We start from the raw sequence: 66,509 nt of genomic DNA, 5'->3' as shown, positions 1-66,509 counted from the left end.
GGCCAGCAGCTTCAGGCTGATCCCCTTGGTCCCTGCTCCCTGCTGGCCATGGCAAGAGCCGACTGGGATGGCCCTGGCAGGGGGCTATCCGTGGGCCCTCACAGGTCTGGGATCTGACCGTGCCTCTGTTCGTCTCTCTTCCAGCCCTTGTGAACATGGTGGATGGCAGCAGCCCTGCCATTGTAAACCTGGCAATTCAAACACTGTACATCCTACAGGCAATAGAGAGGGCTCGATATTCCGTCTTTGATAACCTGCAAGATCAGCTACGCAGGGCATGGAGGACACGGCCTCGTCTGTCGGGCCTAGGCTGGCTGTGCTGCTGGAGCTCTGCAGAGAGCTGATCTGGCAGGCTCTGTCTGCTGGGCACCACCTGATAGAGCAGCGATTTTCCTTTTCTCTAGCATTGTTCCTTTATTTTTTTTTTCCTTATGTATATAAATATAGCATATTACATAGGCATATAGTTATAATAGGCAGTCTCACAAGACCTTTTTTTTGCTACCCATGGTGTACAGGGCATAGGGGAAGAGAGGTGTCATGAATAAAATCTCTCAAGAAATCCAGCCCAGATGAAATACTGTGTTTAGTTATGTACAGGTAATGTTCTTATCCCATTTGTAAACCTTGTACCCCTTGTTTGCTCCGATGGTTATTAGTAATGTTAATTACTTACCAGTTTCTGAAGTGTTTTAAAGGTTCTTATGAGACATTCCTGTACCCTTTCCCCTTACTTCCCTGCTACCTTGTAACAGAGCTGCTCCCATGGGGGCTAAATCCAACTAACAAAAGCAACCCATTAGAAAGGTATGCCACAGAAGGAGGCAACTCCCATGGTCGTTGCTGTGCCACACTAGAACAAAGAAACTCCCAGGAAGCTGTGTAACCGAGTAAAATGCAAACTAAGGCATGCAGGACACCAAAACAATGAGCTAACAGAGGAATAAAAGGACAATGAAACATATTTGAGCAAGCTATGATGCAAGATCATCTCCCTGCATCACCTAAACCTGCTTAGAAACCATCTTCCTGCATCACCATGACCTAAAGAGGACTGGAAAGGACTGACAGCCCTAGACAGCAAACCACGACGACAGGTCCCTGGCTACTCTCATGAGGATGGAAGCCCCAGCTCTGCAGTGTGTGCTGCAAAGCTGAATTGTGTCTCCTCCTTGGAGCTGACAGTGTGGGAACAGCTGTGATGCAAGCAATCCCTTGGGCCCCCCCCACCCCAAGAGCTGAATCCTAATAAAGGCATCAAACAGGAGTTTTGTCTCCTGGCCAATTTCTTTCAATTACCATGTGCCGCACAGGCCGTGGCCGAGGGGGCCTGGACCCACCCGGAGCTCCTCCCGGAGCCCAGCGGACTCCAGCTCAGCGGGGGCCGGCAGCGGGGCACGGCTTAGGCTCGGCAAGGTGTGAGCAGCCGTGGTCCGGCCCAGCCTCAGCCGGGGTCCCGCAGCCTCCCGTCCCCACCCGGTCACTGCTGGGGCCAGCCCGGCCCCGCCAGGCCGAGCCTGTGCGATTCAGCCCTTCTGGGACACAGGGCCAGAAAGGCTTCAGCCCTGAAGCAGCAGGCTTTGAGTTCAAGCCTTGGGAAGCACTTGCCAAAGGCTTGATGGCAATTCATACGTTCATCAAGTCACCCCACTGAAAGTTATGTTTCTAGAATCTTCCCGTGTCTCTCCCCCGATTGGTTGCAATTCGTCGCAGTATTTTGCATCTTTCTAACCCCAGTCTGTGTCTGGACCCATGCCCTCAGACTGCGCCCTCACACCTCCCCTAGATATTGTTGTGTCTGCCCCTAGGCCTGGTCTTTGCACTTTGCTCCTGTGCTGCGCAGGCTTTATGGGCCTCATCCCTACTTGATTTTCCTATTCCAGTTGGTTCTGGGGACTCCAGTGAACCCGCTCCGTTAATTTCCTCCTCGGTTGCCCGGGTGTCAGGGGACCCTGAAGCTTTAAGGATTGTTGCGGCCACTGTCAGCACGACTGCAAGGGCCGCAGTGCAGCGGGGCCCGGCCCGACCGGCAGCCGGGTACCTCCTCAAAGGTGGAAGCAAGAGAGAGATTTCCCGGGCTTGCCTGTCTGCAAAATGTCAATCTCACAGAGGTGGATCCAGCTTTTTAAATGCTTTAATAGGTAGTCAGTTCCCACAGCTAGCCAGCTCTTGGATTTTGCTTGGCACAGGGGCAGCTCTCGCTTAGCAGCTCCTCTCAGTAAAATCATTTCCATGGGGGGCTTCTTCCCTGCTCACCAAATAGCAATTCATGCAAAAGCAGCACAAACTGTTCTTCCTGTCCTCCTATCTTTGCCAGAGAGTGCCTTTCAAAGGGATAATAATTGGGAGGGAGGGGGTTTACATTTTCCATTGCAAAGGAGCCTCCTGCTCCTTCTTCTTTCAAACGAAGACACACACGGTCTCCTTTTGCACCTTCACTTGGCCCCAGCCACTCCTGATCATTTGAAGGAGCGGCTCAGAAGAAGGGGCTGCAATCCCCCAAGGCCTGGGCTGCTCCAGGCTGCTCCTGGTGCCTTGGGCTGTTGAAGAGGTGTGGAGTGCCCTTTGTGACACAGGCACGGGGTGCTGGGGTGGCCTTTGTGACACAGGCACGGGGTGCCGGGGTGCCCTTTGTGACACAGACACGGGGTGCTGGGGTGCCCTTTGTGACACAGGCACGGGGTGCCAGGGTGGCCTTTGTGACACAGGCACGGGGTGCCGGGGTGGCCTTTGTGACACAGACACGGGGTGCTGGGGTGGCCTTTGTGACACAGGCACGGGGTGCCGGGGTGCCCTTTGTGACACAGACACGGGGTGCTGGGGTGGCCTCTGTGACACAGGCACGGGGTGCCAGGGTGCCCTTTGTGACACAGGCACGGTGCGTCAGGGCCCGTGGTGACGCGGGACCTTGCGGTGCCCAAAGTCCATTGTGACATGGCAGAGCCCCTCCCCAGCTGGGGGGTATATAAAGGGCTTGTGGGGCCTGGGTCAGTCCCAGGACAGTGGCTGTGTCCAGGTACCTGTGTGTGCCAGAGGACTGCAGGCACGGAGGAGGAGAAGGCGAAGCCCAAGTCCCAGCCCCCCAGGCCCTGGCCCGGCTCACAGAGAGCCCAGGCCTTGAGGGAGCAGCAGGAGGAGGCTGAGAGGGCGAGCAGAGGGAGGAGAGGAGCCGTGGAGTCCTGCGCTGAGGAAGAGCCAGAGCTCTGCCGAGGAGAAATGAACAAGTTCCAGCAAGGGACTCCAGGGGAAGCCTGCACTGAGCCACAGCTGTCCCCAGGAGAAGCCCAGAGCTGCCAGGAGCTCTCTGAGTGGGATGAAGGCCTTGAGCAAGAGCTGGTCCAAGTATGGGGGAGATACTGGCATTTCCGGGACTGGGATGAGGGCAGGGAGCAAGAGCCCTCCCCAGCTGTCTCCGAGTGGGGCGAGTGCAGGGAGCAGGATCCGTGGCAGGCGGACAGCGATCACTGTCAGGAATTCTCAGATTGGGAAGAATCTCCTGAGCAGCGGCTGTCCCCAGGAGAAGGCACGAGCCGCCGGGCACTCTTGGACTGGGAAGCTTGCCGCAAGCAAGAGCTGTCCCAGGATGGCCAGGAGGTGACTGGAGGCAAAGCAAAGAGAAAATCCTCCAGGTCCAGCAGGGATGATGACAGTGATGGAGAGCTGGCTCAGGACAGCAGGGAATACTGCGACATCCTGTGCAGCCAGCTCAAGGCCTGGCAGCGGGAGGACGATGACTGGGATGAGGTGAGCGTCCTGGAGCTGCACGAGGAAGGAGAAGAGGCCAGGCAGCAGAGACTGGCAGATTTAGCCCGAGAGGGAATCTTGCTGCCTGTCCCTCGAGAAGCTTGGGTGGAGTGCCAGGAGCCCGAGCTGTGCCCACAAGAGCAACTCTGTGCCGGGCCTGGCCCTCTGGCAGCCCAAGCCACGGTGGAAGATGTCTCTTCTCCTGGGCAGCTGCTTCCCCACAGGAAAGGCCACTCGCTCTTGAGGTGGGCACTGCGGGCACTGCTGGCGCTGCGGGGGCTGTGGGGGCCGTTCCACTGTCCCTGCCTGGCGGCACAGCCACAGGATCAGCGCCCGCTGCCAGCAGCGCCGGGCTGCAGATGGTGGCTGCCCCGCGGCCTGCCCGGCGCCCCGAGGGAGCCGCACGGGCTGCCCCGGCCTGCGCTGGCCCTGCGGGCCGAGTCGGCCCCGGCCGCTCTGCGGCACCCCCGGGGCGGCTCCCCAAGGGCACATGGCAGCCCAAAGCGGCACCCGAAGGGGGACCCTCGCTGCCGGGGCTCAGCGCCGCATCCCGGCCCATCGTCCGGCCGGGAAGGCACCTGGAAAGTCATCGGCTCCCAGCGGCAGCCTGGCACCGCCAGCGGCACCCCTGCACCGGGTCCCCGAGGGCCACAGCCACACGGCTCTTGGCCCTTTGCAGGGACACTGGTTCCAGCTCCTCCTTGCTGGACTCCAAGACCATTTCCTCTCCTCCGGAAAGGACTCCATGCTGATCCTGGGGCACTTTGGCCATGAGGAATGGACACAGGCAGGAGGTGTTGCTCCCAGGACACGACGGCGGCCTGCTGGACTGCAACACACACAATTCTAACAAAAGAAAAGAAAGTTGTTTTTAGGAAGTAATAGTAGGAAAGAAAAAAACCCCAACACCCCCCCCCGCCCCTCCCAACCTGCATAAGACCCTCCAGAAACCAAAAAATGATAAAGAATAAGAACAGGAATATTAGGAAGAAGAGGTAGAAGCTGAAGTAGATGAAGACGTACTTAAAACATGGAAAATTAAGAATAAGAATAAAACGTTGGAGTCTGGAATACAGAGTGTGTGCCCTTGTTTCTGATACTTAGTTATAAGATCCAGTTATAAGTTCCCCCAGGCAGGGCAGGTCCCTGCGTGCTGCCCCTGGCCCAGATAGTTTTCAGATGGGAAAAACTATCAGAAGTAAGGTTTTAGAAGACAAAATGTCTTCCCTGCTGACAGCACCGTAAGGAATAGCTGCAGGGCAGAGTTTTAAAAACAGAGGTTGTCTTGACCTCTCTACAGCCTTGCATGGTGCTCAGCATGATAGATCAGGGGAAAAAATATTATAGTGGTGTGGTAGCAGCCTCAGGGAGACAAAGAGTTAACATTGTCCCACCCCAAACCCCTTGTGAAGGGCGGCCCAGGAGTTCTGATTGGGTTTGATTCCCTCAGGGGTTCTCCCTTGGTGTGCTTCTACTGGTCCCTGACCCTGAACTCCACCCTCAAAGGTGGAAACCCTCGGGGGTTCTGTCCCTCAAAAGCCCCTGCTGTGCCTCTGTTCGGGGCTCTCTGTTCTGGACCTGACTTTGTTCCCATGCTGAATAAATGGTTTCATGAACGGGAGCCCGTCTCGGTTGGTGTTTGATGCTGGTCCCCAGAATCCTGCTGCTTCCCTGGACGAGATCCTGGAGTTGCGGACTGCAACAGCAGGGTATTGGATGAAATACACAAATTGACACATTGGGGGACGCAGGGTCTATGTGACCATTTCTTGAGGGAGAACATCTGCATAGGGGTTTATGATATAGCAAAGGCCATCACTCAGGGCTGTGTAATGTGTCAAAGGGTAAACCAACGAGTGATGACGAAACCTGTACAAGAGGGGAGGGAACTAGCGGAGAGACCCTTCTAAAATGTGTAAATTGATTTCACAGAAATGCCTCTAGCACAGGGATACAAACACCTGCTAGTGATCGTAGATCACCTGACCCATTGGCCAGAGGCTTTTCCCACTCAGAATGAAACAGCGAGAGTAGTAGTCAAAATACTTTTGGAACATATTGTCCCCAGGTATGGGTTAATCAATAACATAGACTCGGACCAAGGCCCCCATTTCACTGCCCGTGTCCTCCAGGAAACCACTGAAGCCCTGGGGATAAAGTGGAGGTTACACACCCCATGGCATCCCCAGAGCTCCGGTTGGGTAGAACGGATGAATAAGACCATAAAAACGACCTTAACCAAGCTGACTCTGGAGACTAAATTAGATTGGATTAAATGTCTCCCTTTGGCTTTGTTGCAAATAAGAACCCGACCTCGAGCAGATTTAGGGGTATCCCCCTATGAAATGTTATTTGGACTCCCCTTCCTAATTACTCCTTACAGCACTGCCCGGTATACTGAAGGGGAAGAAACCTCAAGGAGGTATTTGGAAACTGTTGTTAAAACTTTAGAAAACCTCAGGAAAAAAGGGTATCTCCCTCAAACTCCTCCCTTTGAGGTAGACACACACCATATCAACCCTGGGGATTGGGTATTGGTAAAATCTTGGGCTAACTCTCCTCTCACTCCAAAGTTTGAAGGACCCTACCAAGTTCAACTCACCACACATACGGCTGTGAGAACCCGGGAAAAAGGGTGGACACACGTGACTCGAGTTAAAGGACCAGTGGCACCACCAGATGGGGAAGTAAACTCCGAAAAAAATCCCTCTAACTGGACTGTTGTCCCCAACACCAAGGACTTGAAAATAACCTAAAGAAGAAAACCCAGAGACTAAAGTCCCCAATCAGGAACTGGAATTATAACAGTTGTTGTTAAGTGATCTCTTGGCTGCAACATTTGTGGTTAAGTGTTTCTTTAAAGTTTGTGAAATAATGCTAAAGTGTTTTCCAGTTGTCATTAACTTGTAACTATTGTTATTATTGCTTGAAAAGGTAAAAGAACCCCAAATAGGGCTCGAATCCCTAGCCAAGACTATATCCCTCACAGGGCAGCTTTCCCAAGACCAAAAACGACAACAGTAAAAAGGAGAAGGACAAAAGAGAAATAATAAAGCTGTAAGCCTTGGACCCAGACCACCCCCTAAAAGAGCGTAAGGAAAACCCCAAGAGGCAAGACCAGGGGAGATCAAACATGGTTCCTGCTGGACTCTTGGGAGTCACAGACTGGAGGGAGCCTAAAAGGATCATCACAAGGCTCATGGTAGGTCTAGTGACAGCAATGCACCTCACCAATGCCATGGGGACAGACTCTTGCATGAAATGTTATTATCCCTTGTATGATGGGGAAAATCTAGGGTCCCTGGTAAGGGTCCACACAAACTTGAGTCCTTCTTGCTACAACAAATCACAATTAGAAGAATGCCAAGAAAACGGAAAAACATATTGGATTACCAGAAATACAGCCACTTTTAGAGAACGTCTTTTGGGAGACTGCCCCATGAGGGATACTTGGCTGTGCTTTGAAAAGAACGAACCAGTAAAAGGTGAACCTGATGTGGTAAAGGAGAAAAGAGTGGACATGAGCGTGGGAAATGAAGAATAGGAAAATTTGAGTGGGAAGAACTTGTTCATTGATTCAGTTCAAAAGATCAGCAAGGAATTAAATATAACTGATTGTTGGGTATGTGGGAGTACTAAAATGTCTGATATTTGGCCCTGGGAGGGAATTAGCTTGAAACCTCGAGAAATTCTAAGCATAAAACGAACTGGGGAAGGCCAAAGAACACCAGGGTATTGGAGAAGGGAAAAGCGGGAGTTAAAGGCTAAGGTAATTGGGGAAGACTGTATTCTATGAACTGGAAAAAGATATAGAACCCTGGTGGGACGGATGGCATGCAAAAGATATCTTATAACAAAGAATCTAGGAACTAAATGGGTTCCCCAAGAGCCCAACCTAAGATATTGGTCCTTAGAGAAGAGGGAAAAAGGGTGCATTTATCATAAAGGATATAACCTTTATGAATGTGCAGAAAAAGGGATCAATCCCTTCTGGGGAATTAGAAGCCTATCAAAGCATTGGGAGTACCCTTATTAAGACAGGGAGGGTTTTTGGGAAGCCCCAGATGTTTTCTTTTGGATCTGCGAGGATGCAGCTTATACACATCTACCAGGAGACTGGTCAGGTAGCTGCACAATTGGGGTGATAAAGCCAGCTTTCTTCCTGCTCCCAAAAGAGATTGGCTCAGAGCTTGGAGTACCACTATATGACAACTTAAAGAGGCCCCTAAAAAGGAAGAAGAGGAGTGTAATAAGCACAGGAGGGACCCAGAATTGGAAAGGAACAGTCTGGACCCTGGAGGAAATAATAAGAACTTATGGGCCAGCAACCTGGGCCCAGGATGGGTCCTGGGGATATAGGAGCCCAATATACATGTTAAACAGAATAATCAGGCTCCAAGCTGTAATTGAAATAACATGGAACAAAACAGCCCTGGCCCTTGATCATATAAGTGACCACCTCTCCCAGACCTGATGTACCTGGTGTACCAACTCCGACTGGCAGTAGATTACCTTCTCGCTGATGAGGGGGAAATCTGTGGGAAGTTCAACACCTCTGAATGCTGCCTAGAAATAGACGATAAAAGTGAAGTAATCTGGAACATTTCTAAAGAGATCAGAAAAATCTCCTATGTAGGGAACCAAGAATGGATGCTGATCCTGAATACTGATTGGTGGGATAGTTTCTGGTCCTTTAAGGGCTGGTGGGAAAAGGTGGCATTCATTGGTATAGCGGGACTAGCAGGACTGTTGTTTCTTCCCTGTGTCATCCCGTGTCTGATCAGAATAATTACCTCAGTAATACAGTCTAGCAGCACGATCTACAACTCGTTAGAAATAACCCAAGAGAAGGGAAAAACTAAGATCCTAATGTTAGAAAGTTCAGAGCTGAAAGAAGCAAAAGGGTATATGACCAATACCAAAGACTAAAGAAGTTTCACTACCAGGAGCCTGAAACAACAAATTGACTGCAGGCTGATGCCTGGTCAAATTAAAAGAGGGGGGATATTGCTATAAATAAAAATCCCAATGTTCAAATTATATGTTCCTGTTTCAATCCCAGTTTAGGTCCCTGGATAAGGGGTTTTGGTGTTGTAAGTCCCAAAAGGGTTCACTGTTAAGAAGTTCGTACTTGTTTTATCCTTGCATTTGTATCCCCATCCCTTATTCTCTTCCAACCCGTCAGGCAATTTAGCCGCTGCTGCCCAGGATGAACTTCCCCATTTCCCATAAAGACTTGCACATGGGTGCATATTAAAATCATATTACCACCTGGGAGCAAAGACAGCCCTGGACAACGAGCCACGCTCAGGGAACATCTGGAGGACCCCACTGTGGAGGCAGCGGGGACCTGGGGAGACTGGGTGCGCCAATCCCAGTCCGGCAAGCTGGTTGCCATGACCTGGGCAGGACTTGAGAGGGAAGACACCCCTAGACCTTTGAGCCTGAGACAGAGTCTCCAGGCGATCACAGTGAAGATAGAGGCTCCGGTCCTGCTGACAGGGGATGACAACAGGCCCGTGTGATCCTCCTCCTCCTCCTCCACATCGACCACAGGGAGCAGTGGCGGCGCGCACCCCGAGCCCGCACCTCTAGGCCCAGTTCTCTCTAATAAAGGCTTGTTAATGGGAGCAGAAGGTCTCCTGGCCCTTTAATTCACCGCACCTGCACTGCCGGGGGAGGAGGCACAGCCGGGAGGAGGAAGGGGTGGGGGGAAGCTGGTTTTAGGGGTATTAATTTACTTCTCACAATCCTTCTCTAGTTTTTGGATTTTTCTGCCAGAAATCTCCCTCCTCCCCCACTCATCCACAGGTATTTGGGGCAGTTTTCCCTTTTTGGGAGAAATCCGAGCGATGCACTGATGCTTCTAATCAGAGGTGGGAGAAGTGAGGCTCCAGGGCTTCCCGCTGAGCCGGAGCCACCGAACACCCAGGGCAGGGAAAAGCGGGCCGGGAGCTGCGGAGAACTTTGTTTATGTTGGGAGCTCAATGGCGGCTCGGGCCGGGCCCGTTCCAGGCCTGTTCCTCATCTCCGCCCTTCCCCTCACACAGCCCGGGGCGGGCCCTGAGAGCGCGGGGCGGGGCTGTGCCGTGTGCAGAGCCCGCCGCTGGCTGCGATTGGCTGCTGCTGCCGTCACTCGTGGCTCTGTCGCGCGCTGATTGGGCAGAGCGGGGACAAGCCCGGCCCCGCTGGCGCCCCCAGGGCGTCCGTGGGGCAGGAGAGCCGCCATTGCCGGAGCGTCTGTGCGGGCCCGGCAGCGGCGGCAGCGGCCGGAGCCCGGTGAGGCGGCGGCGGAGCTCGGAGGCGGCCCCAGCCATCGCAGGTGGGAGCCGCGCTCGGTTCTGCGGGGGCTCGGGGCTCGCTGCGGGCCCGGGAGGGGGCGGGAGGGGGCTGTGGCGGGTGGCTTGTGCCGTGGCCGGCCCGTGTTGGCCCTGGCGTGAGGGCGCTGCGGGAGCGGCTGCCCGCGGTCTCCTTCCCGCTGGGGCCTCGGCAGGAGCCGGTGCCGGAGCAGCGCTGGCTCGTCCCGGTTCGTGTCGGTAGCCCGGAGGTGGCTGCGCTGTGCCCGGGGCTGGGCGGGAAAATTCCCGGCGCCAGAGGTTTGTGTGGCCAAAGGAGCCCGAGGAGCGGTGTGAGAGTGACTTTATTGCTGCCCAAAGGGAGAGGCCGTGGGGCATTTGCCGTGCGCTCTCTCCAGCTGCTGGAGGACGCGGCCTCGTTTTTGTCCTGATTTTCCCGGCCGCGTGTCCCTGTCCCTTTCCCCACTGGCGGAGGTGCTTGGAAGGTTCAGACTTCCCCATCTGCCTCCTGCATGTCCCGGTTAATATGTACCCACCACTTTTGTATAACATCCGATATTGATGGCTCTGTTAAGTCTTTGTTCTTCTGGAAGTTCAGGAATTTAGCGGGACTTTGTCAGAGCAGCGGTCCTTGTCAATTAGTAACATTTTCTGAAACTGATGCTTTTTCCCATTGCTTCCGTATGTGCAAGTCCATGGCCCTATCTGCAAGCAGATTCACTCATTGACTCTGTTTTTTCTTCCTGGTTGTTCTTTGATTTTGGGATTGCTCTCAGTGCCCTCATTCGCTGTCCTTTTGTAGCCGTTTGTGGCTCAGGAGGCCTGGCTGCCCCCTGCATCCCCTTGCTCAGCTGCTGAATGAGCTGCACTCAGCAAGGTGTGTGCATGGTGAAAAGTTGAGAGTTGCTGTAGAACACAAGAGGAGAAAGTGCATTCGTTTAACCCATGGTCTGCCAGGCAAACATGGAGATGTGTTCCATTCCCATCTGTTCATGTTTGGACCAGTACACTGCTTTCTTACTTCCTTGTTATCTCTTTCACCACTTTTCCTTTGTGATCTATTTGCCAACAACATCATTTAATTTTCCACAAGCTGCCTCCTTTTTCTGCTAAAAGATAATCTGACTCCATCCCATGGTGAAATGTTGTGTTCCTCATCTGAGTGGATTGGTTGGGAAGAAAGTCAGGAACTGGAGCTGACTGGTTGGGGATTATTTTGAGGACATCCTGTAATCTAATTATGCCATGGAAATGATAAATGGGTTCTCTGGCTCCTGATATGAATTCATTAGGGTTCCCCGGGGCTGGCCCATGGTGTTGCAGGATTTGTTCTGGTGGCCGTTCATCTTTTCCCCATTTTTGGGCGCTCCCTCCAACCAGGGCTGCATCAATTTTTGGCTTTTCTCTAATTAAATCAGCACATACTTGGATTCCAAACTGATTTCCCTGAACTTGTGGTAGCAAAAAAAACCCCAGTGCTCTAATTCACCCTGGATAACATAGAAAGTGAGAGCACAAGTTGAGGTGGGGAGTGGGATGATTCTCCCCCATTTTTTATAGTGAAGTTTTCACAACAATCTCCATTTGCCATTTTCCTTTTCAACTTAACCAATTTCTGCTGCAGAGTCAGATATCCTAACTATGGGCTCTGCCTTTAGCTGTGCAAATTCCATCTGTGCCCCCAGGCAGAGCTTGGGGTGAGGGGCAGAGGAATTCAGCCCAATTCCTCCCCCAGGCAGGAAGACCCTGGTACATTGTCCAGGCTTTGCCCCAGAGGTGGTAATTTGCATTTCTAAAGCTCCTCTGCTGGCTCCCTGGAATGAAGCTTCTCTTCCAGGGCAGCCACAATCTGGTTTTTTTGGTTTTTTAAAACAATTTTCTATTAACTGTTTACCTTTTAAAGGGCTGCTTTTCAAACTCTTCTACTTTTCAAAATGCAGCTTAAAGGTGAACATGGAAAAACCCATACCATAATTTTGTCATCACTAAGAGCCATGCACAAACATAAAAACAAAAATTAGAAAGCAATCAAATGTTTTATTTTTCTTCTCCTCTGACTAAAAACTGATTCTCAAACCCCTGGCCCAAACAGAACTGACACTATAAAATAATTATTACAAAAAATTCTTCTAATGGTGTAATCCTTTCACTGAAACTGTGAAAAGTAAAAACTCTCCAAAATGTCATTAGGGAAATAAGGCATGACTTGATTCTGAACAGAATCATTTCAACCACACATAGTCTGCATGTGCAGAGAAAATCATTCCATGACATGGGAGTTTTACTAGATATTTCCTAAACTTTATTCAGTCTGAACCCATAGAAATTCATTAGTTTAGTGTTCATTCCAAGTTGTGGAGTCCTTAGTGTTTGGTTTCCTGTTGCACCCGGATTTCTGTGCCTCTGATGTGAATTAGGTCTGCACTCCTGGATTTCCTGCTCAGCCTTTTCCAGACCAGGTGTCTCCAGCTGTGCCAGGGCAGTGTCTGGGGTAGATGTTGGTTGATGTTTGCTGCTGGGCCTTGATGTTTTGTTGATGGTCGTTGTCTTTGTGGGAATCTTTTGGGCTCTTCCCAGTCTGTTGAGATGTTAAGCTCATCTCTGCTGAGTGGTGGAACATCCCGTAAAAAAAACCTTTAAAATTCCTTTCCCCAAGGCAAATGCAAACCAAGCCTAACTGGAGAAATCAAATAAAGAATAATTTTACACCTGGTATATTTTCCAGTACTCTAATCCCAGCCAGCCCAGAGTGTGAGTGTAATTGAGAGCCAGAGTGGAAGTCTCACGGTGCCTTCCCCAGCAGCTGTGGCGAGGGCAGGCACAGAAAGCCCTGAAGCTCCAGCAGTGCCAGCCAGGATTGTCCCGCAGGGGCTGGAGATCCAAAGGAGGGTGCCCAGGCCGAGGATTTCAGCAGAGGATCTGTGGGCAGCCCCAGGGGCTTCCCCCGCTGGGGAGCCCTGGCTGCTGCTGCCTTGCCTTCAGTGCAGGCTCAGGGGCGGCTCCCATCCTCCTGCTGCAGCCGGGAAATCCAAATCTGCGGGGCTGCAGAGCCCTTGAGCCGAGGCTGAGGGGTCCCCCCGTGTTCAGCTGTGCTGGGGCTGTTTCTGTGCTCAGGGACACTTGGAATGGGCCGTTCCACTTGGCCACCAGAGCTGCTTCTTTCCACTGCTTCGGCAGGACCCGATGTCCTGCTTGGGTGTGTCGCAGTAGAGATGGACAATGACACCTGTTTCTTCTTCCACCACAGCCAAAGCTTTATTGCACACAGCTTATATTTACATGGTTATCAGAAGGCTCCGTGCTTAATTCCAGTTGGTTGGGAACTCAGTTCACTGGTTGGTAATGGTGAGTGTACACATCAATCCAAACTTTTCTCTCTAAGAATGTTTTCATACTTTTTCTACTGATTCCCATGGGACAGATCCCTTGTTACTACAGGTGCACTTGTTTTTCTGCCCAAGAATAGTTTGTTATGTTAACAAACTTTTCATTCTCAAGATGTTTTTGCCTGGGAACTTATCAGGCCAGCTGCTAGCTACACTAAGCTCACACAACAAATCCTCCTAAACCATGATTTTCCAAGTCCTTTCTTTTGTAAGGTTTTACCTTTATGTGACAGGGTGTTGTGGACAGCAAAGTCCAAAAGTGGGTTTGTCTCAAATCTCTCCCAGCCCGGGTCTGGATCTCTCTCAATTCAATGCAGGCATGGGTTTCTTCCCAGCCCCCTCTCCAGGCTGTTCAAACAGGAGGCTGGGTTAAACCCTTCCCCTGTCCTCAATTCTAAATCCTCCTGTGCCACTGAACAAGTTTCATACTGCAGTCACCGAGCTCTGCTCATCCATTTAGGGGCTCTGTTGGGGTGCGTGGGAGAAGGTGAGGAGGGGTCCCCGGGGGTCGTGTCCCCCCCCCGGGAGTGCCTGTGACTCCCCCATGTCCCCCCCATGCTGGGCTCACCCCCTTTTGTCTCTGCCAGAGCTCCTGACCCAGCTCCTGCTGTGCCCTGGGAGGGGCTTTGGGGAGCCCCCCTGGGACCCCCTTGGATCCCCATTCCTGGGCCCTGGGACCCCCCCGCATCTCCTTCCCCAGCTCCGGGACCCCCTGCAGCCCCTTCTCCTGCACCAACAGCGCCCTGCACCCCCTTTCCCGGGGATCCTCCCCTGCCAGCCCCTGGATCCCCCGGTTCCGTCAGCCCGGGGACCCCCGGAGCCCCATTCCCGGCCATCCCGGGGCACCGCACCCCCAGGCCTCCCTTTCCAGGGAAAGCCGAGCTGGGCACGGGGCTCTCCAGCCGCTCTGGCATTTCTGATCACCCAAAGGAGAGGGAGAGAGCAGCAGAGAGAGAGGGAAGGAGATCGGGAATCGGGGCTCGGGCTCCCAGCGCCCGCTCCTGCTCCGCCGGGGCTGGGGAGCCGCAGCCGCAGGAAAAATGGGATCCGCGGATGGCGGGGCTTCCCCCGCTTTGGGCCGAAGCCGGCGGGTTCCAGGCAGAGTTTGGGCGCAGGGCCCGGGAGTTCAGGCCAGTTTGTCCCGGGGGTCCCGCAGTGCGCGGCCGAGGAGGGTCCCGGGGGATCCCGGGAGGGGATCCAGGGGAATTCCCTGGAATTGCCCCGTCCCCTCCCCCCGCGCTCCCTCGGGCACTTTCGCTTCCGCCTTGGCCGCCCTGCGCCGCCGGGATCTGCCCGGCGACCGGTGACGTCACTGCAGCCTCGGGCTGTCACTGGCGGGCAGCAAAGAGCGGCGCCAATGGCGGGGCCGGAGGCGGCTCTGGGGGCGGGGCCGGGGCTGTGGGCGGGGCCGCAGCGGAGCAGCGCGATGGCTCCAGCGCTGGGGCCGGGGGCGCTCCCGGGGGGCGGCGAGAGGTGAGGGGGACCCCCGGCACCGGGACTCTTTGATCGCCCATTCCGGAGCGCCGAGGGGCCCCTAAACCCCCATTCCTGGCCGCCGCCATCCCACCGAACCCCTATTCCCGCCCGTGGGTCCCACCCTGCACCCCCTTATCCGGCACCAGGAACGCCTGCACCCCTTTCCCGGCCATCCCACCTCCCGCAGCCCCCAGAGCCCCCTTGTCCTTGACCCATTTACCCCCCGGACCCCTATTCCTGCCTCTCCCAGCAGCCAGCCCCTCCTTTCCTCAGCGCTCAGGACACCCGGGACCCCTATTCCCAGCCATCCCGGCTTTCCCTGCCCTGTCCTGGCAATGGGGACAGCGGGGACCCTTGGAGCTCCCTTTCCTGGGTACAGGAACGCCCTGAACTCCAGCCATGCCACATCTAGCCAGCCCTAGCCTCCCCTCTTGTCACTCCTGGCATCCCCAAATGCCCTTCCCGGCTCTCCCCGTTCCCCCTTTCCTTCAGCCGTGACCCCCCCGATCCCAAATCTCCAAATGTCCCCCCAGTTCTCCTCTCCCTGCGTTCCCTGCACGCGGCGCTGTCGGAGCCCGGCCCGGGCTTCCCGCAGTCCATGTCCATGGGGTCCCTGGCTGGGATCCCCTTCCAGCGCCGCCGCAGCGAGCGGGGCCGGGCGGAGCCGAGCCGGGATCTTGGGATAGCCAGGGCTGGGATATTGGGCTAGCCAGGGCTGGGATATTGGGATAGCCAGAGCTGGGATATTGGGATAGCCAGGGCTGGGATATTGGGATAGCCAGGGCTGGGATATTGGGATAGCCAGAGCTGGGATATTGGGATAGCCAGGGCTGGGATATTGGGATAGCCAGGGCGGGGATCTTGGGATAGCCAGGGCTGGGATATTGGGATAGCCAGGGCTGGGATATTGGGATAGCCAGGGCTGGGATATTGGGATAGCCAGGGCTGGGGGATATTGGGATAGCCAGGGCTGGGATATTGGGATAGCCAGGGCTGGGATATTGGGATAGCCAGGGCCGGCACAAGGAGCGGCAGCGGCACGGGGCCAGCGCGGAGCTGCAGATGCTGCAGCAGCGGCACAGCCAGAGCGGGGCTGAGCGGGGGGAGCCGGGGCTGGGGGATCTGTGGGGCTGCGATGGCAACTGTGGCACCGCCATGGGGATCCCTGAGATCCAGGCTGAGGGATTAACAAATTCCCTGGCTCACAGCTGCAGGGAATGTCTCCGGAAATATGTCAGATATGGGCGGGAGGTGCTGCAGTGTAAAGGTGGGGAGGGCAGAATTCCCATGGGAATATGGGAATGGGAATGTGGGATTTGGGAGGGCAAATTTTGGGAACGTGGGAATTCCCATGGAAATTCCATGGATGGATCTCAGACATCCCATTCCCATGGGAACTCTGTAGATGTATCTCACTGCCATGCCATTCCCATGGAATTCCATGGGCAGATCTTCCCATCCCATTGCCATGAGAGCCCCAGTCCGGTTTCCCCCCAACCCCATCCTGGGGATCACCCTGGTCCTTGCCATCCCCACCCCCACAAGATTCCTGGCGGTCTCCCCATGACCCAGCCAGCCCCCCAAACTCTTCCTGGGTCCCCCCTCATACCCTCACAATGGGAATTCAAGGGAGTCCCCCCGTGTCCCCTCCCCCAGGACTTTGGGGGTCCCACCCGACCTGTCCCTGCACCCCCAGATTTCTTCCACAGCCCCCCTGTGATGGTGGAGGGTGGGGGCCGAGTGCTGGTGCCCCCCTGCCTGCAGCAGATCCAGCGGTGAGGGCAGTTCGGGGGGTCCCTCAGCATTTGGGGTCCCTGGGATTTAGGGTGACCCCCCGGGCCCCCCAGGATCTCCCTGAACACGCTGATGCTGCCCGTGCGCAGTGAGAAGGTTCAAACCCGGCACGGGGTCCCCAGCACTGCCACCCGCATTGCCCAGGTACCCCCAAACCTGCCGAGAACCCCCAAACCCCCCGGGACACCCCAACCTCCCCTGATCCCAAACACAGCCCTGGATGCTCCAAAAACTCCCCAGGACCGCAAAACCCCATACAGACGTTGAGAAGGTTCATACCTGTCATGGGGTCCCCATGTCCATCACCAGCAGGTTCCCCAAAACAACCTTGAGATCCCAAATTCCACTCCCGGGATCGCCCAAATTCCCCCATCAGGACCCCTGTAAACCCCCTTGGGAACTCCCAAGAAACCACCATGGCCCCAAAAACACCCAGAACTTCTGAAAACCCCCAGGAACCCCTCACAAAGGTTTGCACCCAGCATGGAGACCCCATCATCTCCATCGGCATCACCCAGGTACCCCAAACCCCTCCCGGGACCCCCAACCCCTCCCGGGCTCCACTGCCGGAACCAACGGGAGCGGTGTTGCCCTTTTAAGAGGAGTTACAGTGGGACCCGACAACACCGGGGGCCCTTAAAGCGGCCATGGTAGAGAGAACCCCCAAAATCCACCCTGGGGGAGAAAACATCCCCTACAGGGGCTTGGGGTGGGGACACCCCTAAAAATGTCACTTAAAGCCGTCATGATCCCCCCTCAAAAGGGGCTTGTGGGGCTGCGGCCGCACAAACACCCTAAAATGGGGAGGAAAAAACACCCCTGTAGTGGTGGGATCCCCCCAAAAAACCTGAAAAAGAGAAAAACTCCTCTTGAGAGGGGCCTGAAGACCCCGAAAGGCCCTGGAAGAGGGACAAGATCCCCTCCTGTGCTGGGGCCTCCCCGAGCCGGGAACTCGGGGGAGCCCCGAACGACGGCGGCTCCTGGGCTGAGCCCCCCTCAGCCGGGGCTGCGGGGGGAACTGGGGGGGCTGGGACGGGGCTTGGGGCTCCTGGGGTGAACTGGGGGACCCTCAGTGCTCCCACCTCCCCCTGTTCCCCTGTCCCGCCCCGTTCCCATTGTTCCCCCAAAGCTCCGCTGCCCCCAGCTCGGTTTGGGGGGGACCCAGCCCTTTCCCATCGTGTCCCGGCCCGGCCCCGCTCACCCGAGGGCTCCGAACCACGCACAGGGACAGAGGAGGGACAGAGGGGGAGGAAGAGGAGGAGGAAGAGGAGGAGGAAGAGGAGGAGCAGGAGGAGGAAGAGCTGGAGCAGGCAGAGGAGGCTCCACCTGCGCTCCCCGCTCTCTGCATCTGCAGCTCCTTCGGGACCATCGCCCCCCATCCCGCAGGTGCCCGGGGAGGGGGAGCTCGCCCCAAATCCCCCGGGGCTCCCTGGCTGTGGGGTTTTTGGGGGGGATGTTTGGGGATGGCAGGGCTCCAGAGCCGAGCCGCAGATGCCCCTCGGGGGCACCCCGGGGGTCCCCGGGAGGTGTTTTTGGGGGGTCTCGGTGGCGGTGGCGGCAGAGCCCCGGCAAAGGGGCCGGGGGGATGCGGGTCCGGCATGGCCGGGAAAGGGGTTCGGGGCTCCCGGTGCCGGCAGTGGCTGCTCCCAGCATGAGCCCAGTTGCTCCCCACGTGTGGCTCCAGTTTCCTCTGCGCCCCATGATAAGCCAAATCACTCCCAGTCATTCCCTATTAGAGTACAATTTGTCTCCATTTTATCCCATTTTTCCACATTTTTATCCAATTTTCCCCCATTTTTATCCCATTTTTCCCATTTTTGCTCTATTTTTTCTAATTTTATCCCATTTTCATAACAATTTTCCCCATTTTTATCCTATTTTTTATTTTTCCCTATTTTTTTCCTATTTTTCCTTTTTCCCTCCATTTCTCCCTTTTTTATCTCATTTTTCCTCATTTTTTCCCAGTTTTTATGATTTTTTTTCCTGTTTTTCCTCCATTTTTACTCAAATTATTCCCCAGGTTTTCCTATTTTACCCATTTTTTTTTCCATTTTTAATCTGTTTTTTCTCCATTTCCCCATTTTACCATATTTTTGCTCCATTTTTCCCCATTTTTTTCCCCATGTTCTCTCCTATTTTCCCCATTTTCTTCCATTTTTCCCCCATTCTTGCAACATTTTTACCATTTTTATTCCTGTTTTTACCCCAGTTTTCCCCATTTTTATCCTGGTTTTATCTCATTTTTCCACAATTTTATCCCAGTTTTTTTCCATTTCGTTCTCCCATTTTTCCCAATTTTTCCTCCATTTCCATCCCATTTTCCCCAATTTTTCCCTATTTTTTTCCAATTTTTTCCCCCATTTTGGCTCCATTTTCCCCCATTGTTGCTCCATTTTTCCTGTCATTTTTCTCATTTCCCCCCCATATTTTTGTAGTTTCCCCCGACTTTTCCACGTTCTTCCTCCATTTCTGTCCTATTTTTCTCCATTTCCTTCTATCTTCCCCATTTAATTATCCCAAAAATAGAAATTTGGGGGAAAAAAAATAGAAATTTTGGTGGGGAAAAAAGGGTGCTTTGGTGGCAAAATTCCATGAATTTAAATCACAGCTTTCCCATGATTTTTCCATGATTTTTCCATGATTTCCAGCCAGAAGGAGGTGTGGGATTCATCCCAATATTCTGGAAGCTGGAAGAGGACCAAGCCATCAGTCTTCCAAAAAACCTGGAGTAGCTCATCTGCAATTCCACCTTTGCCCACTCCCTGGATTCTCAGGTCTGGAAATTCTTCTACAATCTCTCAGGTAGGCAATTCCTAAAATTCCATGGAAAAATGGGATAGGGGGATATAATCCATTTTTTTCCTGATTTTTCCCATTTTTTCCCCATTTTTTATCCCCATTTTATCCTGATTCTTCCAGATTATTTTCCTCTTTCTTTTCCTCGTTTTATCCCAGATTTTTCCAGGTTTTTTTCCCAATATTTTTCCCAATTTTTTCACTCTTTTTTCCCCCATTTTTTCCTGTTTTTTTCCCAGTTTTTTCCCCATTTTTTCCTGTTTTTTCCTAGTTTTTTCCTAATTTTCCCCTGCTTTTTTTCTGATTTTTTCCCTCCTTTTTCTCCCAATTTTTCCCATTTTTTTCCAGTTTTTTATCAATTTTTCCTGATTTTCCTGTTTTTTCACATTTTTTCCCAGATTTTTCCCAATTTTTTCCCTGATTTTCCCCCAATTTTTTCAATTTTTTTCTGATTTTTTTCAGGTTTTATTCCCTTTTTCTTTTCCTGATTTTTCTCTCAATTTTCACAATTTTTTTTTACTTATTTTTCACATTTTTTTTCCTGATTTTTCCCTCTGATCTGTCCCAATATTTCCCCATTTTTTCCAAATTTTTCCTAAATTATGCTTGTTCATTTCCTAAATATTTCCTGGCTTTTTCCCAATTTTTTCAGCATTTTCCCAGGTTTTGTCCCCCAGTTTCTTTTCGTCATTTTTCCCTTGATTTTTTTTCTCTGATTTTTCCCAATTTTTCCCACCATTTCTTTTCCTGATTTCCCCCCATTTTCCCCTGATTTTTCCCTGTATTTCCTAAATTTTTTTACTGATTTTTCCCGATTTTTTCCCAGGTTTCTTTTTTCTCTCTTTTCTTGATTTTACCCATTTTTCCCAATTTTTTTCCAATTTTTTTTCCTGATTTATCCCTTCTCCTTTCCCAATTTTTTCTGGCTTTCCCCATTTTCTTCCTGAAAATTTTCATTATTTTTTTCTGATTTTTTACAGATTTTTTAATCCTTTTCCTGTTTTTTTCCCTGATTTTCCCCTGATCTTTCTTTTTTTTTTCACATTTTTTTTCTGATTTTTTTGCAAGCTTTCTCAAACATTTTTTTTTTTCCTTGATTTTTCAAATTTTTTTCCGAATTTTTTCTTGATTTCTCCTGATTTTTCCCAGGGTCTTTTTGGCTTTCTTTTCCTGATGTTTCTCTGATTTTTCCCATTTTTTCACTTTTTTTTTTCCCATTCCTTTCCTATTTTTTCCTGATTTTTCTATCTTCCTTTCCCATTTTTTTTCTAGCTTTTTCCCAATTTCTTCTCAAATTTCCCTGAGTTTTTCCTGATTTTTTCCCAATTTTTTTCCCATTATTTTTCTACTATTTTTAGATTTTATGCCTCTTTATTTTCCTGGTTTTTCCAAGTTCTTTCCCAGTTTTTCTCCTGATTTTCTCAGGTTTTTTCCAATTCTTCCTGATTTTTTCTTCTTTTCCTATTTTGTCCAGATTTTTTTCCCCATTTTTCCTGATTTTTTTTAAGATTTTTTCCACTTTCTTTTCCTGATTTTTTCCTCAATTTTTCCCATTTATTCCTTGACTTTTCTCTTTTTTTCCCAAATTTTTCCTGATTTTTCCTTTTTTTTTTTTTTTTATTTCATCCTGGTTTTTTCTCTTTTTTTCCCCTGATTTTTCCCTTCTATTTTCCTTTTATTGATCCTGCTTTTTTTCCCATTTTATTCCCCAATTTTCCAGTTTCCTTCACACTCCCAGTCTCATCCCAGTCACTCCCAGTCTGATCCCAGTCACTCCCAGTATGAGGCCAGTGGCCCCCAGTTGCTCCCTGGCAGTGCCAGTGTGACCCCAGTAGCCTCCAGTGTGATCCCTGGGACTCCCTGTCTCTCCCAGTATATCCCAGTCAGCCCCAGCACGCTCCCAGTCATTCCCAGCTCCTCCCAGTTGCTCTCAGCATGATCCCAGTTGTTCCCAGCCACTCCCAGTCAATCCCAGTATGATTCCAGTCACCCTCAGTGGGATCCCAGTCTCAGCCAGCAGGGACCCAGCTGCTCCCACTGTGATCCCAGTATGATCCCAGTTGAGTATGATCCCAGAATAGTTGCAATTCTTCCCAGTTCCTACCAGTATGATCCCAGTTGTCCCTGGAATAGTCCCAGTCCATCTCAGCAGGGTCCCAATTACTCCCAGTTGCCTCCAGTGTGGTTCCAGCTGTTCCCAGTTGCTCATAGCCACTCCCAGTCACTCTGAGTGCAGTCCCAGTTGCTGCCAGTATGGTCCCAGTCTTGCCCAGCATGGCCCAGCTGCTTCCACTGTGATCCCAGTTAGATCCCAGTTGCCCTCAGCGTGGTTCCAGTTGCTCCCTGTTTCTCCCAGTGTGATCCCAGTTGCACCCAGTAGCTCCAAGTATAGTCCCATCCCCTCCCAGCATGGTCCCAGTCACGCCCAGTTGCTTTCAGTTGTCCCCAGCATGGTTCCCGTTGTTCCCAGTGTGTTCCCAGTATATCCCAGTTGTTCTCAGCATGTCCATAGCCATTCCCAGACACTCCCAGTAACCCCAGTCAGGTGCTTGTTATCCCAGTATTATCTCAGTCACACCCAGTATATCCCAGTCCAGCATTCCCCAAATTCACAGTCCCCCACCCGTGGGATCATCACCCCCCCCATCCCAGCAATGACCAGGGAGGGGGAGTTCATCCCAGATATCCTGGGGGGTCCCTGGGTTGGGTTTTTGGGGAGAATGTTCAACGAATGAAGAACTCCAAAGCTGAGCAGAAAATGCCCCTTGGGGGGTCCTGGTGGCAGCTGCTGGCAGAGGCAGCCTGGAGGAGCAGAGCCCTGTGTCCCCCAGGACCCCCAGAGAAGGGGAGTGCCACAATTCACAAGACCCTCAACAGCCTGGAGAGGGGTCAGGGGGGTCTCCATGGACCACCTGCACCCCCAAGAAGAGAATAAGGGGAGAAGGGACCCTGGGACCCCAAAAACCTCCAACATCCCTAAATGTTGAGACAGAAATGAGAGGAACTTTTTGGATTCCTGGCACTCTCAGAAGCAAGGGGAGGGCAGGGACCGAGTAGATGGGGGACCCACAGTACAAGCGTGACCCCCAGCAGCTGGAACAGGGGGGAACCCATGAACAGCAAAGGGGAGAGACCAGAGATGGGGAACTCCTGGGAGGCGTTTTCAGGACTGAATCTTGGTGTTTAGGAGGTTTATATGGGCACAAGGTGCCCTGTGACTTCTAGAGAGGGCCTTGGGCAGGAGGAACCCCCTATTCCAATGTGCTCATGAATTGTATTTTTCCCCAAACCAGGATTTCCCATTCCCAAACCTTGGCTGGATGGAGGAGGAGGCTGTGAGGAAGAAAAAGACGTCCCAGGACACCCAGGCAGGTGAGGAGGAAGTCAGTGCCGCTTTCCCCCTCTCTCCTGCTCCATCTCCCAGCCCAGCCTGTCCCCCGGCTGCAGGACAACCCCGCTGCCGACGCCGTCCTGCCAGGGACGCACTGGGGGGATCTCCTTCCCCTTCCCTCTGGCACGGAGGCAAATCCCATCCTCTCCTTGTCCTTCCTCCCCCAGACAAGGAGCTGAGGATGGAGACCAGGGAGGACAAATCCCCACGGCAGAACCTCATGGAAGAGGCTGTTTTGAGCAGCTCCATGGCTCAGGAATCCAACAGGGAGGAAAATCCCCAGAGATCCCGCAGGAGGAGGGGCTCCAAAGCCAGCCCAGGGTGCTCTGAGGAGGAAAGACCCACCCTGTGCCGGGAAGGCGGCCAGAGATCCAGCCAGGGCTCTGAGCTGGTGGTCCATGAGCAGCTTCAGGATGGGGAGAAGCGCTACAAGTGCTTGGAGTGTGGGAAGAGCTTAGGCCAGAGCTCATTCCTGATCCGCCACCAGATGATCCACACTGGGGAATGGCCCTATCAGTGTGGGGAATGTGGGAAAGGCTTCAGCTGCAACTCCCAACTCATCATCCACCAGCGCATCCACACTGGGGAGAGGCCCTACGAGTGTCCTGAGTGTGGGAAGAGGTTTCAGAGCAGCTCCCATCTCCTCAGGCACCAGCGGATTCACACGGATGAGAGGCCCTTCCGCTGCCCTGACTGTGGGGAGGGCTTCAAGCACAACTCCACCCTCATCAGGCACCGGCGCATCCACACTGGGGAGAGGCCCTATGAGTGTGGGGAATGTGGGAAGACCTTCAGCCACAGCTCTAACTTGACCATCCACCAGAGGACCCACACTGGGGAACGGCCCTATGAGTGTGGGGAATGTGGGAAGGGTTTCAGCCAGAGGTCCCAACTGACCATCCACCAGATGATCCACACTGGGGAGAGGCCCTATGAGTGTCCTGAATGCAGGAAGAGGTTTCAGACCAGCTCCCATCTCCTCCAGCACCAGTGGATTCACACAGATGAGAGGCCCTTCCGCTGCCCTGACTGCAGGAAGGGGTTCAAGTACAACTCCACCCTTGTCAGGCACCGGCGTATCCACGCTGGAGATGGCCCTACAAGTGTCCCCAGTGTGGGAAGAGCTTCACCCAGATCTCTAACTTGACCCAACAGCAACAGAGGCACTGGTAAGGGAAGCCTCTGCCTCGAAGGTTGGGCCCTGCGAGCCCAGGAAGAAACTCCATCCTGGGCCCCTTGTGAGGTGACAGCCCAGGGATTTCTGATTGGGTTTGGGCCCCTGGGGTTTTTCCCTTGCTGTGTTCCCAGTGGTCCCTGACCTTGAACTCCACCCTGGTTCTCAAACCCCATCTCCCTGCCTCTGTTTGGGGATGTCTCTGGATCTGAGTTTGTTCCTGAGCTGAATAAATGGTTTCCTGAGCAGAATCCCATCTCGTTGGTGTCCCCGACTGGTTCCTGGTAAATGTGGCCTCCGTGGACATGATGTTGCGGCCCCGGAACGCAAGACCCCACAAAATTGAGACCTGCCCCCAGAGCCCCCCAAAATTCCCTAAAATTCACCCAAGTCCCCCAAAATTCCTTTAATTTCCTTAAAATGCCCTTTTTGTCCCCCTCCAGGACCAGGTGCCTCGGCTGGATCTCAGGGACAGCCCCAGGAATTTGGAGGGGGTCTCTCCTCCCCTGCCACTCCCAAGAACCTGCTGCTTTTGGGAAAAAAAAAAAATTAAAAAATTCTTTGGATTCAAGGAGGGGTTCCCCCATTTTTGTCACATTTTTTGGGGGTTCTCCCCCAAATTTTATCCTTTTTTGTTTTTTGGTTTTTTGTTGGTTTTTTTTTTTCTATTTTTTGGTGGCTTTGGCATTCTTCAAAGTGGGCTTTTTTTGGAGAGGGTTCCCACAATTTTTTTGAGGGGTCCCTCAATTTCTTTGGGGGGGAATCACCCCCTCCCTCAATTTTTCCTCTGTCCCCCTTTCCCCAAAATGGGGTGGGGGTGGTCTTTTTTTTCTTTTTTTTTTTTTTATTTTTACCTTTTTTCCCTTTTTTTCCCCTCTTTTTATTTATGTGCATTTAATTTGGGGGGACTGGGGCAGGAATTTTGGAGAGGTGTCGCCAAGGGTGCTGGAAAAGTTGGGGGCACTCCCATCCCCAAAAAAATGGGAAAAATCCCAGGAAATCTGGGGTTTCCCCCCCTACCCAAAGTGCGAAAAATGTGAAATAAAAAATTTATGTTCTCAGCTTTTTGGTGATTTTTGAGGGAAGGAGTTGCAATTTTGGGGGGCTTCTTGGTCACTGGTTTTTTGCAGGGGATCTCCTGAGTTTTGGGGTGGAATTTGGGAAACTGGGGGGAATTTGGGGGTTTGGGGGAGAAATTTGGTGTTTTGGGGAGAACTTCTGGTTTTTTAGGGGGAGGATTTGGGGTTTTTGGGGGGAAATTTGGGGGTTTTGGGGAAAAATTTAGGGGGTGGGGAGAATTTTGGGGGGAAAATTTGGGATTTTTGGGAAAATTTGGAGTTTTGTGGGAAATTTTTTAGTCTTGGGAGGATCTGGGACTTTTGAGGGTGTATGGGGGGTTTTCGGTTTTGGGGGGGATTTGTGAGGAATTTTGGGATTTTGGGGGAGGAATTTGGTGGTTTTAGGGGGAAATTCAGGGGTCCTGGGAGAAGTTCTGATTTTGGTAAGGGGGATTTGGGGAGAATTTTTTTGGTTTGGGGGAATTTCCATTGATGGGGAGGGGTCCTGCTCCCATTGAGGAGGGGCACTTTGGGGAGGCCTGAATTTGGGGAGGGGTCTCAAGCGGGATTCCCGATTTTGGGGCAGGGTTTGGGTTGGATTTGGGGAGATTTTCCAGCGATGGGGAGGCATCTCAGGAGTGCGATTTGAGGAGAGGTCTCAATCAGGGCACCATCCTGAGCTGGAAGCGAGGGGGATGTTGGGAGTGGAATCTGGGGAGGATCTGGGGGGAGATTTTCCAGGCATGGGGAAGGGTCCCGGTCCCGGGGCAGTTCCTGAATTTGGGGAGCAGTCTGGAATTGGGGAGGGGTCTCATTGGGGCAGCAGGAGGGGCTGGAAGGGGGACAGGATGTTGGCACAGCCGCTCTCCAGGGGGGCCGTGGGCAGCTCCTCGGGGGGTGCCGGGGGTCGCGGCCGCAGGCGCTGCAGCAGCGAGGTCAGGAACAGGAACAGCTCTGCCCGCACCAGCGCCTCCCCCAGGCACAGCCGCTGCCCTGTGGGGAGGGGGCGTCAGCACCGCCCCACCACAAAGGGTTGGGGGTCCCAAAAGGGTCTGTGATCCCAAAAGGGTCAGGGGGTCCCAAAAGGAGCTGGGGGTTTCAGGGGTTGGGGATCCCAAAAGGGCCTAGGGGATTCCAAAGGGTCTGGGGACTTTGGGGGCTACGGGATCCCAAAAGGGTCTGGGGTTCCAAGAGGGTCTGGACTACTCCAAAAAGGGTTGGGGGGTCCCTAAAGGGTCTGGGAGCTTTGGGATTGGGGTCCAAAAATGGTCTGGGGGTTTCAGGGGTGGGGGTCCCAAATGGGTCTGGGGTCCCCACCCCGAGGAATTTTGGGATTCCAAAAGAATGTAGGGCCACACCCCAAAGGAATTTGGGGATTTTTGGGATTCCAGAAGGATTTAGGACCTCACCCCAAGGATTTATGGGATTTTTGGGGTGCCCACTGGCCGAGAAGGGCACAAAGGCCTCATTGCACTGGAACTGACCCTGCTCATCTAGGATGTTCCCAGGGTCAAATTTTGAGGATTTTTGAAGGATTTGGGGTTGTATAGGACCGAGCTCAGCAGGGGGTAAATGTCTGTGTCCTGTGGGGTCAGGTGTGTGGCCAGAAGTGTCATTTGGGGTCAGGTGTGGGGTCAGAGGAGTCCTTTAGAGTAATTTGGGGTTATTTGTGGTGATTTGGGTTCATTGGTGTCATTTGGGGTTACTAGGGTGTAAGAGACAGTCTGAAGTTTCCCTCATCTGCCTCACAACCATCACAAGAACAGAGACCAAGACCCTGAAGACCCCAAGGGAATTTGTGCAGGGGTTCTGGCCTGGTTGAGGTGGAAGCTTGCCAGGTGATGGTTTGCAGGTGTGCTTGTTGTGCTGTCCAGGTACACTGCCTTCATTCCTGCTGCTGAGCAGGGACTTGTAAGGAGCGGCCTGTTCTATACCTTACACCTGCTTCCCAGAGCAAGGGGTCTCATCACAATAGCCTGGGAATTTCCCCACCTCTTGGCCAGCTGCCCCTCGCTTTGAAACAGACTGTAAAAGTGACTTTTCCAAGTTACTTTCTTCGAGAGAGATCTCCCCACGGAGGAAGACACCAGTGACCCTGTCTCGTCTGTTGGTAACTATAACCACCTCTTTTCTCTCTTTACATTGGCTCTTTACCCCTCTCTCCCTCTCTCCTTCTCTCCCCCTCTCACCTATCACATAACCCATGTTGCTGGCACTAAAATAAAGATGCATTATTGCTGTTGTGATTTAAACTGAAATCCCCTGGTGTCCTTTTTGCACTCTGAGATCAAACGAACCTCTCACGACTCCCACTTGTGTTAGGGGATCGTGACACTCGGCAGCGGGGTGACCCAAGGTGCGGCTTAGAGCAAATGCTCCACGGCACAAGGATATTGGTAGGCACATGGTGGAGACAAGGATGAGGAGGAGACCTCCAGTATGGGTTCCAAAGGCTTTTACTCCACTGCAGGGTCCAGGGACTGAAGACTGAGAACACAACTGTGTGGGGGGGTTTTTATATGGGGGAGGCCAGAGGGAGGGTACAAAATTTTAACCAATAGGAAGAAGCTGTGGGAGGAGTGGAAGGTTCCATTCAACAATACAATAGGGGAAACAAGGGGAGCAGAGTGGGTCACATGGGCCAATGGGGCATTGGAGATCAGGGGATTTCCAGAGGGGTGGTTCAGGTAGGAGGCTGGCCTAAGGGAAGACTGACAAATGGGTGTAATGACAGATGGGGAACATTCGAAAACAAGGGCTGGGCTTGAGGCAGGATTTGATAGGTCAGTAGGAGGATACAAACTAGGAGCAAACCAATGACTTAGGGGAATAATGGGAGAAACCATTCAAACAAAACACACCACAACAATAGAACTGTTAACCATTACAGGAGGTGACATCTTCAGGAGGCAATGGATGTGAGTGAGCCCTTGCCACATTGACACTGATTGTTCTGTGTGGAAAGGGACACTGAGAACTTGCCTCCAGCATTCTCCATGGATCTCAAACTGCCATGTGCCAGGGCTTCCAGATAATCCATGTTCTGATCTCAATCTAGAAGGGAGAACAGATCAGAACCCTTTCCATGGTGCCCCCAGCAGAGCTCCATCCGCCTTTGTCCGGCAGGAAAAGGGATGCGGGAAAAGCGGGCAGGTGCCACCCTGCTCTATTTGTGTGCCAGGCCTGAGCCTCAAATGTTTCTGGTTTCTTAGCTAATTTCTCCCTGACTCCTCTTTAACATGAGCAAAAGAATAGCATCACGCAATCCAGTCTGGCAAATAAGTGAACAGCTGAGTGCTTCCACTAAATTAAAAACCCAATGTGCTTGAAAGCCGACCTTCTGTTCACTCAGGCCTCCTCACCTTTGTAGATTGGGTGAGTTTATAATACTGGTATGTGGGTTTTAGGAGTATGTGGGTTTTTATCTGTGATAGAGATGAGGAAGTGTTGAACTCGTTCCAATGAGCTGCCAAAAGCAGTGACTTTAGTCCGTCTTTGGCTGGGGAGCAGCACTGGCCTTGTTGAACGCCGGCAGTAGCACAAGCAGGACTCCTCCAGCAGCAGGGACACGCCACAAGCCAGCAGGGAACTGTGGCACCAGAGGGGACCGTGGCACCAGAGGGGACGGTGGCACCAGAGGGGACCGTGGCACCAGAGGGGATGGTGGCACCAGCCATGCCCAAGGTCTGAACAGGGTGGCAAAGTCAGGTGGTGCTACCCGGCTGCATGAACAGCCCAGGCAAGGCCTGGCGAGGAGCCAGGTCTGGGGGGCATCCAAGGAGTCCTGTCAAGAGCAAATGGTTCTAATATTCTCTCTGGGACAAAAAAGGAGCAATCTTTAGGGTGAACTCGTGCTAATAAATATTTGCTCACATATGGTGGGGTTTCTCTGCAAATGGGCTTTGATGGGAAATTTCTGACCACATTTAGTTTTACTCTTTAAGTCGAGCACCTGAGTAGCTTTGTTAAGGAATGGAGAATTGTTTGTAGCTCAGTATTTTCTCAGGAGGAGCCTTACATTTTAGCACAGGAGGAAGGTAAGGCAAAGTTTAAAAGCTTTCCCCTCCTGAAGTGACACACTTTCTGAGGAGTCTGTGAGGAGAATTCCCCTCAGCCACTGCCAGGGCTGTTTGCCTCCTCTGCAGGCTCAGGATTCTGGGAGTTCCACGAGCCTCAGCTCCCACAGTATTTTCCTCTGAATATTTCTTGTTTTGCAGTACACAGGGAGAATATTTTGTGCTAGATTCTCTTCTGGGTTTTGAGGTGAATCTTAGTAATTCTGTTGATTTTCCTGTCCAGATGAACTTTTGGTAGATAGGAAGGAAAAGGGAAGAAGTACCATGGAAAATCAATTGCTCAAAATCTGAGAGGCTCAACCACAGTAAAAATGAAGTCTAAATTGAGGAATTTTTTTATTTTTTTTTTTCCCTTGCTAGGTGGGGTAAAACATGAAGTGTTAATAAAGTTCTTTGAAAAGATTCAGCAAGCACCTAGCTATATGAAAATCAAAAGAGTGAAGGATGAGACGAGGCATGGGAAGAATCTTCAGCCCTTCCCTGTTGAAAGTAAAACAGTAGGAAAACTGCCTCTGGCTGTTACCCACAGGTAACGTGTTATCTGTAGCCAAGAGCAGATGGCCCAAGCTGTTGGTGGCCCAAGCCCTGCCGTGGCTGGCCCACTTTCAGTCCTAGCTGGACCAGGGTGGCCGGCTCGGGAGGGGAGGAGGTGGGGGGATCTCAGGGGGCTTCTGCTTCACAGCCGGGCTGGGGGGCCGTGGAGGAGGCACGGAGTGCTGGTGTTCTGCTTTCTGGAACGATTCCTCCTTCTGAGGCCATGTCTGAGAGCTGTCAAACCGGACAGTCTTTGGGCTCCCTGGGGGCGAGGGAGAGTCGCGCCTTCTTGGCCGGGAAGCTGGAGCTGCAGCAGCGCGACTGTGGAGAGAAGAGGTGGCTGAGGCCCCCAGCTGCCGCTGGCACACAGGGACCCTCCTGCACAGCAGGGCCCAGAGCTGCCAAGGCTCCCCAGCACGGCTGGAGCTGCTGGCACAGCTTGGCCCAGCTGGACAGCTGCCCCTCAAGGCCCTGGCGAGCAGGGGATGGCTCTGGGCAGGGTCCCTGGCCAGGAGCGGGCCCCAGAGCACCTCTGCCTGTCAAGGGCAATCTCGTCCCCGCTCTTTCTCCTGCCCACCTTGCTTTGCCTGTGCCCGCTGCTCCTGGGGCTGCTCTTGGCCAGGCAGCCTCAGTGGCAGCCAGCACTGGCTGCAGCCCCAGCGGGCTCCCCAGGACAAGGCCCAGCAATTAAGAGGCCAATGAAAGCCCTGGGCAGCAGCAGAACTCTCAGCAGAGTTATTTGGGCAACCAAGGACTATCCACAAGTCCACAGCAGCCTCATTGGGAATGTCTCCTGACTATGAGCAGCCTTTCAAGAAGCTGGAGGGTGGGGATGAACAACAACTTACCGTTTCTTGTCCTTCCACCACCGGAATCCAACATAGCAGAGAACCATGGAAAGGGGCACTGTGAACAGTGTCACTACAGTGCCTATCATGCAGGACTTGCGCACATCCTGCGGGCAGAACACTCTTGGGGTGCTCGGTGCATTCTCAGCATTTATATTTGACTTGCCAAGCGCATCTGTGGGAGCAATGGGCAGCGTGAGCCTGTGCTGTGCTCCATGGCTGAGCTGGCAGCACACTGGATACGGCCAGGACGTTCTCTGTTTCCCCCAGAGCTGGGGCCTGCAGGCACCTTGCTGTCCCTTGGCACAGGCTGTGCCACCCAACAAAGCCCAGAAGGCCGAGAGCAGAGCCCGGGACAGCACAGCTGCTTGGGCAGTGGCTCCTTCCAGGGACACGGGCCAAACCCATCCCTGAGCAGCCACTGCCACCCCTGACCCTCCCTGCTCTGTGACAGCTCCCCCAGCCCAAGGGGACAGAGCCAGGCCCTGTCAGGGGCCAGTGCAGCCCCTGCCCAGTTGGGAGCCAGGGCTGGCTGTGGCCCTGGGCTCACAACAGGGCTCCCGCTCGGGGCTGCTCCTGTATTTTGGGCCTCTGGATGCTTAGGGCCAGCTCCAGGAGCAGCTGCTGTGGGAGGGAGATGTTGGTGAACGAGTCCCTTTTCCTAAGGGCTGGGAATGAGCTCCAGAGGCCTGGAAGCTGCAGCACCTCCAGCTTTGGCTGCTGCTCAGCCGTGCAAGGGCCAGCCATGGGGGAAGAGTTGCTGGCACACAGCCTGGCCGAGGGAGAGCCCAGCACAGCAATTACCTCCTGTGCCTGGGCCTGGCATCTCCTCCTTTCCTGCATCAGCAGCTGGCACAGAGACATTGCTTCCTCTAGCATATGTCATTGTCTGCACAGACATTTCCTCCAGCACTTGAGAAAGGAAAAGGGACAGCTGGATGAGATAGAACTGTTCGCCATTAGGTGAGGTGGTATCTTCAGGAGGCAATACTTGTCAAATCATGGATAAGGATCAAGAAGAAAGGCCAGGTTATTGGGGCTGGGCCAGGGCCCTCCCTCCTCCAAACAGTCCCTACACCTGATCTAGCCCAAGACCGGGAAATTGCAGGGGATCTCAGGTTGTTTATGACCCTTGCTGCACTTTGGGCTCCCTGTCAGCTGATGCCAAATGCCTTCCTGCAGAGGCTGGGGAGAAGCTGCAGCCAGGCCAGGCTGGGAAACAGCCCTGCAGGCCATGAAAGCAGCAGCGGGGCAGCAAGGCTGCCATGGATCCCTTCCTGCTGTGCCGGGCACAGCGTGTCCAGATGTGCAGAGAAAGCCCCCGGCTGCTGAGTCTCAGGAGAAGGCTGAGGGACATGGACCCACCATGGCGTCTCTCCAGATCACTCAGCATCTTGTCCAGAAGTTGGGATGCCTCCAGGGATTTCTTGTCTTCTGTGTCTTGGTTCTTCCATCTAGGAGGACCTTAATGGAAAGTAGTTCCATTTCTCCTTCAGGCCAGAGTGGCAGTGAGTGCACCTGGGTGACTGCTGCCCTCCAAGGCACTCCCTCCTCTCCACCTTCCACTCAGGAGCAGGGGCAGGGGGACCACGTGCCTGCAGTGGCCTCACACTGGGATGGAAGGAGCCCCTTGCATGGCAGTCAGGGGAGAAAGGACTCCCTGGAGCTGCCAGCAGCTCTGAACTGAGTCCCAGGCAGGACCAGGGCTTGGCAGTGGCAGCCAGAACAGCTCAGGCTCCCTGGGGCTAGCAAAGGAGATACACAAGGCACAGCCCTGGGACACAGCCCTAGGCCTGGCCCCTTCCTCTCTGCTCTTCTCCGTGGCTGCACAGAGCACACAGAAGGAGACATTGGCATTGCACATGGGAAGAGGACTGACAGCTAAATGCTCCTTCCTCCCACTGACAGCAATGCTGTGGGATCACTCAGGGCTCCAGAAGGGAGCAGGGCAAGGTTTCCAGAATCCATCAACCTTTAGACTCTCAAGGGAAAGGGCACATGAGTGAGCTCTTGCCACCTTGACACTGATTATTCTGTGCAGAAAGGGACATTGAAAACTTGCCTCCAACATTCTCCATGGATCTCAAACCATTATGTGCCAGGGCTTTCAGGTACTCCATGTCACGATCCCAATCTAGAAGGGAGCACAGATCAGAACCATTCCATGGTGTGCTGGAATCCCATTCTGTTTTAGGGAACTGGGCACTGCAAGGTGAATGGGTAAGGCTGTGGGAGGAGCCAGATGTCAATGGACATGGCCAAAGCTGCAGAGGGGCCTGGGGAGCTCTGGGCTGGCTCTGGGCACTCTCCACCCTCTTTGCAGGCCCTGTGCAACATCCCTGGAGGGGCAGTGGGACCAGCCCAGGGCCCCTGAGGCCTCTGTCCCTCCCACAGAGAAAACCCTCCCTAAAGCCCTGGGGAAAACCATCCCCAACACTTCCCAGGGAGAAGGGAGCACTGTCCCAGGAAGGGGGACCGAGGCTGCCGGCTCACCTGCTCGCCCTGCTCGCCACGGAGCAGCCTGGGCAGCCCTGTCAGGCAGGGCCACTGCCAGGAGGAGCAGGAGGAGGAGGCGCAGAGCAAAGGCCATGGTGCCTTGCCCACTGCCAGTCCTGCAGCTCTTGCTGCCACCACTGTCCTGACACCGCTGTCCCAATGTCAGCACCGCTGCTGCCGCCGCCGCTGCTGCCACAACAGTCGTGGTCAAGGACTGACTGCTCGGTCCTTGTGGTGCTGGGCAACCACAGGGCTCTGGGACCTCTGTGACCTCAGAGCCTGCTGTCACCTCAGCCTGCTGTCACCCCACAGGCTGCTGTGACCTCATGGTCAGGGTGGAATTGTGTGGGGAGTGGGATCTGCCTTCTTCACCAGGGACCTCATCCTGCCCAGCAGCTCTGTCCAAGGGCTATGACAGGGTCCCAGCCCAGCTGATCTCACAGGCTGGGGGATGAAGGGATGGAGAGCAGCCCTGCTGAGAAGGACTTGTGGCTGCTGCAAGGTGAGTGGCTGGACATGAGCCAGCCATGTGCCCCCAAAGGAGGCTGCCCAGCAGCTTGAAGGAGGTGATTCCACCACCCCTCTGCTCTGCTGCGAGCCCACCTGGAGTACTGCATCCACCTCTGGGTGTCCAACACAGGAAGGACATGGTCCTGTTGGAGCTGGTCCAGAGGAGGGACAAAATGCTCTGAGGGCTGGAGCCCCTCTGCTTTGGAGACAGGCTGGGATAGCTGGGGGTGTTCAGCCTGGAAGGGAGAAGGCTCCAAGGAGACCTGATTGCTCCCTTTCAGTACTTTAAGGGGGCTTGTAAAAAAGACAGGACAGAATTTTTAGTAGGGCCTGTTGTGACAAGACTGAAGGGGAATGTTTTCAAGCTAAAAGATGGTAGATTCAGACTAGACATAAGAAAGACATTTTTTACACTGTGGGTTTTGAAACCCTGGCACAGGTTGCCCAGAGAGGTGCGCATCCATCCCTGCTGACATTCAAGCTCATGCTCTGAGCAACCTGATCCAAAGGTGTCCCTGCTCTCTGCAGGGCACTGGACTAGATGGCCTTTAAATGTCCCTTCCAAGCCAAGCCATTCTGTGCTGCTGTGCACCAGCAAAGCAGTGCTGGAATAATGCTGGGGTGATGATGCTGGCACCTGTGTTTTGGTAGTTGTGCCATTTAGCTGTTGGCCAAGAGAGGATTGATGGGCTGCACAGTGAAGTCTGCAGAGAACAGTGTGCTCAAGGAGAAACAGGAGAGGAACATGGCTTCCAGTTCAGATAAATGCCAGCATTTTGCTGCCCATTCCTTGTTAAGAAATAAAGGAATGTCCTGAAGATCCCTTCAATGTGGGTGCACTATTGGCTGTATCAGTACTTGTGTTCTGTAAAACAGGTGAGTTGTTACAACTTCTTGCCCCATTTATCACTGGATAAAACCCAAATACTGCATTGCTCCATGTCTCCTTTCTTCCAAGTAAAAGTAGATTTTGTTCATTCTTGAGTGGGACATATTCATCTGTTGACAAGCAAATTCTTCTTGCCGTTCATACAACGTCGATATGCTCTAATTGGATTGTAATTAAGATCTACCACTCATTGTAATTAAGACTGGTGGACTGTGAGGCGAAGTGTTGCATAATTTGCCCTGGAGAGAGTTTTTCTCTAATTCAATGATACATGAAGACAGGTGTAGCCTACCATACTTGTGGCATTAGTCTCTCACTCTGTCCTTTTCTCTCACCCAAGGGGAGGATGGAGGTCTGCAGGTCTCATCTGTGCACAGAAAGAGTTCAAATCTCACCCAGACCTGCAGATGCTCATGATGGTTTCTGCCGGGCAGTGGCCGAAGCAGTCACGGTGATGGATTTCAGGCAGCGCTAGGGCTGTGCCAAGATCTCAGGGGGCCCGGCCAGAGCAGTGGTGGCTGTTCTGCCCACATGGCTGGTCCCAGGCCCCTGCTCCCTTCAATCCCAGCTGCGGGCCGATGGCTTCCCCTCCCTGTGCCCGGCAGCCGCTGGGGCCGTGAGGGCCGTGGTGAAGGGGCCTGGCCCAGCCCAGAGCCGCTCCCGGGGCCTGGCGGAGCCCGGCTCGGTGCAGGCCAGGCTGGAGCAGGGCCGGCCTGACCAGCACCCAGTTAACTCTTCACAGCTGGAAACAACAGAGAGCTTTCCTGGGCTTGCCTGTCTTTAAAATGTGGATTTCACACAGGAGGATACAGCTTTTAAATGGTTTAGTAGGTTGTCAGTTTCTCAGAGCCAGCCAGCTATTGGTTTTGCTAAGCACTGAGGAAGATCTTAGAAGCCCCTTCCTAGAAAAATAATTTCTGTGGGTGACTTCTTCCCTCCTCACCAAGTATCAACTAATACAAAACCAGCACAGACACTCAGGGTGTAATAGGAAGCAATTTTGAAGCAATTGTTTTAAAGCAAAAGCAGTTATTAAACAGAGATTGATGTCACTCCCCCAGACCACTGGAGAGGGACAGTGACCCTGTCACCTCCCCCTGGCCAGCCCATTCCAATTCCCAATCAGCCTTTCTGGGAAGAACTCCTTCCTATTGTCCAGCCTAAACCTGCCCTGGTGCAGCTCAAGGCTGTGTCTCCTTGTCCTGCCCTCCAGCAGATCCCCACTCGCAGCCAGCTTGGTGTCATCTGCAATTTGTGAGTGCTGGACTCGACCCCCTCAGCCAGACCCTCAGTGAAGATATTAACCAGGCCTGGGCCCAGCACAGATCCCTGGGGACACCACCAGGGACTGGACACCAGCTGGATGCAGCACCATCCCCACCACTCTCTGGGCCCGGCCTCCAGCCAGTTCTGCAGCCAGCAAAGAGTGCTCCTGTCCAAGCCGTGGGCTGCAGCTTTTCCAGGGAATGCTGCGCCTCTCCGTGTCCAAGGCCTTGCTCAAGTCCAGCTCGACACATCCAGAGCCTTTCCCGCACCCACCAGGCGGGTCAGCTGGTTATAAAAGGAGATCAGGGTGGTCAGGCAGGACCTGCCCCTCCTAAAGCCACGCTGGCTGGGTCTGAGCCCTGGGCCATCCTGGAGGTGCCGTGTGATGGCACTCAAGGGGATCTGTTCCAAAACCTCACCAGGCACCGAGCTCAGGCTGACAGGCCTGCAGTTCCCCAGAGCCTCCTGCCAGCCCTTCTTGGGGATGGGCTCACACTGGCACCTCCAGTCCTCTGGGACCTCCCCAGTGAGCCAGGACTGATGAGGAGAAATGATGGAGAGCAGCTTGGGGAGCTCATCCACCAGCTCCCTCATCCCCCTAGCATCGATCCCATCCCATCCCATCCACCTGTGAGCATCTGAGTGGCTCAGCAGGTCTCTGACTGCTTCCTCCTGGATTACAGGGGGCTGTTCTGCTCCCTGTCCCCATCTACAAGCTCAGGAGAACACTTGTCCTGAGGAAATCCTGTCTTGATGTTGAAAAGTGAGGCAAAGAAGGGGTTAAGTACCTCAGCCTTTTCCTCATCTTTGGTTTCCATATCCCCCCCAATAAGGAATGGAGGTTGTCCATGGCCTTCCTCTTGCCATGAATGTATTTATAAACACATATTTATTATCCTTCACAGAAGCAGCCAGGTTAAGCTCTAATTGAACTTTCACCTCTCTGCTTTTCTTTCTGCATGACCTAATGACATCCTTAAACATTTCCTGAGTTGCCTGCCTCTCTGTCCAAAGGTGATGCACTCTCATCTTTTCCCTGAGTTCCTCCAAAAGCTCCCTGTCCACCCAGGCCAGTCATTTTCCTTACTGGCTCTTTTTTTGTCACAGAGGGACAGGCTGTTCCTGCTCCTTCAAGACTTTTTTCTTGAAGTGTGTCCATCCTTCCTGGAATCCTTTGTTTTAAAAGGCTCTTTCCCTTAGAAAAACTCAGTAGCTGATTTAGTACTCCCCAAATCTGCATCCTTAATCGGCTGAAGTCTCTTCTTCCTAAGTCCAGTGTAGGAGTTTTGTTGATGCCCCTCCTTCTTTCACAGAATATTTCAAAACTCAATGATTTCATGGCCACTGTACCCCAGGCAGCCTCCAACCACCACATCCCCCAGCAGCCCTTCTCTATCTGTGAACAGCAGGAGACACAGCTTTCCTTGGCAGTGGGAAGAGAAGGAAACCTCCCCAAAGTGCAGCTTGGCAGGTTCAGCCTGGTGGGGAGGAGAAAGAAAAGTCTCTGCCAGGGTAGAATTTTGGTGCAGGAGGTGTCCCAGCGTGAGACTGGACCATGCCATGGCTGAGTGTGCCAGGAGCCGGCAGTCAGTGGGGCCCAGGGATGCTCCAAGGGACTTGGAGTTTTGCTTCTGACTCCTTGAGCAGCACCTTCAACCTTCTCTCAGTGCCTGAGGGTGCTGGACTCAGCCCCAAATGCACCCTGGGGTTCATTAAAATACAGAAAGCCTCAGGGGCTCTTTCTCTTCCTTCCACTGTCTTCAAGTCCAAGGCTTGTGCAGCTGCTTGGAGTCAGTTTGGAGTTCTGTTGAGGAGGAAGATTTGAAAATCCACCTTTTTTTTTTTTTTTTTTTTTTTTAAATCAAGGGTGTATTTTTTTATTTTCTAGTTGAGAGAAGAGGTGACAGAAGCATTCCCCAAGTGATCCTGATGCTGAATGTCTCCTGAGGAGGTCTGGTCAGGGAGAAGAATGAGCCCCTTGTGGGCTGCCCCTGTTTGGACAACCTGCTCCTCACCCCGAGCCTCAGCATGTCTGACATCGCCCACCTGGGACTGACATCCCAAAGCATTGAGAACATTTATCAACTTTTCTTTATCATTAAAATCTGATTCATTAATAAAAATAAAATTTTACTTTTTTATAATAATTCTGTATTTTTCTAACCTAATTTTTATATTTATATGAAAGAATTTATACATTTTTAGCAACTAAAAACATTATTGGTCTTTGTTTCTAAATACCAAAATTCCTTTCATAAATTAATTAACCACTATTTCTCCCTCTTTATGCTAATTACACCTATTTTTAATCCTTAGATTATCATTATTAAAATCTCCTCAGACAGGGTAAAAGGAGCAAGTTTGGGGTCCATGGAGACTTTTCTGAGAAACATTTGGGGCAGTTTTGGGTCTGGGGAAGGAATTTAGAGAGAACTTGGGGGTCTGGAGGGCGCTTGGGAGAGCCGGGTGGGCACTTGGATGGGGACTTGGGGATTCTGTGGGACAATTCGGGGTCAGGGGGAACACCTGGGGGTTCAGGAGGGCACTTGGGGGGCTGTAACAGGGAATCTCTGGGCCGCGGGGGATGATGGGAGTTGTAGGCGCCGGTATAATGAGGCTTAATGGCGCCGCGGAGCATCATGGGAGTTGGAGGCGCATCTCCAATGAGTTCCGGTGAGTCGCGGGGCATGACGGGAGATGAAGTCCCGGCTGGAATAGCGCTCTATGGGCGCCACGGAGCATGATGGGAGCTGTAGTCCCGGAAGTGGCTCGGAAGGCGCGTTCGGCGGTGTGGGGAAGCGTCCGAGCTGCAGGTCCTGGGGGCGAATGTACACGGCTCGGGAGCACTTGGGGGGAACCTGGGGAGCTGTGACCGGGCTCTTTAGGGCGCGGGGCACGGCAGGAGGTTTGGGCGCGGAACTGTGTTGTGGGATGATGGGAGATGAATTCCCAGGAGTGGCTGGAAGGGGAATCTGTGGGGTCGGGAGCATTCAGGGATCCAGGGACGCTTTGGGGGGCTTCGAACGGGTGCTGAGGGGGCACTCGGGGATCCTGAAGGGTCTGGGGGACACATGGGACATATGGGGGGCGATCCCGGGGTTCTGGGGAGTGCAGGGCATATTCCCAGTTCCTCACAACCTGGTCTCAGTTGCCCCCTGGAGGCTCCTACTGACTGCCAGTATGATCCCAGTATGATCCCAGTATGATCCCAGTATGATGTCAGTACACAGCCAGTGCAATCTCAGCCACTGCCAGGATGATCCCAGTCCAAACCAGTCCCTGCCAGTGCTGCCACTCCTGGGATCCCCCAGCCCTCTCTGTGTTCCCCCCTCCCACATCTCCCCAGAGGAGCCCCAAGGGCTGGCAGTCCCCAGCCAGGGTCCCCAGCCAGCCCCAGGTTGGATCTGCAGCCCCCAATTTTCCCAGTTTCCCTCTCCTTTTCCCCGGGCCGGGTTCCCCCCGTCCCCAGCGGGTGGGAGCAGCGGAGAGCCCCGCGCTGCCCATCCCGACCTGTCCCGGCTCCATCCCCGCTCCTGCCGTGGGCTGTGAGGGGTTTGGGAACGGGGCACCGAGGGTGTCACTGCTCCTGGGGGAGGAGGAGGAGGGATGGAAGAGGAGGGATGAAGAAGGAGAGTGAGAAGGGATGGAAGTAGGTGAAGGAGGTGGGGTTATGGAGGAGAAGCAGGAGGAAGGATGGAAGAGGAGGAGCAGGAGGAAGAAAAGGGACAAAGGAATATCATGGAAAGAAGAAGGAACCTCAAGGTCGAGCACTCCCTGAATTCACAGCCCCTCGCCTGTGGGATCATCCACCCCCATATTCCACAGGTGACCGAGGAAGGGGGAGCTCAGCCCAGATATCCTGGGGGATCCCTGGGTTGGGTTTTTTGGGGGGGATGATTGGAGAAAGAAGAACTCCAAAGCTGAATGGAAAATGCCCCTGGGGGGGGGACCTCAGGGGGTCCCAGCATCAGGAAGTGAAGAGATGGGAACAGGAGGAACTTTTCAGATTCCTGGCACTCCCAGCAGCCTGGGGAGGGCAGGGACTGAGCAGACAGGGGAACCCCCAGTACAAGCGTGACCCCCGGCAGCTGGGACAGGGGGGAAACTCTGAACAGCAAAGGGGAGAGACCAGAGATGAAGAACTCCTGGGAAACATTTTCAGGGCTGAATCTTGGTGTTTGGGAGGTTTTTATAGACTCCAGAGGCTTGGTGACTTCTAGAGATGAACTTGCACAGGGGGAGCCCCCTAACCCAATGTGCCCATGAACTGTATTTTTCCCCAAACCAGGATTTCCCATTCCCAAACCTTGGCTGGATGGAGAAGGAGGCTGCGAGGAAGATGTCCCAGGACACCCAGGCAGGTGAGGAGGAAGTCAGTGCCCCTTTCCCCCTCTCTCCTGCTCCATCTCCCAGCCCAGCCTGGCCCCCGGCTGCAGGACAACCCCGCTGCCGACGCCGTCCTGCCGGGGACGCACTGGGGGGATCTCCTTCCCCTTCCCTCTGGCACGGAGGCAAATCCCATCCTCTCCTTGTCCTTCCTCCCCCAGACAAGGAGCTGAGGATGGAGAGCAGGGAGGACAAATCCCCACAGCAGAACCTCATGGAAGAGGCCACTGTGAGCAGCTCCACGGTGCAGGAATCCAATGGGGAGGAAAATCCCCAGAGATCCCACAGGAGAAGGGGATCCAAACCCATCCCAGGGTGCTCTGAGGAGGAAAGACCCACCCTGTGCCGGGAAGGCAGCCGGAGATCCAGCCGGGGCTCTGAGCTGGTGGTCCATGAGCAGCTTCAGGATGAGGAGAAGCCCTACAAGTGCTTGGAGTGTGGGAAGAGCTTCAGCCAGAGGAAAACCCTGATCCGCCACCAGATGATCCACACTGGGGAATGGCCCTAAAAGTGTGGGCAATGTGGGAAGGGCTTCAGCTGCAGCTCCCAACTCATCCATCACCAGCACATCCACACTGGGGAGAGGCCCTACGAGTGTCCTGAGTGTGGGAAGAGGTTTCAGAGGAGCTCCACTCTCCTCAGGCACCAGCGGATTCACACGGATGAGAGGCCCTTCCGCTGCCCCGACTGTGGGGAGGGCTTCAAGCACAACTCCAACCTCATCACCCACCAGCGCATCCACACTGGGGAGAGGCCCTATGAGTGTCCCGAGTGTGGGAAGAGCTTCAGCCACAGCAACAGCCTGATCCTCCACCAGAGGATCCACACAGGGGAACGTCCCTATGAGTGTGGGGAATGTGAGATGACCTTCAGATGGAGGTCCCAACTGACCCTCCACCAGATGATCCACACTGGGGAGAGGCCCTACGAGTGCTCTGAGTGTGGGAAGAGGTTTCAGACCAGCTCCCATCTCCTCAAGCACCAGCGGATTCACACGGATGAGAGGCCCTTCCGCTGCCCTGACTGTGGGGAGGGCTTCAAGCACAACTCCAACCTCATCACCCACCGGCGCATCCACACTGGGGAGAGGCCCTACGAGTGTCCCCAGTGTGGGAAGAGCTTCTCCAGGAGCTCTGCCTTGACCCAACACCAACAGAGGCACCGGTAAGGGAAGCCCTGTGAGTGCCCCAAGTGCAGGAAGAGCTTCGTGCGCTTCCCTGGCTCCATCCCCCACCAGAGGACCCACGTTGGGCAGAGCCCTGATGACCCACATTCCCAGTGATCTGTGTTGGGAACACACTGGGCTGGTGGTCATTTTATTTTGGTTCTATCTTTTGATTCATTTTCATCCCTTTAAAACAGACAAAACTGGGGTAAAAGTCTGCAGATTCATCAAAGGCATCTAAAGCCTCACTTTCTACTAGTGCTTTAAGGGAATCTGGGATTAAAAGAGATACTTGGGAGGACTTGGGGATTGTGGTGCTATCTGTTGTAGTTTTCTTCATTTCTTGTCACTCAAAGAGATGAGAGGGTTCAATCTGTCACCTCAAAACCACTCAATGCCACTGAATTCTACTCATTCCCACCCAGAATTCCTGGATTCTACAGCCCCTCAGGATGTGTTGCCTTAAGTTTTAGCTTTCATCTTTCATATTCTGCACTGCCTGGGTTTACAGTTTGGAACTTCCTATTAAGTGTTAGTGAGCTCTCTTCACAGAGTAGGTAGACAAAACAATTCCTTTTCTAGCTTCATACCAAGGACAGTCGTTAGAAGTTTCAGGCCCAGAAGCATGAACAAGGGTGGACTGAAGAGAGAAAACAAGAAGGATGGGACTTCATCATCTGAAGCTGTCATTGGACAGTGAACAGATTGCAATATCCAGATGGACCTAAACTTCTAAAAATGTGAGACTTGTCCATTTTTCTGACCATTTTTGGTCCATCTTGGGTGTAGGCCTGGCTCTTGTACTGCCCAAGGTGTATTTAAATTCTTTTAATAAACTTCATTCTTAACTCTGTCTTGCCTCTGTTCTAGGTCAGCCTTCTGAAGGCATCAGGTGGAATGGGGTTGGAAGGGGATTGGGTGAAGTGGGATGCAGATCAGGAGGGGTGAGATGGGCATTGGGTGGGGCAGGATGGGTGGGATGGAGTTTGGGAGGTGTGAAATGGGGGAAATAGGACTTGGGAAGGGGATCTTGATGTCCAGCACGGATGGGATGGATTGCGGTTGGGATTGGGGAGGTGGGGTGGGGTCTGCAATGAGACAGCCAAAGTTTGGGGATGATGAATGGAGGGGAAACCCGTTAGTGAGTTTTGGATATTTGGATGTTCCCAACGAGATTTTAAGGTATCTCACATTTCTAAGGAGGTTTTGGGGCACTCCCCAGCTCTTGGGGTGTTCCTGAGAGCAGCTCCATGGAGCCCCATTGCCAGGGCTGGTTGCCATGGGCACGAGCTCAGAGCTGTAGCCAGAGTGCGTTGCCTCAGCGCTGGAGAGCAGAGAAATGATGAATGGCCCCAGACATCTCCAGGGTGTGTTTGGGGGCAGAGCAAGTTCTGCCTGTGTGGGGCGGTCACTGCCCCAGCCCAGCCACTGCAGCCTCTGCTCCAGCCCCAAAGTGGCTGCCAAGCCCCTGGCACCCCAAAAACCCCAGCTGGGAGAGGGAGCAGAGCAGGTGAGGCTGTGACACGGGTGTGACACTGACATGTGCCACAGCCCTGGAGCTCTCAGCAGCTGAGATGGTGCTGGATCCAAGGCTGACTGTGGATCTCTGTCCCTCTCTCTCTTCCCCTGACTTCCAGTTTTCAAAATCTGGATAGCTTGAAGTTGGACCGGTTGGGCGAGTTGGCTCAGTCTGTGCTTAGTAAAGTGATTTCCTCTAATTGCATGCAGCTTTATGATTTCCCGAGTACCTCATTCTCTAAAGTTTGCAGCTGAAAGTTTGTTCCCCACCCTCCTGAGAAGTTTGTTGTTTTCTCCCATGCACTGCCCGAGGCGATGGAGGTACCTCAGGTCCCTTTCCAGCAGGGCCCGAGCGAGCTTGGGGCACAGCACAGGAACTGCAATGCTGAGCCAGGCCTGGCTGGGTTGGAGGAAGCAGAAAGGCCAAGCCCTGAGCCCAGGCCTGGCCCAGCAGGCCCTGTCCCTCACGGGTGGCTCGGGGCTCTTTGTGGGGCAGTGGGATGTGAGGGGCAGCAAGGACAAATGCCATAAACCTGCGAGCCCTGCCAGCCTCCTCAGGGAGGGCCGAGGGAGGAGCAAAGACCTTCCTGGGGCTGTGCCCTGGGCCAGGAGGGATTGTGCCAGTGGAGTCGACCCTAAATTTCTTCTCCCAGGCAGCTTTAGGACACGGAACATGGAGAAGCCAGAGCCAACTCTCAGCCTTCCACAGTCCTCCAGTAGAATCCTGTGTGGGGAGCAGCCTGGGAGCAGGGTTTGTGTGTCAGGGGAGGGGAATTCAGAGCCCTTTTCTCCCCCATGGCCTGAGGATCTGCATTTTCAATGGCCCTGCAGCTGCCAAAGGGGCCTTTTTCACCCAGCTGAGAACAGTTCTGCTGATAGCCTGTCCTAAACCCGTTTTTCCTGCAAATGTGCCTATGAAGCCTGATTTTTTATAGCCCCAGGTCTTGTGTGCATGCAGGTGTCTCAACTGAAAGGTGGAACACCTCTGCTGGGCTCTCTTTTGTAGGATCTCTTTTTCGTGGTGATTTTTTGGGTTTTTTTAAAATTAACTGCCCCAGTGAGCTGTGTGCAGAGCTCTGTAACTGTGTGTGACACTTGTCTGTGGCACTGTGGGGGTGGCCAAGGGCACCTTCCCCGAGCTGTGTGCAGAGGAATCCACAGCAGCCCAGGCCGGGGGTGCTCAGTGGCCGCTCAGTTCCGCTGACTGGACGCGGCTCTGGCCGCTTCCCTTGGAGCGTCTCCAGGGAGGGAACGCTGGGGCTGCTGGCCCGGCTGTGCTGTCACTGCCAGGGGAACGCTGGGGCTGCTGGCCCGGCTGTGCTGTCACTGCCAGGGGAACGCTGGGGCTGCTGGCCCGGCTGTGCTGTCACTGCCAGGGGAACGCTGGGGCTGCTGGCCCGGCTGTGCTGTCACTGCCAGGGGAACGCTGGGGCTGCCCCGCTCCTGCCCCACCCCATCAGCTCTGCCAGCGCCTCCAGGGGACACAAAGGCTGAGCCCAAGGGTGAGAGTTGCACAAGGGGCTGAGCTGGCATCTGGGACCCATTGGGATCATGGAGTGCAGCCCCCGGCCCTGCACAGACACCCCAACAATCGCAGCCTGTGCATCCCTGGCAGCGCTGGCCAAAGGCTCCTGGAGCTGCGGCAGCCTCGGGGCCGTGCCCATTCCCTGGGGAGCCTGGGCACTGCCCCAGCCCCCTGGGGGGGAAGAAGCTTTTGCTCATCTCCAGCCCAGCCCTGCCCTGGCCCAGCTCCAGCCGTTCCCTCGGCTCCTGTCCCTGCTCACCTGGGCAGAGATCAGAGCTTGCCCACAGAAGCTGGGGCTGCCCCTGGATCCCTGGAAGTGTCCAAGGCCAGGTTGGAAGGGGCTTGGAGCAGCCTGGGATAGTGGAAGGTGTCCCTGCCCATGGCAGGGGGTGGAATGAGATGAACTTTAAGGTCCCTTCCTAGCCAAGGCATTCTGTGATTCTGTGATTTTGGGGGAGATGCTGAAGCTCTGGCTCAGCTTTATCTCAGCAAATGTCTGGAGCCAGCAGCAGCCATGGGTGGGATCATCTCCTCCTCCCTCTCGCTGTGGCTGTAACTCACCCAAGGGCAGTGTTATAAATGAAATTGAAATTTGGGCAACTAGGGCTATTGAGTTAACAGCAGTTTAATAACAAGAAAAAAAAATGATACCATTTAGTGAATTGAATACAAGAATACAATTTAATAAAAGAATACAATTTAGTGGATTGAAGAGCAATTTGATATAGAAGGAATACAATTTAGTAAAAGTGTATAATTTAGTGACTATATTAATATTCAAAAAATTCACTATTCGTATGTATGAATATATATGTGAATATAGCTTTCCAGTAATTATGATTAAAGCATAAGCAAAACTGACCGGGGTACGGAGAGGGCTTCTCAAGCCCCTTACATATGAAATAAAGCAATTCAAACTAAACTTATATACTGTATGCTTATACATATTCATTCATGTTTCCAGTAAGTCTCCTCCAATTTCTAATTCTTTAATTTTACATCACTGTTCTTCATGGTGCATGCTTCACTTGTTGCTCAGGGGTCTTCAGTCTTCTTTTGGTGGTCTTTTGGATGAAGGCTTACACTCATCCTCGTTGTCCTCTGGATAACCTCACAGGCTGTGTGTGCGTACTAAGCGTTGTGTTATGTAAGTAAGCATTGTGCTCCACTAATTAGTCTTATATTTTATAATTTTCAGGCCCTATGCCTAAAGTCATTCCAACTTTATCCATCTCAAGGTCGATTTTGTCTTAGGACATTTCTTATCTCAAAACTACATCCTGTACCTTAATTTTAACACGTAACATTAACAAGGGGTACATCTGCCTTGTAACACCAATTCCCTTGATTGCTTCTAATAATAACTTTCCAAATAGTTACACTTTAGTTAGCATGAATCATTTCCATTTATTACAGGAGGGTGTGGAAACAGGAGCATTGTTTGGTGTGGCCTCCTCTCTGCCTTTCACACCTTTCAGTGCTTTGAGCCAGCCAAGAGCTTTCTCCAGGAGTGCAATGAAGCAGCTGTTGCTGCTCCCAGCTCTGGCTCTTCCCAGTCTCTGCCCCTGCCTGGTTTTGTCCCTCTTGCTGTGCCCTCTGTTCCCCCAGGGGGCTGCCCCAGGCTGAGGGATCAGATGCAGGCACTGCTGCTGCTCCCTGGGGACCAGCCCCAGTTTGGTTGTTGCTGTCAGTGCCAGCAGAAGCGGTGGCTGGAGCAGCGGGTGCTGACAGTGGCCCAAGGCCCGGGGCTGCCTCGAGGGGTCCCTGGGCTGGGGCTGGGAGGGAGCTGCCCCTTGTTCTCCCTCTGCCTCCCGCAGAGCTGGGCCGGGCACAAGTGGGGCAGCAGAGCCAACAGGGAGCCTGCGAGTCTCTTGCAGCTGTGCCTGCTCAGAGTTTGGCCTTGGAGCTTCAGGTGGGCCAAGGCAGCTGCTCTGCTCCCTCTGCGTGTGCCTGTGTTCAGCAGTGCTGCTCCATCAGTCTGTGCCCAGCAACGGGGAAAAGCCTCAGCCCTGCAGGGCCAGGAGCTGCCGGGCTCTGCCTGAGCAGCTCAGCCAGCGGGAAGGGAGCTGCTCCACACGGGAACCAGGAGCAAAGGACCTGCCTTTTCTAGGACATGTTTCCTGTAAAAAAACAAACAAACAAACAAACAAACAAACAAAAAGATAAAAATTACCCCCAAATGTGTAGTGAAAAATCTTCTATAACTCTGGAGTAAGAAAGAGGTAACTGATCTTTTGAAAAAGAGAACTCAGCTTTGATTTTAGTTCCTTAGTCTGTACACGTGCTAGTGGAAAGGATCCATTAGCTGCCTTCCTTTACAGATTTTACAGATGTTTTCCAATATTAAGATATTTTACACTGCAGTTAAAGGAATGGGAAATTGAAATACATGTTCTTCATGACTGTGTCTTGAGTGTAAAAATTTTGCAGTTTGAAACTTGGACCTAAAGTGTTGCAAATGGAAGTGATAAATCCCAATGGACTGAGGGAATGCAGCTTTTCCTATGGGATGTGCAGCACTCCAAGGACTTCCTCAGTGGGGCTGTGGCTGCTTGGAGCTTTGTCCTGTGCCACTCCGGGATGTCATGAAATGGGACTTCACCTGCCACCAGCCCAGGTCACGCTCTGCCACCCCAGCTCCTTGGACCTTGTGTCCCCAAAGAAGACACAAGGTGTTTCTGCTGCTCCCCCTTTGCACAGATCCACAGAGAGCTGGGATTATCCCAAGTCTCGTGTCTCCATTGTGCCATATTCCGAAAGAACCAGCAGCCCATCCTGACGAATATGGTGAGTCATGTGGGTGGTTGTCAGCTCCCTTTCCTGCCTAGAAATCCTGAAACTGCTTCTAAATGCTGTTCCCTTCAGCTCTTGGACACCTACTGACACAGAGCTGGGAAAAAAATGCCCTGGCCATGGCTTACAAGGTGAGTTCTGCCAAAGTTAGAGCTCTGTGGGAAATCTCTATCCATCCCTATCCTTTTAATATATCTGTACGTGGGGGTGTAGCATGGATGTGTCTTGTATGGAAAGGAAGGAGTGTGCAAACAACGTGACTGACACTTTCACTCTCTGTGTTCATTCCATACTCATGGGTACCAAGATATTATGGAAATCTTTGCAAGGACAGAGCTTCTGTCCATGGATACAGAGACATCCAAGAGCCCCTGGCACAGACAGACCCTTCTGTCCATGGATACAGAGACATCCAAGAGCCCCTGGCACAGACAGACCCTTCTGTCCATGGATACAGAGACATCCAAGAGCCCCTGGCACAGACAGACATTGCTGTTCTTCAGCCAGTGACAGGATGAGTCCCTGAGACTGGGGCTTGGCCTTCCTCGTGGTGAGGGGCATCAAGGAAGGCTGCAGTGTGATGGAGACTGTGATGGGCTGGGAACTCACTGGGGGAAAGGAGGGAGCAGTTGTGAAGTAAAAGGCAGGTGGGGGAGAGAACTGTTCAGAGAAGGGCTGAGCTACAGCTTGAGGAAGCAGAAAAATGCCATTTGGGGTCATCCCAGATTGATTCAATTTCAGAAGTTATGGAACAAGTTTAATTTTTGGGGGGTGTCATGTTTTCCCTTGGAGGTGGACACTCTGCAGACTTGAGCTGCATTGCCAAAATGCTCAAGTCTCTGCTGCAGGTCACAGCGTTTCTTCTTTGGCTGATCCCGGCCCGGTGCTGAGCCCAGCAGAGCCCTGGCAGAGCCCAGAGCAGCCTCAGCATCCGCAGAGCCCGGCTGCAAGGAGAGAAAGCAGAAACCGCCCGTCAGCTGAAGGCTCCTGTCCCCTTGTCCCAGCCAGCCGCGGTGCCCAGGCCATGCTGGCCGTGCTCAGAGCTGGGCCCAGAGCTGCCCATCACTGCTGCCTTGGGGAGCAGAGCAGGAGGGCAGGACATGTGCCCAGCCTGCAGCCAGCCACGGCAGATCCAGCCCCTCAGCAGCTGCCCAGAGCGGGATGCTCCTGTGCCCGCTGCCATCTCCCAAAAGCTCTTGTCCCAGCCATGCCAAGGAGATGAGGACCCACCTCACACCATCCGCTGCCACAAGAAAAGCTGGTCCCAAACGATGTCCTCAGTCTTCTCCAAGGGCACGGCCCATCCACGCCACAGCTGGTCCCAAGCACTTCCCGATCCAGACTGGACCCCACCTAGAACGCTTCCTTTAGAAAAACAAACAACAAATTAATGAAAATAGGTTACAGACAAAAAGGGGAAACAAGAAAAATGGTAAAAAATCTTATGTCTGTCAGGAGCTTGAGGAAGGCCCAACCCCTACATTCTAGGGAAAAACCCACCCATGGCTGAGGGAAGCCCATGCTTTCTCCCTTTCCCCCTGCACTGTCCCCCAAAATCACGGTGATCCCAAAGCAAAGCAGGGGAGTGGAGCAGCCCAAGCCCTTCCTTGCCTGCACAGCAAAGCAGCCATGCTCAGGTTCTGGAGTCCCACCTGTGCTCCTGCCATGGGGCTTTGTTTGTGTCGGGCTGGCTGCCCCAGCCCCAGCCCGGGGCACGGTGGGTGCTGGGGGCTGTTGGCAGGGCCAGGATCCCACTCCCATTTCGTAACCACCCCAGCCCACGTCCCCAGCCCTGCCAAAAACCAGCTGGGCAGCCACTGAGGAATCAGTTGCATCTGCCCCAGCAGAGAAACCTTTGGTTCCCGGCCAATGCACAAATCTGGGAGCATCCCCCTGGGTCTGGACTTACCTGAAAATTCACTGTGGAGCCTGGCTTTGAAGAAGGTGCCAGAATCAAAGTCCATCATCGCCAGCTCCCGCTGGCCAGGTGGAGGAAGAGGTTGTCATCCTTGCTGCTGTCCTCCATGTCTCCAGCAGCAGCAGCAGCCCCACCTGGTACAGCTTCTCCAGGGGCTCCTTCTTCCCTGGGGTGACACCAGGCTGTCAGGGTTCTGCCCAGGGCCCGGCTGTCAGTGAAGCAGGACAAGCAAAACCAGCTCAGATGGTGCCCACCAGTGCTGGGCAGAGCAGCTCAGCCCCAGCACAAGGGCTGTGTGTTCCCATTCGATGACCCCAGTGCAGTGACACAGGCAGGACAAAAAAGTCTGGGTTTCTTTGCTGCTGATTGCCAGGGCATGTGTGGAACTGTAACTTACCAGGTCCCTGCATCACTGTGCCTGTGGCTCTCTCCCTTCTTCTAGGGCTGATGAATATCCTGCATCCAGGGATCACAGGACAGGTCTTCTAATGAGGGCCTGTCCAAGGAGTTCAGGGATAAACACCACCTGATCAGAATCTGGCAGTCTGGGGAGAGAAACCACAAACCACTGGTCAGTTGGAGAAGGCTCCTGTCTGCTTTGCCCCACTATTGATTCCAGTGCCCAGGCCACGCTGGATGTACTCAGAGCTGGGCCTAAACTTTCCCATCAATTCTTTGTTTTGGAGGAGAGCAGGAGAGCAGGACATGTGCCACCTCCTCAGCAGCTGCCAGAGCGGGATGCTCACGAGCCCGCTGCTGTCTCCCAGCACTGGTGTTCCCCCCGTGCCCAGAGATGAGGATCCACCTTGGGAGAGCCGTTGTGGCAGCGGGAGCTGGGCCCAGCTGATGTTCCTGCCCCTCCTGAAAGGGTGCTCCCCGCAGACCATCTCGTGCAGCAGGATGCCCAGGGACCAGACGGTCGCTGCCTCGCCATGGTACCAGCCGAAGTCGTTCCATTCCGGGGGGCTGTATGACGGTGTTCCTATGGAATATGGATGGAGCTCATCAGGGGGATGCTGCTGCTCCCAGAGCCTGGCCCCAGCATCCCTGGGCATGTGGGGGCTGCCCCAGTGGCACACGGGGTGACCTGCTGCCCTCTAACCAGCACCTGGGACTTGGGTACAAACCTGGGGTTGGAAAAGAAGCCACTGGTGCTGGAAGAGGGCAGCAGAAACCCTGGCAAGGCCTGACCATGAAACACAAAGGGAAATACCCACTCAGTGCTGGGGAAAAACCACACCCACATCCTCCCTGCTGGCATTGCCCAAAAAATATCTTGAACCAAGGCAAACCAGGTGAGCAGAGCAGTCCAAGCCCATTCTCACCTGCACACCAAACCAGCTGGTGCACAGGTTCTGCCTCCCCCTCTCTGCTACCCCCAACCATGGGGGTTTTGTCAGGCTGGCTGCCCCAGCCCCAGTCCTGGGCAGAGTGGCAGGCAAAGGCTGCCAGCAGGGCTGGAAGATGGGTCCCCACCCAGCTCTGCTCAAAAGCAACTTGGCTGAAGAATCAGTCCTGTGACTGGCAGCCAAAGGGAGAATCCCTCCTGCCACACCCAAGTTGGGCCAGGAGATGCCAGGACCAGGATCACCACCCCTGTGTGGGCTCACCTGCAAACTGAGTGTAGGCTGTGTCCTGCAGGTAGGTGCCACAGCCGAAGTCAATCAGTTTTGCCTGGCCGGTGTCCAGGTCTACCAAGACGTTCTCAGGTTTGATATCTCGGTGCAGGACCCCGCAGCTGGTGCAGTGCCGCACGGCCGCCAGCACCTGCTGGAACAGCTCCCGCGCCTCTTCCTCGGACAGGAACCTCCGTGCCCGAATGAAACGCCGCAGGTCCTGACACCGCTCCGGGCGCTCCAGCACCATCACGATGGTGTTGGGGAGCTCAAGCCATTCCAGCAGCTGCACCACACCGGGGAAGCCTGTGGACACCTTGTCCAGCAGCACTATCTCCAGGGGTGCGCTGGTGCCGTCGGGCTGCGGGAGGAGCACGGTGCCGTCAGTGGGGCTGAGGCCGTGCCAGGGCTCGGGAAGCCCTCAGCCAGCCCGGGATGCTCTGTGCCCTCCGCTGGCCCCACGCCCGCTCTCCCTGCAGGTGTCCTGGCGGCTCCCACCCTGCCGGGCCCCGGCTCATCCCCGCCCGGCACGGCCCGGCTTCTGCCGCTGGCCCCGCTCACTCACCAGCTCGCCCCAGTGCCGGACGCGGTTCCGTGGCACCTTTTTGATGGCCACCTGCAAGCCAAAGGGAGCAGCGGATTCAGCTCACCGCCCACCGTGTCCAGCCCCATCCTCCTCCTCCGCCCCCTCCTCCTCCTCCGCCCGCCGCCGGCCCCTCTGCTCACCGGGAGTCCGTCCGAGAGCCGAGTGGCCGCAAAAACTCTGCCAAAGCCGCCGCGCCCCAGCAGTGAACCCACTCGGTAGCGCTGCTGCAGGGCCTGCTGCGCCTTCCCTGGGGAAGAGACGCGGCCGTCAGTGCTCGGCCCGGGGCCAGGAACGGCCCCCGAGCGCTCCCCGAGCTCCCCGGGCCGGGCACCCGCAGGCGTTCCCTCATTGGAACGCGACAGCGGCGGAGCTCGGGCCGGGGAAGCCGCAGCGGAGGCGGCGGCAGCGGCCGCACCGCCTGTGTCCTCCGCGGGCCCCGGGAGGAGCCGGGGTCGGGGTCGGGGTCGGGGTCGGGGTCGGGGTCGGGGTCGGGGTCGGGCCAGGCGGAGCCAAAGGGCAGCGATGCCGCCCCAGCCCCAGGCATTGATGCCCGCCCAGCAGCGCCAGCGCCAGCACAGCCAGAGCTGGGCGGAGGTGAGACCGCGGAGGGACGGCCGGGGCCGGGGCCGGGGCCGGGGCCGGGCTGGGGGCATGGCCCGGGTGGGCAGGGGGAGAGGGAAACTGGAAAAGAAGGGGACACAGGAAAAGGGAGATCAGGAGAGGATGCGGGACAGTGGGAGAGGGAGAGGAGACACAGAAATGGATTAATTCTCTGCTTTAGCTGCTGCCGCCGCTGCCGCCGCTGCAACTGAAGCACCGGGGCCGTTTGTCCCCGTGTCCGTTTGTCCGTTGCCCGCTCGGCCCCGCCCCGAGCCCCGCGCTCCCCGGGCAGCCCCTGAGCCTGGCCAAACACGGCAACTTTGCCCTGCTGAGCCAAGAGCCAGAGTCTGGACTCCTGCACAGGGGCACAGCAATGCCCTTGGCTGCTGCTGTGCCTTGTCCCTGCTGAGGGTCAGACACCGTCTGAGCACATTCCCTGAATGCAGAATTTGTACCTGAGCCAAGCACTGCACTTGTGTCTCCAGCATTGCTTTCCAAGGAAAACAGGGCAAGGCAAACTGGCTATAGCTCAGGGTATTTTACAGGGTCTAAAACTTGCCAAGTCTCAGATCTTAGAGGTGAGAGCCATTTGGAATGAATGGGATGGAGAAACAGCGCAAGATGGAAAAGGGAAACGTAAAAATAAATAGAGAAAAATAGAGAAAAACATATTGTTTGTTTCTTTGGATTTTATTTTAATTTCTTAAATAAGCTGTTTCAATTTTCCCAGAATCTTCTCCACAGTCCCATCTGTTCTTCCCAAAAACCTGTCCTGGAGAACAAGGCACAGCTCCTGTCACAAGATGTGCCCCCAGCTGCAGCTTCTCTTGGCTTCCCACACTGTGAGTGCAGCACAACTCTTGCAGCAAAGCAGGACAAATGTTTGAAGAACTTGACAACTTGTTCTTTCTTTTCCTTGTGGACAGGGGAGTTGTGCCATTGGTGAGGTTTTCATTGTTCCTCTTCTACCCAAAGAAAACATGATGGGCTACCAGGAATTGTTGGGGAATACAAGCCTGGCTGAATGTGGAGAAAGAATCTCCAGAGCCTGCAGCCAGCAGTGGAGAGCTCATCATTCCAACAGCCCCATGGACATCTGGAAAGTGATCTGGAACATGAAGATGGGCTGACAGAGGGAGTTTGTTTCTGTGTTCAGTTGAGATGATTCTACATCTCTTGCACTGGGAGAAATCAAGAGCACAATCAGGTGATGATAAGCAGCAGAACATGATAAGCTGGAGCTCTCAGTGGATGAGAGAAAGAATGTGAAAAGGAGAAATGCAGGGAATGACTTGGTGAACTTTGTGTGTAAGAAGGGTCATTTTATCCTAATAATTCCCAATTCATTCCCTTTGCTTTTATCCTTTTAACAAGGCCAATTGCATCTCAGATTCCCAATGAAATGAGAACCCTGAGCTTGTGGAGCTGCCTGAAAGGTGCCCTGTTCCTTTTTCTTCTGCTGCTCAGAAGAAACAATGAAGCGAGTTGGGAAGTTCTGGTTTTTCTTTCTCCTGGTGGATTTTTTCATTTTATTTGCCACTGCAGAGGCAATTTCTGTGATGGCCTCTGTCAGTTGATTCTATTTCAGCAGCAGCAGCAGCAACAGGGCTGTGTTTGAGCACTGCAAATGTGACCTGTGTGGCTTTAATTCCCCTCGACTTAGTGCTCAGGGACTTGGGAGCATTTTGATCTCTACTGATCATGATGGCTGAAACAAAAATCCTGAGTTCCCTGTGACAAAAGCACAGTGGGTAGCACTGATTGAAAGAGGCAATTGCAGCTGTACTGCTAAAATTCAAGTGGCAAGCAGAAGAGGGGCAAGAGCAGCCGGGATCTACAATTGCCAAGGCCAGGGCACCAACAGCCTCCTGCTGTCACCTCAGGGTGAGTAAAACAGGGCTGAAAACAGCGCTGGAACCCGATCCTTTCTTCCTCTGAGGGCTGGCTGAGGGCAGCAGAGGCGGGCCCTGAGGAATCAGGGCTGTTTGTGGGGGATTGTTGCTGTAGTCCAGCATTGCCCTGGCAAAAGCCCTGGGAAGCCGAGGCAGGAGCAGGTGGGAAGGGCCGGCGCTGCTGCTGCTCCTGGCCGGGAGCCCCGGCCGGGCCGGGCCTGCGCCCGCTGCGCTGCGGCTGCTGCTGCTGCCAGAGCCGGGCGGGACTCGGGGACAGGGAATGGACACGGGGGGACAGCAAAGGCCTTGGGGGCTGCAGGGATGTTGGTGCTGGGGCCAGCGCCAGCACAGAGCTTCAGCCCGCAATGAACCCCGAGGGAAACGCTGGGGAAAGGCTCCATTCAGCCTTTCTTTACTTGGCGCTGTGAAGGGACCGAAATAAAAGGAGAGTGAGCAGGGCCCGACCCCTTCTCCTTTGGGAGGAGCCCCTGGGGCTGTGAGGGGCCGTGAGGGGAAATGAGAGGTTCTATGGGGCCATGAGAGGTTCTGTGGGGCCATGAGGGGCTGTGAGGGGCCATGAGGGGCTGTGAGGGGCCAAGAGATGTTCTATGGGGCCATGAGAGGTTCTATGGGGCCATGAGAGGGTCTATGGGGCCATGAGGGGCTGTGAAGGGCCATGAGGAGCCTCAGCCCTGGCAGGAGGGGTCCCACCATGTCCCCAGGGCAGAGCAGCCGTGAGGGGCCGCGAGTGCAGATGTGGCAGCAGAGCGGGCTTGGGGCACCTCTGGGAAGGGATGAGACCCTTCCCCAGCTCCAAACCACACCAAACCCATCATTAAAAGGATTTCCTGTCTTTTGAATCCACTGGCAACTTGGAGTTTATTGTAGAGTTTAATCCCAGTGAGAAAAGCAAGGGAATTTTCCCAGTGAGAGACATCCAGCCATTGTTATTCATGTCTAAGATTTAAAAGTCTTAACAATGAAAAGTAATACTAATAAATAATAATAACAACAAGAACAAGAAATAAAGCCCCGAATCCCAACAATCACCTCAGAAACAAGTTTTTGTTTGTAGTAATAGATTAGTACTAAAGAAATAAATGAAAGAGATGTCATTTGTAATTAGATATGTTTCATTTTTCCCAGTTTCTGGTCCCCTTTCTCCAGGGTCATTTCCTTTACTCACCCACTTTTTAATAGGTAGAAGGGAGTTAAGCACACTGGAAAAGACAACAGCTCCTGTTTCCAAGGGAAGCAGCCACCACTCCAGGGAACCTGAATTGCCCCCAGGCACGTGTGTGCACTTGAAGGGTGAGCAGGTGTTGGGGACAGAGATCTCAAACTCCTTCTAAGGCTGTGAGAAACCCACCAGTGGCAAAGTATCATTGTGGGTCAGCTCCTGCTGAAATTCCATTCCCCCACACCCTCCAAATGGGCAGGCAGGGCTGGGCTCTGGCAGGGTTCAGTTTTGAGTGCCTTGTGCTCCCTGGCATGGAAGTGATCCTATGAACTCTGGTACTGATGGACTGTGGAATGGCTGCTGAAGGAGGAGGGGGAATCTCAGCAGACAGGAAAGTCTCTTCTTCTCCCTTCTCCCTGCAGAACCCCCTCTCCAAAGAGAAATGCCTGTGCTGGGTTTCCATGGCACCCCTTCCCTCAGCCCAGTGTCTGAGCCACTGTGTGGTCTGCAGGAGCCAAAGCCAGAGGAGTCCCAATATCAGTCACCCCACGGTCCCCACACAGCAGGAGAAAGCACTGCTTGCAGTGGGGCTGCTGATCTGTGACCCGTCCTGGTTCCATCCACCCCACTCCTCTCAGCCACAGGCACCAGAAGGATCCCAGGAAAGCCACAGTGCTCTACCAGATGCCAGGAGCACTCCCTGCTGTGGCCTCAGGGATGCTGGGTGACCTCGTGGATGAGGATCTGTGGCTGCTGATGGAATGTGTGGATGGAGGCCCTTGACAGGAGGTTGTTGGAGACACGTGTGGGGCTGAAGGAGAGATGGCAGCTGTCAGTGGGGAGGGCAGGGACCCCGCTTGTGACTCCATTGCCTTGGACACCCTCAGCCACAGGATGTCCAAGGAGTCACACAAGGCTTTGGCACTCTCAGCCTTCTTTCCCCCAAGTTCCTGCTTTCTGTACATTGACAGTAGAGAACCTTCCTTGTTTCTAGAACTAGAACAAAGATCCCAGATGAAACAAGCCTTGCTGGTTTTAGTCAGAAGCATCAGTGACCAAAAGTTGTGTTTCCATTGGTTTGGTCACATCTTTGTTCCTTCTCAGTGTTCAGGCTGGGCTGTGGGGTGTCCTCATTTGCTGCATTTTCTGAGTTCCTCTTGGATCCCTTGAGCAATAGGTTGTGCCCTCTGAGGATCCTTTGTGCTCCTTGGTGACCCAGGAGAACCTTCCAGGCGGTTTTTGGGGGAGCTGCTGCTGTGATGTCACAGGAACATTGCCGTGTCCTTGTGGTGTTCCCGTTGCTGTGGGGCACAGAGGCCTCAGTGTCAGAGCGGCTCTGGGCACCTGCTCATTGCCTGAGGATCCTCCTGCCCGAGGCATTCTCAGCAGCCAGCCCAGCCCCTGATGGGTGTCCTTCTGTCCTGGCAGGGGGACAGACAGTCTGCAGGTGTGTGCAGCACAGCCAAAATGATCCAGCAAGTGGTTGCTGCAGTTTGCACTCAGCACTCTGGGGCTTCTGATGGGTATTTTTTAACCCACTGGGCCCCTAAGTCGAGGATTTCCCCAGGTGCACCATATGTGCCTTTGGGATTGCTGTGGGCTTTCTGTTCTTCCTTTGGAACAGAGGTGATTTTGAAAGAAAATTGCCATTAAGATGCCATTTATTTGGGAGAGCTCCTGCCAACAACTTCTTAAAGAAGGGGTTGTTTGTAGCCAGCAGGGTGTGCACAGCATTTGGAATGGAGCCTGGGGGGGTTCTGTTCCCCAGAGGAGAAGAGTCTGTGCCAGTATAACCTGGCACTCCTCCTTCTGTTTGCTGATCCAGCCAAAAACTGGACACAGCCTTGTATTTTGTGCTGTTCTCTTGCTTGCTGTGTGATCCAAAAGGACTGGCTCCAGGAGGGAAGTTGTGAAAGCAAAATGCTCTCTTGGCATTGACTTGTTGTGTGGGATTTTCCAGCACAGGCAGCTTTTTCTCCTAACAGCATCTGGTTCAGGTGAAGGTCCCCTCACACATGGATACTGGGAAGCTCCTTCTTCAGTGAGCAGGAAAGGTACCTTTGGTGTTCAGAGATCCCAGTTGTTCCCTTTCAACACCAGTATGAGCCCAGTAAGCTCCAGTATGATCCTTGTCACAAGGCAGCACTCCCAGGATGGTCCCAGTTGCCTCTGGCTAGATCAACCCAGTCAGTCCCAGTATGATGCCATTGGCTCCCAGCGTGCTCCCAGTTGCTCCCAGTCACCCCCAGTATGGGGGATGATGTGCATGGTGTGTTCCCAGTCATTCTCAGATACTCCCAGTATGAGTCCAGCCACTCCCAGTATGATCCAAAATCGGATTGCTGGGAGTCCTCATGGAATCCTGGAGACCATTGTGACACTCCAGGGCCCCATGGAACCGTGGTGACACCAGGTTGGCTGGGAGTGTTGATGTGCTGCAGGGTAGGAGGGCTCTGCACAAGGAGCTGGACAGGCTGGATCCAGGGCCCAAATCCAACAAGGTGAGGTTTAACAAGTCCAAGTGCCAGGTCCTGCACTTTGGCCCCAACAACCCCTGCAGTGCTACAGGCTGGGGACAGAGTGGCTGGACAGCAGCCAGGCAGAAAGGGAGCTGGGGCACTGATGGACAGCAGGCTGGGCATGAGCCAGCAGTGTGCCCAGGTGGCCAAGGAGGCCAATGGCCCCTGGCCTGGATCAGGAACAGTGTGGCCAGCAGGAGCAGGGCAGGGATTCCTCCCCTCTACTCTGCACTGGTTGGGCAGCACCTCGAGTGCTGTGTCCAGTTCTGGGCCCCCAATTTAGGAAGGCCATGGAGTGGCTGGAGCGTGTCCAGAGAAGGGCAACAAGGCTGGTGAGGGGTCTGGAGCACAAGTCCTGTGAGGAGCAGATGAGGGAGCTGGGGTTATTAATCAAAATGAATAGGAAATCTGGAGCAGGAAGAGTAAAGAAAGCAAAGGGGAAGCCAAGGAAATGCTCAGGGCAGTTTGGGGGTGGCTGCCAGGCAGCCCTGGCTCTGAGCAACAAGGTCTGCAGTGACACAGGAAACTCACAGCTCATGGGAACAAATTTTCTGTGTGACTTCAGAGGCGATGACAAACCTGAGTGGTTTCCCTCCCATCCCCCAGCCCTGCCTGGCCCCAGGGGCTGATGGCATTTGTGCTCCCTCAGGTTCATCTCCCCACAGCAGCACCATGGGGGTGCTGACGCCTGCTCTGGGCAGTGCAAACAGGGGCTCCTGAGCCAGTGCTGCCGTGTCTGTGCCTGCAAGGATGCGGCACCTCTCTGAGCTGGGGGAGAGGCCAGGGCTGCACAGGGGGGATGTTGTTGGCAGCTCCATGAGGACACTCTGGGACGCTGCCCTGGGGTGTCCAGCGCAGTGGGGATGGATCAGCCCCTGCTCTGCTGCTCCTTCCCATCTCCCCCAGGGACCTTGCAGAGCCCCAGCCATGCTGTTTGCCCCCAGCCTGCCCACGGCCAGCCTGGGGCTGCTCACGGGGGTTTTCTGTGCTGAGCTTTGGCCTGGCTGTGTTCTTGAGAGAGCCTGGGCAAGGAGCCTGGAGCCCCCAGGCCCTGCCCTGAGGCGTCAGCGCTGCCCCAGCAGTGCCCATGGCCTGTCCCTGCTGCAGCCCCGGCACTGCCACCCCCAGGGCTGTGCCCGGCCCCGAGAGCACTCAGGCCCTGCAGCAACACCAGGGCCAGGAGGGCAGCGGGGCAGTGGCACGGGAGCAGCACTGGCAACACCAAGTGCTGCAGCTCCTGGGCACAGCTGCTGTGCCAGCACTGATCTGCCCCCAGCTCTGCACACAGACACTGCTGCTGCAGCTCCAGAGAAGGGAACAAAAGGGGCATCTCTGGAGAAAACTTTGCTGGGAGATCCTTTAGTTCCTTTAAAGCCAGCAAGAGTGCAGCCCCTCTTTGACACAGTCTGTGGCAACAGGGAGGACGGAGAGAGAAACAAAATGAGAAATGACAGGAACAATGATATTTTATTGTGGAGAAGTTCTAAAAAGTAAAACAAAGAAAACATCCAATATGAAACCACTAAGAATTATCAAAGATTACTTTTACTACAAGTGATTTGGAGAAACTGGCCAGCAGTTTAATGTTCCCGAAACCATCCAGTCATCAGTGTCCACACTGCAGCCCTGAGCTCCTGGTTCCTCAGGCTGTAGATGAGGGGGTTCAGGGCTGGAGGCACCACCGAGTACAGAACTGACACTGCCAGATCCAGCGATGGGGAGGAGATGGAGGGGGGCTTCAGGTAAGCAAATGCTGCAGTGCTGATGAACAGAGAGACCACAGCCAGGTGAGGGAGACAGGTGGAAAAGGCTTTGTGCTGTCCCTGCTCAGAGGGGATCCTCAGCACAGCCCTGAAGATCTGCACATAGGAGAAAACAATGAACACAAAAGAGCCAAGTACCACACAGGCACTGACTGCAATGAGCCCAAGTTCCCTGAGGTTTGCGTTTGAGCAGGAGAGCTTGAGGATGTGTGGGATTTCACAGAAGAACTGGTCCAGGGCATTGCCATGGCACAGGGGCAGGGAAAATGTATTGGCTGTTTGCATGAGAGCATTGAGAAAGCCACTGGCCCAGGCAGCTGCTGCCATGTGGGCACAAGCTCTGCTGCCCAGGAGGGTCCCGTAGTGCAGGGGTTTGCAGATGGACACGTAGCGGTCGTAACACATGATGGTCAGGAGGGAAAACTCTGCTCCAAGGAAGAAGAGAAAGAAAAAGAGCTGTGCAGCACATCCTGTGTAGGAGATGTGTCTGGTGTCCCAGAGGGAATTGTGCATGGCTTTGGGCACAGTGGTGCAGATGCAGCCCAGGTCAGTGAGGACCAGGTTGAGCAGGAAGAAGAACATGGGGCTGTGCAGGTGGTGGCTGCAGGCTACGGCGCTGATGATGAGGCCGTTGCCCAGGAGGGCAGCCAGGGAGATGCCCAGGAAGAGGCAGAAGTGCAGGAGCTGCAGCTGCCGCGTGTCTGCCAATGCCAGCAGGAGGAAGTGGCTGATGGAGCTGCTGTTGGACATTTGCTGTGGCTGCACATGGGGACCTGTTCATGAAGAAAAAGAGCAGTGACAAATCAGGAGAGACTGTGACTCACCCAGCCTTGTTCCTGCTCTGGGAAAATCTTCACCCAGGTCCCTGACTGAGCTCCAGCTGTGCTGTCTGAGTGTGCCAGGAGCAGCCAGGCCTGTGCCTGGGGGCTCTCCAGGAGCCATCCCTGCCCTGCTGCCCTGGGTTTGTGGCCATGCAGGAGAGGGAAAAGGCTGGAAATTCAGGATTTGTCAGGGGAATCACTCCTAATGCAGAAGGGCTTGTTGCCATCTGCACACACACTTCTAAAGTATAGCAGGAGTTGGTTTTAGGAATTGTTTTACTGCCCAGAGATCATTCCTGGTTCTCTGAGGTCAGAAATCCCCAGCATTTCTGCTGCACTCAGAATTTCCCACTGAGAGATGTGAGAGGCAAAGGATTCCCTGTGGCTTAGGGAAGGTGAGGGGCTGGATGGGCTTGTTCCCAACTGCGCTGGGTTTGCACCTTTGGCTGGAATCAGAGCACAGTCACACTCCCGTGTCACCCTGGCATAAACCAGACCCTGCCCAGAGCAGAGGGATCCCTGAATGTCTCACCCTCTCTAAAGGTCTCTGGGCAAGGTCTCAGCACCCCCCTCTGCCAAGGACACTCACGGCTCCCTTGGCAGAGCCAACAGCATTTCCTCAGCTGTGGCATCTCTGCCCTTCCCCGTGGGACATTCAGGGAACTCTGAGAGGCTCTGGCACAGATTTGCAGCCAGGAGGGCAGCTCAGAGCTTGGAAGGACACAGCAAGGAGATCCCCAGGTGTGCCCATGATGGGATCTCAGGGAGGGGGCTCAGCTCATTCCCCTTTGCCATGGACTGCTTTGCCCACAGCCCCACAGGTCACAGGGAAGCTGGGACACCCCATTCCCATGGACACACCTGCCTGGCAGCAATCCCAAGGGCAGGGCCTGACTCAGCTGCTGCAGATGCCAGAGCCTCCCTGAGAGCCCCAGATACCAATGACAATATCAGAGCAGTGCATTTAGGCTGTTTAGGAGCCTCCCAGCAGAGAGACTGAGCACCCAAACTTACAATTCTGGCATCTCTGTAAATGTTCCAACATTACTTTGCTGTTCCTGGTGTGTCCCTTTCAACTCAGAATGTTCTGTGATTCTGGGATTACAATTCCTCTTCTGCTTCTCTCATCCCCCTGTTGTCTATAATCAAAAGAGAAAAAAACCCCAAACCTTTGCAACAGTGTTAGAACAGTAAAGTAAAAACCAGACCTTTATTGGAAACTTCCAGGTGTCCCAGTAGGGATGAGGCACACCTGGCCCCTTATTTCAGCAATTTATTAAGATTAATTCATTAGGATATTTAACAGAAACATTCAATAGGAGATTCAGCTGCCCCAGTTACACACCCCAGGGTCAACCCACTGGAGTAGGTCCAAGGGATTCTTTGCCCCACTTTCTCTTATGACTGTTCATATTCTGGTTAAAAAACAAAATGTTCTTCTTGTAGCTCCTCTCCCTGATGATAAGACTATACAGTATTTCAGAAATCTATTTAGAAGATGAGATTATAGTTCTAAAATCTAAGAGAAAGGTTAGGAAACATACCAGAATTAATTAAAGATAATAGTTACATAAGTATATAATAGTAGTTTAATAGAGTTAATTAAGGATTATCATTTTATAACTATATAATAATAGTTTACAGATCTAAAAATATATTAAACATATATAAAAAGCAAAAATCTTTTTGTCATCATCCCAGCTTTCCCACCCTGCTTAAAGAAAGAAATTGAACACAGTCTCAGGAAAGCTCCTGATCTTTACATCAATCCCAGGCTCACCTTCTTTTGGGAAGTGTCCTCTGGAGCTGTGCCCAGGCAGGACTGGAGCTGGGAGCAGCCCTGCCCCACACAGCCCCTCTCAGCAGCAGCCCCTGCCCTGCTCAGGGTGGTTCCTTCCCCCCACAGCTTCTCCCCAGCGCTGGGAGCAGCTCCCCGGGCCGGCTGAGAGCTGTCCCTGGCAGGCAGCAGAGTCCCTGCCCCAGCACAGCGCCCTGGGCTGCAGGACCCTGTTCTGCAGGACAGCCCTGGGCACCCCTGGCTGCTCTGCACAAGGGACAGGCAGAGAATGTACTCACAGAGTCTGTAGGCACTGGCATGTTCCAGCTTTAGGAGATGCCTCCAGGAGCTGCAGCTGCATTGTCCTGCAGCCAGAGGCTTCCTGTGCCAAGGGCTGGCAGGGATTCTGCCCCAGGCACTTCTCAGCACCTTCCCAGCCCTGACTGATTGAAGCTCTCTGTGCCTCTGGGCTGTGCCCAGGGTGGCTGCAGGCAGTGCCCCAGCCCTGCTGGGCTGGCAGAAGAGCTGCTCAGCAAGAGAAATGTGCTTTTGAAGCTCTTCTTGGTTTCCAGGAGCTGCCTCTGTGCCAGGAGCGTGGCCCAGCTCAGCAGCACAGACACAGCAGCAGGACTTTAATGAGCCTCTTGGGGCTTTGTGCTGAGGCCCTGAACATCAGTCCCTGACAGGGAGGGGAAGAAAGCTCTCAAGAACTCCAAGTCAGAATCCAACTCCAAAGTTTCTTTCACTTTTAATGGGTCCCAGTGAGGGATGTGACAGAGAAAGTGTCCCCAGGCCCCAGGCAGAGCAGAGAACTGGAGGCACTGATGACAGCTGGGGACAAAGAGAAGCCAAGGCTTGGTGCCCTGGGCCACAGCAGCCAATGCTGTGCCAGCAAGGGCTGTGAGGAGACACCTTGTCCTGAGGCCCTGGGGCCTCCTGGCACAGCCCCAGCAAGGCTGGCCACTGTCACCCCCTTGGCCTGCCCTCAGCATCCCCCCCTAGCCCACATGCCAGTGGCCTCAGGGATCTACTGGAAGGAGTCCCTGAGGAGCCTTGCTCAGGAATGGCCCTGGGGGCTCCTTCATGCTCCAGGGACTGCAGCTTTTTCAAAGGACTTTGGCTTTTGCTTTGGAGTCTCTGAGAGCTTTGTGCAATCCTGGCCTCCAATTATCTGCTGTAATTAGTCCCTTGAGAGGCTTTGTCAGTAACAACACTCAGTGGGGCTCATTAATGCTTCAAGGTACTTCAGGTTCTTAAGGCACTTTCCTTTTTCCTTCCCACCCTGAGTCTCTGAGAAGTTTGTGCAATCATGGCCCCAATTATCTGCTTTAACGAGTCCCTTGGGAGCTTTGCATTGACACTCAGTGGGGCTCATCAATACTTTGAGATACTCAGGGCTTTTTCAGCTACTTTGGATTTTCCTTCCCACACTGAGTCCCTGGGAGGTTTTTGTGCAATCCTGGCCTCCAGTTCTCTCCTCCAAGGAGTCCATGAGGAGCCTGTGCTGGGGATGGACCTCAGTGGGACCCATTAATGCTTGGAGACACTTTGGGTTTTTCCTCTGACTTGGACTCTTGGAAAGGTTTGTGCAATCTCCTCTCAGGCCCTGAGGTTCAAGGGCTCAGCTCCAAATGCACCACGGGACTCATTAGGATCAAGCAAATCCTAACAAACCATGGCTGTGCCTTGATTTCCCTCTGGTCAGGTGCAGTTTCTTGGAAAGTTTCCTACAATACTTATGAAGAAATAGTTCAAAGAGCTGCTAAGAAATATCTGTTCCTATTTTAAAAGGTGTCTTTTTTTTTACTGTTCTCTTTAGAGCAGAGGTGACTGCAGCATTCAGTGATGGATATTGATCCAGGGTCTCTCCTAAGGAGGTGTGGCCAGGTCAGAGAAGCTGTGCCTTGAGGTCTGACCCAGTGGGGACAACCTTGCTCCACATTCCCCAGCCCCATCCTGTCTCTCCTCACTCCCCTGGGACCTGCTTTGCTCACAGAACTGGCTGCACTCAGGCAAAGAGGGGTTTTCCTTCTTTGATTTTAGCAATCTAAAACTGCTGAGTTTCCCCACGGAAAACAGACACCCTCCTCAAGTGTGTGCCAAGCCCAAGGTGCCACCAAGGAGGTTCCCCTTCCCCAAGGCAGAGCCACACAAGGAATGTTTCAGACACACAGGGAGTTCTACAATAAACACAACCCCAGAGTTGGCTGAAGGCAGAATTAGAGCAGCTGCTGAAGGACAGACAAGCTTTGAAGTCCTTGCAGCTGAAAGCACCAAGTGGGTTGTTGGGAGGTGTGTGAGTGAGGCAAGAGTGAGGGAAGGGAAATGCAGAGAGCCCTGGAAGTGTTTCTGTGCAGACAGGCTGCTGCAAGGGCAGGGTTGGACTTCTCTGGGGGGAACTGTGAGGGAAGTTGGGGCAGAGTGACCTCCCCAGTGACCTCGAGATGTCACACAGCCACCAGGGATGTCACAGCCCACTCAGTGGTGTCACACAACCTGCCCTGGGATGTCACACCGCATTTCTGTGATGTCATCTCTTCCTATATGCCACAAAGCCAACTTGTGATGTCACACAGCCTCCTGTGATATCACACAGCCACATTTGATGTCATTGTTCACTCTGTGATGTCACAGTTGGCACTGTGATGTCATACAACCTGTCCTGAGATGTCACATGGCTCTTCTATGATGTCACTGCCCACTCTTGAATTTCATATCACAACCATGTGGTATCACAGTCTGCTCAGTGATGTCACAACCCTCTCTGTGATGTTGTACATCTAACCTCTGGTGTCACAGCCCTCTCTGTGATGTCACAACCCACTAAGTGACATCACCCAGACCACACTGTGATGTCATACAGCCACACTCTGAAGTCACAGCTTGCTCTGTGATGTCACACAGTCCTCTCTATGACGCTGCAGCTGCTCAGTGACCTCACACAACAAACTCTGTGATGTCACAGTCCCAGCTGTGACCTCACACAGCCCACTCAGAGCTGTCACACAGCCCTTTCTGACATCACAGCTGCTCTGGGGCTCCAGGACACAGCCACAGAGGTGCTGCTGGGACACAGCCCCCTCTGGCACATCCCACAGCCCCTGCCAGTGCTGAGCCCCTGGCAGCTCTGTCTGGGCCTGCTCTCTGTGTCCCTGAGCTGCCCTGGCAGGGCCCCAGCCCTGCTGGGCTGTGCTCAGGAGCTGCTCCTGGCCAGAGCTGTCTCCCTGCTGTGGTCTGTTCCCATGGCAACATCTGACCCATTGTTATGGTCTGTTTCCATGACAACCATCACAGCCCCTGTTGCTATGGTCAGTCCCTTGGCAGCTCCATGGAGACCTCATGCCAGGGGTGGTTGCCATGGACACCAGCTCAGGCCTGGAGCCAGAGCCCGTTGCCATGGCAACCATTTGCAGACCCATCCCCAGGCTCATGGGATCCCAGAGCCACAGAATTGGCTGAGTTGGGAGGGAGCCATGGGGATCCTCCAGTCCAACTGCTGGCCCTGCACAGGACACCCCAACAATCCCAGCCTGGGCCTGGCAGTGCTGGCCAAACGCTGCTGGAGCTCAGCCAGCCCTGGAGCTGGGAGCCTTCCCTGGGGAGCCTGTTCAGTGCCCCAGTAGCCTCGCGGGAAAAACCTTTTCCTCACATCCAGCCTAAACCTGCCCGCCTCAGCTCCAGCCGCTCCCTCCACTCCTGTCCCTGGGCACCAGAGGGAAGAGGGTCCCGCAGCCCCCAGCCAGGGACCCGCTCCCAAGGCTGCTGCCATGGCAACCAGGCCTGGCACCAGCTGGGATGCTTGGTTTCCACGGGCTGGGCTTCAGGAATGGCATTCCCCAATTTCCTGCTCCTGCTGAAACCGCGCTGCTGCTCCCTTCCCTCCCACCTCCCATGGAAAGCACAAAAGGCAAAGATCCCATGCTGGGAAAAGAACAATTTATTGAGAACAGCAATGAGATGACGAATTAACACAAACAGAAATAATTTTGGTAACAGAAGGGATAAGACAAATTATTTACAGGGAAAACTAAAATGCCACCGACTGTTTCTTCCTGGCCACGTATTTCCTCCTGCCAAGAAAGGACACTCTTCTCCTCTGGTGAGTAAGAGGGAGTCCTTTTCCGGCCCCTGGCAATGACCTGAGATGGGATTGAATATAATAACAGGGACATGGCCAGACTCTCATGTTCTTTGATCTCACATCATGGCATTGCCATGGGCAGGAAAAGGTACAGGTGTCTTCCCAGCATGGATCCCAGGGAACATGGGTCACCAGGTCTATTCCCAATGTGGATTCTCCAAGGGTGGATGAAGCTGGAGCGGTGGAGAAAGCTCTTCCTGCACTTGGGGCACTCGCAGGGCTTCCCTTACTGGTGCCTCCATTGGTGTCTGGCCAAGTTAGACCTGTCTGAGAAGCTGCTCCCACACTGGGTACACTCATAGGGCCTCTCCCCAGTGTGGATGCGCCGGTGCCTGATGAGGTGTGAGTTTCGCTTGAAGCCCTCCCCACAGTCAGGGCAGCGGAAGGGCCTCTCATCCGTGTGAATCTGCTGGTGCCTGAAGAGATGGGAGCTGGTCTGAAACCTCTTCCCACACTCAGGACACTCGTAGGGCCTCTCCCCAGTGTGGATGCGCTGGTGGATGATGAGTTGGGACTTGAAGCTGAAGCCCTTCCCACATTCCCCACACTCATACGGCCATTCCCCAGTGTGGATC

At 53.9% G+C, this 66,509-nt stretch overlaps 6 protein-coding genes across 7 annotated transcripts in view; 3 read left to right on the top strand and 3 right to left on the bottom strand.

Moving 5' to 3' along the window:
- LOC111945073 (maestro heat-like repeat-containing protein family member 7) overlaps positions 1-570 on the top strand; it is a 6,067-nt gene extending 5,497 nt beyond the window's left edge. The window contains exon 16 of the mRNA XM_086874293.1: positions 145-570. Within this exon, the coding sequence (XP_086730419.1) occupies positions 145-344 (200 nt within the window). The 3' untranslated portion in view covers positions 345-570. The remainder of the gene's footprint in view (positions 1-144) is intronic.
- Positions 571-17,975: 17,405 nt separating this feature from the next.
- Positions 17,976-25,118, top strand: LOC111942937 (uncharacterized). 2 transcript variants are annotated; one of them, XM_086874301.1, is made up of 4 exons: positions 19,351-19,498; positions 22,786-22,864; positions 23,051-24,052; positions 24,501-25,118. In XM_086874301.1, the coding sequence occupies exons 2-3, from the start codon at positions 22,813-22,815 to the stop codon at positions 24,028-24,030; spliced, it is 1,032 nt and encodes a 343-aa protein (XP_086730427.1). In that variant the 5' UTR covers positions 19,351-19,498; positions 22,786-22,812; the 3' UTR covers positions 24,031-24,052; positions 24,501-25,118. The 2 variants fall into 2 exon arrangements, with proteins under 2 accessions (XP_086730426.1, XP_086730427.1); XM_086874300.1 differs by having other exon boundaries at positions 17,976-19,498; positions 23,051-25,118.
- A 4,392-nt stretch (positions 25,119-29,510) lies between these two features.
- Positions 29,511-33,289, bottom strand: LOC147645701 (uncharacterized). The gene is made up of 5 exons (XM_086874296.1): positions 33,067-33,289; positions 31,939-32,707; positions 31,378-31,485; positions 30,574-30,748; positions 29,511-30,046 (listed from the first exon to the last, which is right to left on the bottom strand). The coding sequence occupies exons 2-5, from the start codon at positions 31,964-31,966 to the stop codon at positions 29,803-29,805; spliced, it is 555 nt and encodes a 184-aa protein (XP_086730422.1). The 5' UTR covers positions 31,967-32,707; positions 33,067-33,289; the 3' UTR covers positions 29,511-29,802.
- Positions 33,290-39,402: 6,113 nt separating this feature from the next.
- On the top strand, positions 39,403-42,138 carry LOC147645700 (uncharacterized). Its single transcript, XM_086874302.1, has 3 exons — positions 39,403-39,559; positions 40,023-40,095; positions 40,282-42,138. The coding sequence occupies exons 1-3, from the start codon at positions 39,428-39,430 to the stop codon at positions 40,626-40,628; spliced, it is 552 nt and encodes a 183-aa protein (XP_086730428.1). The 5' UTR covers positions 39,403-39,427; the 3' UTR covers positions 40,629-42,138.
- Positions 42,139-44,937: 2,799 nt separating this feature from the next.
- LOC147645699 (serine/threonine-protein kinase pim-1-like) lies at positions 44,938-52,065 on the bottom strand. The gene is made up of 9 exons (XM_086874294.1): positions 51,382-52,065; positions 51,221-51,271; positions 50,650-51,016; positions 49,845-50,021; positions 49,437-49,584; positions 49,031-49,247; positions 48,352-48,486; positions 47,610-48,065; positions 44,938-47,559 (listed from the first exon to the last, which is right to left on the bottom strand). Exons 1-5 carry the CDS (start codon positions 51,892-51,894, stop codon positions 49,478-49,480), a joined length of 1,215 nt encoding a protein of 404 aa, XP_086730420.1. The 5' UTR covers positions 51,895-52,065; the 3' UTR covers positions 44,938-47,559; positions 47,610-48,065; positions 48,352-48,486; positions 49,031-49,247; positions 49,437-49,477.
- A 6,815-nt stretch (positions 52,066-58,880) lies between these two features.
- Positions 58,881-62,932, bottom strand: LOC111946156 (olfactory receptor 14J1-like). Its single transcript, XM_086874295.1, has 3 exons — positions 62,093-62,932; positions 61,031-61,155; positions 58,881-59,968 (listed from the first exon to the last, which is right to left on the bottom strand). Exons 2-3 carry the CDS (start codon positions 61,059-61,061, stop codon positions 59,013-59,015), a joined length of 987 nt encoding a protein of 328 aa, XP_086730421.1. The 5' UTR covers positions 61,062-61,155; positions 62,093-62,932; the 3' UTR covers positions 58,881-59,012.
- Positions 62,933-66,509: the final 3,577 nt, after the last annotated feature.

Source organism: Cyanistes caeruleus, unplaced genomic scaffold (assembly GCF_971803275.1).
Source record: "Cyanistes caeruleus unplaced genomic scaffold, bCyaCae1.hap1.1 HAP1_SCAFFOLD_188, whole genome shotgun sequence".
Taxonomy (NCBI): Eukaryota; Metazoa; Chordata; class Aves; order Passeriformes; family Paridae; genus Cyanistes; species Cyanistes caeruleus.
Note: the sequence above shows the minus strand (reverse complement) of the source record. Positions and strands in the feature narration are given on the sequence as shown.

Bases quoted from the DNA above. Each gene is read 5' to 3' on its own strand.
- LOC147645701 (XM_086874296.1), bottom strand. From the start codon at position 31,966: ATGCTGAGTGATCTGGAGAGACGCCATG. The intron at 31,486-31,938 runs GTGGGTCCATGT...TCCTTTCTCAAG, and splicing joins TGATCTGGAGAGACGCCATG to TGCTGGAGGAAATGTCTGTG. The intron at 30,749-31,377 runs GTAATTGCTGTG...TTGCTCCCACAG, and splicing joins GCCAGGCCCAGGCACAGGAG to ATGCGCTTGGCAAGTCAAAT.
- LOC147645699 (XM_086874294.1), bottom strand. From the start codon at position 51,894: ATGCCCCCAGCCCGGCCCCGGCCCCGGCCCCGGCCCCGGCCGTCCCTC. The intron at 51,017-51,220 runs GTGAGTGAGCGG...CTCCTCCCGCAG, and splicing joins TCCGGCACTGGGGCGAGCTG to CCCGACGGCACCAGCGCACC. The intron at 49,585-49,844 runs GTGGATCCTCAT...TTCTCTCCCCAG, and splicing joins GCCACAACGGCTCTCCCAAG to ACTGCCAGATTCTGATCAGG.
- LOC111946156 (XM_086874295.1), bottom strand. From the start codon at position 61,061: ATGTTGGAACATTTACAGAGATGCCAGAATT. The intron at 59,969-61,030 runs GTAAGTTTGGGT...CTTCATGAACAG, and splicing joins TTTACAGAGATGCCAGAATT to GTCCCCATGTGCAGCCACAG.
- LOC147645700 (XM_086874302.1), top strand. From the start codon at position 39,428: ATGGAAGAGGAGGAGCAGGAGGAAGAAAAGGGACAAAGGAATATCATG. The intron at 39,560-40,022 runs GTGACCGAGGAA...TCCCCAAACCAG, and splicing joins TCCACCCCCATATTCCACAG to GATTTCCCATTCCCAAACCT. The intron at 40,096-40,281 runs GTGAGGAGGAAG...TTCCTCCCCCAG, and splicing joins GTCCCAGGACACCCAGGCAG to ACAAGGAGCTGAGGATGGAG.
- LOC111942937 (XM_086874300.1), top strand. From the start codon at position 19,334: ATGATTTCCAGCCAGAAGGAGGTGTGGGATTCATCCCAATATTCTGGA. The intron at 19,499-22,785 runs GTAGGCAATTCC...TCCCCAAACCAG, and splicing joins ATTCTTCTACAATCTCTCAG to GATTTCCCATTCCCAAACCT. The intron at 22,865-23,050 runs GTGAGGAGGAAG...TTCCTCCCCCAG, and splicing joins GTCCCAGGACACCCAGGCAG to ACAAGGAGCTGAGGATGGAG.